The sequence below is a fragment of the Silurus meridionalis genome, chromosome 7, assembly GCF_014805685.1.
Source record: "Silurus meridionalis isolate SWU-2019-XX chromosome 7, ASM1480568v1, whole genome shotgun sequence".
NCBI classification, from domain to species: Eukaryota; Metazoa; Chordata; class Actinopteri; order Siluriformes; family Siluridae; genus Silurus; species Silurus meridionalis.
In genome coordinates, this window is record NC_060890.1 from 18373253 (window position 1) to 18445341 (window position 72089).

A 72089-nucleotide genomic window follows, 5' to 3' on the forward strand; every position below is an offset into this window, starting at 1 on the left:
ATCAGCTGCCTTCTTGTCTCCTCACTTTTCTGATGCTTTAGCATGTCACAGCACCATCTGCCTTTATAAGACATGTAAAAATGGGAATGCAGCCCTTTAATTACAATCACTATACAAATCATCTATGAATATCTGGAGTCCCAAAAACCAAAAGTGCAAACGTTGGACATGCCAACATTTTTCCCTGACACTGTTGGCTCTGGTGAGTTTGTTGGCAATCCTGAGCAACATCTGGATTTTTTTTGTAAAGCTGCCTTGTGACAATGTTCTATTGTTAAACAACTGCACAAGGGAAATTGATTTGAACAGACTGACAATTCTGTCCATGTTGTGAAACCCTACTATTGATCAAGAACTTTAGCCATTTCTATAAGTGGTATAAATGCAGTATAGTGAAGCCTATATATAATAATAATAATAAAAAATAAAATAAAAAAAAGCATAGAGAGCTCGAGAGTTCAAATTTGTGCTTTGAATTGTAAAAATCAACAGGCACTTCAACTTTCATAAGAGGGTTCATAAGGAAACAACAAAGACCACCTTTAAGCCATATAGGTAGAGCGCATCTAAAAATATCAATCGGACACTAACCTCCTGTATTAGGCTAATGTAGATTAGACTTGGGTATGTAGAGTTGGGGTCCAAGCACAGCTCAGAATGTGAGTGTGTGCACTTTTACATACTCCTGCTCTCACATAACCAGCAAATTCCTTTGTGCTGATAAAATAAAAGTTTGTGACTGAAATGTCCTCTAGTGTTAAACCCTACATGCACATATTCTGATAAAAATGCAGCATGAAAGCTGAAGAATTAGCTTGCTGTGCGATAGTTGATAGCCCCCATGCCAATAGAATGACCATTAAAAACACTTAGGTGAGGGGAAAAAAAGGCAGGTATAGGAAATCAAATACCCCGGACTAAACCATTGCATTAACCATGCAATTGAGGCAATGACAAAGTAACACTGTGTAAGTCTAGTCTAGTCTAACTATTCTGGGAATAATCTAAAGACAACCCGTGAAAACAAAACAATGCTATTGAGTTTAACAGCCCTCCTTTCTTTCTCATTTTCCTTTTTTCTTTTTACCTTCTCTTCTTACCTCAGAGCTTCTGAAAAGAGGTGTTCTTTGGTTGCCAGACCCACACAAGTCATTTGTAGACTCAGTGCTCATTAAGATCTGCCGATAACATTCAGTGAGAAAAAAAGTCGCCGAGCCAGGAAGTGCATGCCTGGCTCAGCAGTAAAAAGGGAAGTAAACAGGTAGGCTATTGCTGTGATGAGCGATAAGATCGCTCCAGACAATGTTTCCGCCTACATTCATTGCAGTTACCGTAGCCCTTCTTTGGCTTTTCAAAACCAAGTCTTGTGTCAGCCAAGGGCCGGGTACAAAGGAAAATCTCTGCAAGCGAATGGTGGACATGCACGCACACACACAAACACACATACAGCTACATCTTACAAATGGCAATACATTCCTAAGTGGTTAATTGTAAGCAAGTAAAGAAAATAGCATAAACAAGACTACTGAAAGATTATACACAGCTCTGTTTAAGTGAAACGAGAATATTGCTTTCTCCTGTCCTTCAGCTCATAGCACATAGATTGAGGCAGTAATCTGACTCTTGTGCTTGCCTCCAAAATCCCCAACCCCCAAAGCAGCATTACACTCTTCCTGGTGAAAGCTTGAGGGGTCAAAAACACAGCCTAGGCTGTAAAAAATGAGGTAAACGGGAAACTTTTTCCTCAGGAATTCAGTCAGAAGAAAATAGGTTCGAGCAAATTCATGCAAAATCTTATCATGCAATTCGCATACACTTACAAAGGTGTTAAGAGTACCGAGTTTGAACTGTATAAGCTTTCTTGAGGGCAAATCACATGTATCTGAAACACACTGGGACCCTATCAGCAGTGCGATCTTCCCACAAGTTTCCTAGTTATAGCAGCCCCACCACCACATTAAGTGCTATTAGAACAAAGCAGCTATTTTCATGGGAGAAAACAGTTTCACATCACACAGTGAATGAAACTGTTAGAGGAGGGAAAAAAAAACAGCACGGAAGATTTTTGTACTCAAAATCTAGAGCAAACAAAAGATTAGCTTTCTAAGTCATCTAAATCAGTGGCTTTCAAAACGAGAGGGCATGAGGCATAGAGAGGAGATTCCTTTTTTTCCATCCCACACACAATCCTTATAAAAGATGGATTTATGAATGAGCTCTTGGGAGTTATTATCTAGTTTACCTCCAATAAATATCCTGAAGATTATTGTACGCATTTGAATACCAAGCCTAATATGTGAATAGTGCATTAAATAAACCTCTGGTGATTTCGTTTTTTTTGCTCTGGCAAAAATAAATAAATAAATAAAATAAAAAAACAGGTAAGAGCAGGTATAGAGGCTGCATAAAGTGTAAGTGAACTCTTGATGAAAATCAAAACCCCAGTAAACTGATGGGGAGGTAAAGGAGGGGAAATTCACACAATTACCCCGGGATAGATGCTTTCGGTTTACACACTATGACGTCCCCGATGATAGTGATTTGGAGGGCAGACAGCTTGACAAATTCTTAACCGTACACTCACAGTGGTGATAAAATCTTAAAAAAAAAAAAAAGAAAAAAGAAAAAAACCCAACAGGGAGGTGAGAGTTAAAGTCACAGTTCAAATACGATATGATAGACACATATGCATGCCTATAGAAACAGATACAATCTTTACCCACGAAAAACACATATTACACATCTGTATCATGCATTCCATCAGACACTGTTGAGAATCTGCATATTAAACACACTACGACAAAATTAGGCTCAATATTTATTACAGCTACAAAGCTTACAACTTATCCTGATTAACTAAAGCACGACTTCCACAACTAAGAAGCTTAAAATGCCCAGTGTTTACTCGCAAGTCTATTTATATTCGCTGCACCGAGACAGGCAGAATAAACCACAGGCACTAAAATATCGGCCCAGTTGTGTTCCTGAAGACTGGCACTAAAAGAGAAGCGAGGAGAAAAAAAGAAGAAGAAAAAAAAAGATTTTCTTAGCAAAGCTAGGATGCAAGCACAGCCCACTTCAAGCTTCTAATTTTCCCCTCAGTGTTTTTCTGCTTTTTCCTTGAGCACGAGAAGTCCAAACTGCCCACTCTAACTGTCCGTGGATTTCTCGAGAACTTTATCTCGAATACTATTTATATACAGAAGTCCACTGGTAATAAGTCAGGTCACTTTTTCATGGCTGGAAGGACAACATTGCACAGATTTACTGAAAAGTAAAAAAAAGGCCTTGAAGCAGACCAATTTACTTTCCAAGCAGCGTGCGTACAAACACACCAGGCTGACTACAATGTCCTGGGGGCCATGGTGGTACACTCAGAGACTTAATGATGCAGTCCTCTAGAAGGTTCTCATCATGATTTGGTAGACAGACGTCCAGATGATGTCAATATCTGATACTTATTGATCCGAATGGCTCCACTGAACATGTCAAGCTTTGCTTTTGGAAAATAGAAGCCATACATATACTCTAAAACACACATTTTAAACAAAGCAAAGCAGTGTATAGTAGGCCTAGGCCCAAGTTTTCTACAAGTAGTGTGGAGCCTAGTCACACACACACACACACACACACACACGCCTGCAAGGTACATTTCCACGTTGCAGGTTAGAACTTGTAACAGATGCATCAAAAACACTCTTAATATAATAACAATTAATAGAGTAAACACGAAAAAAAGCTTAAAAATTGGTTTGTGCGGAGAACCAAAAGGAACTGTTACTTTTAATACGTGAGAGTTCAAAAATATTTACACATAAAAGGAACAGAAAAAAGACTGTAGCAATGAAGGCAGGGCTACGTGCCAATCCGCATACTCGCTTACTACATAGTGTAAATAGAACCCGGCACTCTGCCTTCACCTATCCCTAAATAGGGCACAAATCTATTTAGAACGCTAGTAGTCTAGTACAATGCAGAGCGCATCGGCTTTATGTGCATTTCACCAACACGCAGAATTAAACCCCGACAGGCGCCATTTAAAGCAATAACACAAGTATTAACCATGTACATTTTATACCTATTTAGTATGTATACTATTTATTACAAAATAACCAAATATAATGTTTTCCCCTGGACAAAACCAATACCCACTCACCTCTATTTAATGTAAATTCACATCAATATGTAATACATCCACAGCAAACAGGTACAGGATGGCTGTATGTTGGTAGTGTGAAGGTATATATATTTTTAAAAAGTCGTATAAATGTCCCGGAATAAGAGTTAAAGGCGGGTTTATCCGGTTAGTGTGGGGGGTGAAGGCGAGCCCCGGAGTCTCCAGCGTTGTTTTTATGTTAGTAGTAACCGGAGTCGTAGACATTCCGCTCGCGCAGCTCGGCGCTGGGCGAATCCTCCAATCAGTGCGCAGCAGACAGGCTTGTGGAAAGCCAAAGGCGTCACAAACGCCTTAAAAAATCCCGTAGCGCACATGTGAGTTACAAAGTGAGAACTTTATTTAAAACTAGTGCTGCCTGCGCCATCTCGTGGACTCCCTGCTAAGATCATTAGTATTTCTTTCTAAACCCCAACTCTTCAGAACTCCCCAAACACCAGGAAGAATAGTAACCTTTTAAAATTACAGACAGAAAGAAAAAAATCTAAAAATACAGGATTCTATTTCCATTTTATTGACTTTCGCACATTTTTAAAACAGGACCAATGCCAATTTCCCTCACTCGTTTCAGTCGCAGTTTTGTTATATGCATCGATAAATTAAGCCCTCACTATATTATTGTGAGTTACGGTAATCATAGATAATATAGAATAACCATTCTGTAATATGAGAGTTGAGCTACATTTGCATTATATATGCAATAATTACATTTATAATTAAATCATATAATATTATGTATAATTATATCGTAGTGGAGAAATTGTCTTGGTTCATGATGCTAAAAAGGTTGTGAAACATAAAACACAGCTGCTTTGAGACAATGTCTGTTGTGAAAAGCGCTATAGAAATAAACTTGACTTGACTTGTGGGCTGCTGATCTACTATAACAAAACAGTGATTCTGTTTGATTGTTTGCTTCTTATATGTTGTGGTTTTTTTCGAAAGAAATGTGTTCCATCAATTGCAGTAGACTAGGCAGTAAAGTCAAGGCACTGGACAGCCAGCCAAAATGACACATTTATGATTCCTAATGAGGTTAAATTATTACATTCCCTATCATTTGATTAACCTGTATTATTTGAGTGTCAGTACTTAGGCTCCCCATGTGACAAGGGTTTTCACTAGCAACAAACCTAAATATGTTTTATACAGATATGTGAAGTGCAACCTAGACTATGGAAGATGATTGCATGCAAATAAAGGCCTGCATACAGTATATTGGTGATATTCACACAAATGAGGTGAGGCAGAATGCTTGGCTTTTGCTCTGAACTTTGCAAATTTGACAGTAAAAATTATAATAGAAAAATTGCATTTATAACACAGATCAGAGAGAAAAAGTTGGTTTAAAAAAAAAATCACATTTGATTTGACTTTTTCATTACATTTATCGGAATAAAGCAGGTGAGGCATTGCCTCATTACTGCCTTACCTGCATCTTCCGACGGCACATCTCTGGTAGGCCTAATGCCAAAATGACAGATCTGACAATTGCTAACATTCATTAATCAGGAAGTTTATTAACTACCCCCACACAGTTTAGTAGAGTGCTATAATTCTAACTGTAATTGCATTATATTTTTCGCAGAAAAATTTGCAAACAAGGCTACAAACAAGTCTGCCTACAGTTTCACTCCTGCATTTCTGTAGTAGTTTGCATTTGGTTAAATACTTTGTACAAAAGTGAGTGTGTTACATCCAGAAGAAATGGACATGAGGTTGGATGTCAGCCTGACAGCAGTAATATTATACTGAACTAAATCGAACCCTATAGAGTCTTGGTGGGTGAGTGCTCGGGTGCTGTGTTATGCTGACTCATTCTGTTCTGTGAGCTCTAGTTGCATTACCGGCCGTACAGCACGTTCACTAATGATGACCGCCTCCCTCGCTTCATTTACAACTTTATTAAATTGCTCTACATATTTTAATAAATAACATCACATCACAGAGAGTCAGTGCTTCATCCTGCTGTGCTGACGTTCATTATACTTTTTCGGCCTCTATATTATAACGTGTGCTAGAGGCAGAGCTACAGTCCACTTCCCCAGGTAGACTCCCCTGCTGACGTCAATCAGTGCCTAATTGATTCAATAACGGTAAAAGCGTAGACTGAGTTGGAACTAAAACTAACACCTACTTCATGTTAAAAATGAGCTTTTCAATTATAGCTAACGCAGTTCAACTTTATACTGAAATATTAAAAGGTAAGTCATATTGTTTGCTGTTTGTTTGAATAGGATCTGCAGTTGAAAAAATGATGAATTCTGTCTGGCGTCTAAACTGATCACGTAATTTAGATACCGCTTATTGGGGTTTAAATGAGACAACTTGGCTAGTTAGATTTCAGTCTTACACTTGGAACTTCAAACTATAAAAAATGGCTTAATAATGAATGCATGAATAAATGAATGCATATTATAAACAAACAAAAAAATAAACTAATGATCTATCTATCTATCTATCTATCTATCTATCTATCTATCTATCTATCTATCTATCTATCTATCTTTGCACATTTTAGCCTGTATATACAAAAATACACACACACACACACACACACACACACACACACACACACACACACACACACACACACATATATATATATATATATATATATATATATATATATATATATATATATATATATATAAAAATAACCTGTCAGGACACCACAACTGCAGTCTACAGATTATGCGTGGAGTACTGCTACCTTTACTGTGCTTGAGTTGACAGACTAAAACCTGCTAATCAAATTTAGATTAAATTAATCAGTTTTGTTTAAAAACTTGTCCGTTCATTTAACAATTACTTACATTTATCTCATTTACACAAATCAGCAGATGAGTGAGTGAGAGTACTGCAGCTTGGTCTGTGTTGGGATTTAAATCATAACCTTGCAAGCTGCATTTGCAAACACTCATGAAAAAAAAAAAATGGAGATTTTTGTACAATGGGGTTTCGATATCAAAAAATGTGTTTCATGTTTAAGGGTGATATAGAAATGCAATTTTTTGGTTCACTTCAATTTCTTTCTCTCTTTCTTTCTTTCTTTCTTTACTTTTTATTTAGGAATTTTCACAATTTGTTTCTTTTTTAAGTGTGGTCTCAGACTTTGTTAGCACTTATACATCAAATGAGCAATTTAAAATCTTTTAATTGCATTGTTTTAAAAGCATTTTTGGTTTTCTTAGATGTGCTTCTTTCTTCTTTTTTTTTGTTTGTTTTTAACACAATACTGCATACGATATGTTCCACTGGCATTTTAAAGTTTAAATAAGACAATGCTTCCAGTGACACAGTGGTACATGGGCAAATCTGAAATAATACAGTAAACACTTGTTTTGTTGGTTTGGATAAAAGAATAATGTTTTATTCACATTTATAACAGTACATTTGATTAATATCTTCGCAGGATATCCGGCGGTGCAATGCATTGTATACGCGTATTTAAGTTCCTCTAAGATTTTGTCTTTGTACATAGGTAATTCATTTTAATTTAGAATCAACAGCCAGCAGAAAAATAAAGTAAAGTAATATATTATCTTATTGGCAGGAAGACACACGAAACACATGACACATGACCACATAGCAGTAAAGGGAGCACTATATCTTAAATATGAATCTACTGCATTAACTCACAAAGCCATCACTACAATACTCTTCACTTTTACCATCTTTTTTTCTCTTTCATCTTGTCTTCTACCTCCTTGTTGTCGCTTTCCTTTGTATTTCCTGTCCCTTTGCTTAAGGAAGCTTTTACTCTTGGACATTCAGGATCTGTGCAGAAAGGCCATGGTGCCAGTTTTTCAGTTTGGCAAATCGTGGGCCTTTTACCTCTGATTCAAACTTCTCCCTGGAAAGAGTCGAGTGGAATATAAAAAAAGGAAAAGTACTTAAAACATTTTATTATACTGAGAACCAACTTGACCAGATAGCAACAAACTATATATAATTACCTTGATTTCCTGAGAGCGTCCTCATCTGGATCTTGCACTGTAAACAAACAAGGACAAATGAGCTTGCAAGCCTGAAATGATTCACTATATACAGTTATTGCATACATTCAGGCAGTGAGACACTCTGAGCAAAGTCAGTCGAAACTCACAGTATTCGGTCCCTGTGATGTGCGCGAGGATACGGAAAGACTTGGACTGCAGGTTAGCAGCACGGCGAGCCCATTCAGAAAGCTGATTCTCCTTATCCTCTGACTTTATCACAGCTTGGTATACTGGAGAGGCACTGTCCACCAGAGGATCTTTCACAGGGAGAGAACTGCTCCCCAAGAACAAACAGAGAAGGGAGGAAAAATAAAAAATAAAAATCAGATCCACACAAGCAAATTATTCATTCGTTTAAATTAAAATTGAATTACAACCAAGGCCTGGTTTATAGTTCTGTACTGGTGCATGCTTGTGCATTTTTAACTGTCTTTTGCTTAATATGAGAGGATGTGTTTCCCAATTTGTGTATTGAAAGTAAATTGGTATTCGTGAAAATCCTGCCATTTCAGAAAAACCTTCATATTCTACTTATGCTCCTGAGCGAATGTAAATTTCCACATACAAAGATGTAAATCTCAACCTAATTGACTTTAAATAATGTAATTTGCATAGATTACTGCAGTTTTACTGGATTTGAATGGATTATACCAGGAGTCTTCAGAGTTTTTCAGGTCAAGAACTCCTTAGTTGATAGAGACATTAGCAGGGAACCCCTGATACAAAATGCGTCAAACACATCATAAAACATCAAACAATATATTTATAGAAACCAATCATATTACGCTAGTAATATTATGTTTAGAAAATTTGAACTATGTTGTTGTACATGCATCATTGTCTGTATATTTTCATATATTTTAAAAAAAAATTGTTATTTATTTTCCTTTTACTATCAGGTGGACTATTATATATTTACATGAATTTTAGCTGTCATTTTAATAGAACTTAACATTAAATTTTACCGGCAGGTGAACAATTATACATTTACATTAACACCAGCTTTAAGTTTTAGAGAACTTTATTGTAATAATTATAATATATTTAGATTTTTTTTTAATCTTTGATGCTTTTACTCATGCTTATTTTTTTTTGTATATTATATATTACCTATTATTATGTGATTCAACATTTAATTAGCGGACCCCCTGCAGTACCGCCGCGGAGCCCCTAGGGGTCGCGGACCCCCGGTTGAACACCCATGGAGTATACTGTTGAGTCAAATGCTTTGACACTATTTAGATGAGACATTTAACAATTGCAAAAACAGCATTTTGCATGATCACCTGGGTACAATTTCAGTCTTTTTTTCCTCATCTGTTTTAATGTCACACCATTTTTTTCTTTTCATCTCACTTATTTAACATTTATTCCAGGTTTTGTCGAATGTGTTTCTAGATTTAGACATTTTTCATGTGCTGTTTCATGTTCAATGCTTTTCTACCTTTCCTTTTTATCATTTAGTTGTTATTGCATGTTCCTAGTATTCTCAGTGTGTGACCATTAAAGGAGTTTGGTGGATGTTACTAAATGCAGATGAGTCAGTAATTTGTCTTGTGTGTGATACATATGCAAACAGTTCTAAAATATGCACAAATATAAAAAAAAAAGTCTTCAGTCTTTCCAAAAATTAAGGCCCAGTCATCATATTGTTTCATAAATGTTTAAAATAATAATGGTCAAATTAATGTCATTGACACATGTGATAGTTGTTGTAAAGGCCAAACTCGCGTGTCTACAGTCCCTATCGTGACACATTAGATGTTACGTTATATCAGTGCTCAGATGTACTCAGAAAATTCCTTAGTATTTATAGTCCAAAAGGAAGCCTGAACCCACTAAACCCAGACTGTAGACATTTCCTGCTTCGTTCATTATTCATGTGTGTATAAAAATGATAAAGGATATAACACAGAATTTGCAACCATATAGTTTAACTGATGACAGCACCCTTGGGATGAACACACTGCGTGTATGAGGTGAACTGTGACTACTCACCTCAGTGTAGATCCAGCATCTTCACCACTGATTATCACAGGATGACAACAGGAGGGATATGGGGCCATGGACAAAAAAGGTGGAGCATTGATGATTATAACATGAGGTTGGGTGGTGGTGGTTAGGTTGAATGGTTGATTGATGATTGGGTGAAAAGGAAAGGCAGGAAGACAAGAGATGAGGTACATACATCACGGTGTGACAGTCTGACACCTTATCCACTTATTACTTCTTGTATATACACAGATCAGACATAACATTATGACATAATTTGAGTTTGATAATATTTTGACGAGGGGTCTAGACAAGTGGGTCAGTGCAGCTCCAAAACTGCAGCTCTTGTGGCGTGTTTCTGGTCTGCAGTAGTCAGTAACTATCAAAAGTGGTCCAAAGCTCACTGATGCATGTGGGGAGCGAAGGCTGACCCGTGTGGTCCGATCCAATAGAGCTCAACTTGCTCAACTTGCTGAAAAGTTTATGCTGTTAATGCTCGGATGGTAAGGAGTGTTTTAGCATTAAAAGGGTGACCAACACAATATTAGTCAGGTGGTAATGTTATGCCTCATTGGTGTAAACACTCATATATTTAAAACTAAAAACGACCAATAACACCCCCTAGTGTACATATAAAAAAATAAAAAATAAACATTTTGTCTTTGTTCAATTTGCTAGGTTTAAAATAAAAAAAATAATTAGGCTTGACCATGAAACACAATTCAGATTCCACAAATATATTTTTTTATTTGGTGCTTATTATAATTGGTTGGTGTACTAATATACTGACAAACTGATAAAACAATTTCAGAGCTATGGATTGAAAGTGCTACTGAGGAAACTTGCCTCATATCGCTGCCTCTTGCCTGAGCCTGGCCGGCGATGGCATCCATGATGGCATCCTGTGAGTACATGCTAATTGGAGTGTTGTACTGGGCATGGATGATAGTGGCTTTGCCTCCTGGGCCCTTCACCTCAATAGGCTTGTGAGTGGACAGAGCAGAGTCCTTCAGTGCAATAGCGTTGAAGCTTGGAACATACTCTTGGCTGTGAGAGAAAATATATACAATTTTAGGTGTAGAGAGCATATATTATCCTATTATTATTATTATTATTATTATTATTATTATTATTATTATTATTATGTCTTTAAGCATTAAAATCATCATGTGAATTAGCAAACTCACACACAAGTATTATTATTATTATTATTATTATTATTATTATTATTATTAAAGTAAAATTTCAAACAATTAGAAAAGATATACAGAATTTATTGTGAATTTCAGATCTCACAGTAGTTTAACTTTATAGTAGAGCCATATGCACTTTATACACTCAATGTACAATTTATAAGGAACACCTGTATACCTACTCAATTATGCGATTATCAAATCAGCTAATCATGTGTCGGCAGTGCAATACTTAAAACCATGCGCATGCAGGTCGCTGATGTTCACTATCAAAGTAAGGAAGAAGTGCAATCTTTGTGATTTTGACCATGGCATGATTGTTGTTGACAGACAGCTTGATTTTAGTCCCGTTGACAGGACTGGTTGAAGCTGAGAGAAGGCTACTGTAACTCAGAATGCATCAATCTTTAAAGCATATGGGCTACAACAGCAGCTGACCAAATCCGATTCCACTTCTGTCTGAGGCTGGGCAGTTGAACACCGGAAAAAACATTGATTGGTCTGATCTTTCTCAATTTCTGCTGAGGCAAATAATTATCATAATTTGGTGCCAAAAGTATGAATTCATGGAACCAACCTGACTTGTGTTAGCAGTCCAGGCTGGTGGAGATGCTGTAACGGTATGGGGAATGATTTCTTGGCAAACTTGATCTCAATCACTAATACCAAACAATGTGCATTCATTCATGGCCACAAGCTGCACAATAATGCACCATGACACAAAGCAAAATGGTTTCATGAACATGACAATGAGTTTAGAAGAACTGAAGCTGTTTTGAGAACAAAGGAAAGTCCTACCCAGGATAGTGTTCTTAATAATGTACTTGTTGCTTAAGGGTTTGATATAAAACCTGCCACATAACTCGTCCAATCTTCCCTCTCAATTCGTCTGCATTTAGACTTCTTATGAGAGATTTACCTGATTTTTTGTGATTAAAGTAAATATCAGGCAATGTAGAGTCAAAATGTTAAAGAAGCATGCTTGTGAACACTCAATCACACACACACACAAATTCTGCATTCAGGAATTTTACTGACTTGGCAGCTGTGTTGGCAATGACCTGGAGAAAGGTGTAAAAAAAAGACATGGATAGAGAGAAAAGGAGGAATCAGTCTTAGCTTTGCTGTAAAAGTAAAGCTACATAATATAATCTAATGCCCTCTAGAGTAAAAAATTCACAGAGCACTGAAGAAATGTTAATCCATTTTTTTTCCAGGAACTAGTGCAACAGTAATCTGACCACACTTGCCAACCCATATGTATTCAAACATTCTTTCCCTGGTCACTTGATGAATATATTGGTTATTATTGGTGTATGTGTCTCATATGAGTGACATTCCAGTTTGCTAATGGGTACAGAATGATTGACTGCAACAGAAGTTCCCGCAACAAAGCCAGAGAACAGGAACACTGAGATCTAAGCCTTCTGAGAATAACAAGTCAGGTTACATATACGTATTCATATATTCAAATCCTATACAGGATTGTGACCACAAAAACATACATATGGCATGTAAATGAAAAGGATAATACCAGTAATATCATAATGCTTTATCAGTATTCAGTGCATTATGTGAAGTAAATTATGAGCTTGAGCCAAAGTATATAAATAAACCTGCGATTTAAAAAGAACAATGTAAAATGGGTATGTAATGTTGCTGTAAGATTTCCAGTTGTGTTCCCTGCAAATAAACACATATACATGATAGAATAAGAGCTGGTATTTGGAATAGAGTGTTACAGAAGCTGTGGTACTCTGGGTTCATTGAAAAAGCTTGTCTGTAGTTCCACACCTCTATAAATTAATGATGAGAACATCCCTCATGGCTCAGGGCTCACCTTTATGACAGGCCTGGGACACAACACATGCATGTTCTGGGCCCATCCAGAATTAGAAAAAACCTTTGCACAAATTACAAAGGGGAGAGACATTTGTATCTGAAAATAGACATCTGCTTCTGTGTTTGTGAGACCTTTGTCAGCTGCACATATCTGCACCTATTGCACATCATTACAAAAGCAAATTAAAATTGAAAGACATAGTTTGTAGATGGAGAAACAGATCTACCAGGATTTGTTCAGAATCCAGTCACGAGGAAAATAAAGAGGACCAGCTGGGCAAAAAAAAAGGCTTGTGAGATCACTTGCAAATGTACCAAAGCAATTACCAGAATGTTCTGAGTATTGCTTTTCAAAAAGCCACCCAGCCACCTCCCCAGTGCTGTGCTTTTAGAATGTTATCAAATGTAATAAGGTTAATTAAGGCCAGTGGTGTTGGTTGAGGAAATATAACCAGTCGTCTTGCGGGGTTGTAACTTTAACTACCCCTGGAATGGCGTTCCATTAAAGGCACCATACTGCATAGCCATGCACTGCAAAGCACAGGCTCGACAGGGCAGTTACACCTCTGGCTAAGGGTTATTTTTGTCCCATAGTCTGTAAAAAACACGTATGCAGAGACAGGTGTTATATTTGTCAACATATTTGTCTTCCTTTTTTCAGAGCAGACCGGAGAGTTATGAGTTTCTTTCATGATTAATGCATTACTAAGAAGTATGTAGTGAGAGTAACACGAACTAAAAAGAAGATGTGACTAAAGTAAATAAATGACTAAACAACTGACAAAAGTAACTGGACAGAAAGTTCTGCATAGACCTGCGTAGCATAGATTTGTATTTTTATTTAGTATTTTGGTGCTAGGAGTAATTAATATTACCTTCTGGTGAGGAATAACTGGCATGGGTGAGTCCATTCTTGGCGTAGCTGTGGGCACAGGGGCTGGACGTCTTGACCTAATTGAGCCAAAACAATTAATTTCATTATTAACAAAAAGCCAAGACTTAAGAAATAAAACACAAATGATTGTGCCTCTCTCTGTCTCTTTTTTTTTTTACAGTTAAATAAAACACAGCTTATTAAACCAAGAAACTGCAAAATCCTTTCTATAATACTTTCTATGAAGTCTTCATAATGCATCCCAGTTGACCAATGGTTTTTATAGCAAACACATCAAACTGCGAGTAAAAAGGTGGATATAGCTTAAATAGTGGTTGATCAAAGTCATTCTCTGTGTTTGCACATTTATATAGATAGATTGAATGTTAAAGGTACGAGCCTCCACCATGTAACCTTGAACACACAAAGCAATACGGACATCAGTCTTACATAAGCTTATGTATAGTCTGTGACACAAACAGGCAATTTCATGGATAACAGCTTCACAGATAACCGTCTACTTAAATTTTTAGTCTGCCGAGGCAGTGATTGCTTTTTTTTATAGATTTCCTTTCTGGAGGTGGTCCTGATTGTAGGCCTTAGTGTGGAATGGAGCTGTTGCGATTGTTGTGCTATTGTAAGTGTGTAGGTCAAGAGCTTCATGGTAAAGGTTCTTTATTAACACATTTTAACATTCACAATAGCATTGCGACCTTTATTTTGCCCTTTCTCCTAACATAATCAGATCAGAGGTCAGTTCAGATTTAGTTTTGCCTCGCCTGGCTCTTATTGATCTGTCATTTGCTGCTCTTTTGAAAGTAGGAGGTCAGACTGATAAGCCGATGCCTGGATGGATTTTGTTTCACATCTTATTGGGTGTAATGTGTATTTTGTAATATTGTGTTGTAGAAAATTTTGTATTAGTTGTAATCCATCGCAATGAAAAAGAAATAAACTAACAACTCTACCATATCCGTCTCTTACATAAGAAGTAGGCAGACTGTATTTGTGCATAACGTACAGGTTTTTTTTAAAATTCATTTCTCTACAAGAGTCCTGAAATGCCTCAGGACAGCATTGTCCCTATTTGTCTTGTCAAAATGCAATAAACCTGAGCTTGCATCATTAAAATGTCTATCAAGAGTTTTCATGGTATAATGTGAACGCATTAGATTTATGAAAATCCTTATAGTCATGTTCTGGCTCGTTGTCTATGTCCTTAAGGTCAGTTGTAATGTTTGTAAATTCAGAACATGCTCTCAACAAAATAATATGTTTGCAGAAGAGAAAAAATGGGAGAACATTAAGAAAGTGGGCTGGATTATTGTCACTTATGAAAGAGAGGAAGGACATTTTGGGTTAATTCCTATTAAAAATGCTACCTGCACTTTAACACATCTCTTTTTTTCAAAATGTTATACAATGACAAGATTTCCATCAAGAAGGAATACTCAGCAAAAATATTTAGAGAATATTACCACTGGTATTCAAACAAGCATTTCGTTCTACTTTAGCACAGACGGTTGCATCGTCAAGCTTAATCTTCACTGTTGAAAACTGATTGTATCCTTATTTAAAAAAAAACTGAAAAGGCTGCATTTTTGTAATTATACCCAGTTGACTGGAAGCATTTGTGCTTTTCTTCATTTCTGGAATGTGCCAGGTCATCTGTGCCTGTGTTTGTTTCCTAGATGGGAGGTGTTTAATTGCAGCAATTGTAATACTTGCATCCACTCAGCAGAACAAAGTAATCAAAATAAAGGTGGATATGATGGATTACTGGTGTCCCTGTTTAACATGTACTCAATTGAAAAGAAGGAGGTGTGTGCATGTGTGTGTGTGTGAATAGTTACTTTTGCATGCTGAGGCTCAATTTGTTAGTTGCTATTTTGATCTTGTTCTGGGCCTCCAGGTGGGTCATGCCTTCAGTGCTGACCCCATCGATGGCTGTGATGATGTCACCTTGGGCCAGGTTTCCATTAGCTGCCTTGCTGCCCGGTGTAATCTGTGAACAAGCACATAGTGTCACATTCAATCTGTAATATTTCCAACGTGGGTCTGAGTGCAAGGAAGCCTGTTCCCATTTCAATACCGATGACATGTCTATTTTTTTTATATATATTTTTTTATATGATTTGGCATTTTTTACATGCTTTCTGTAATCATTTTCAAATGTTCACTCTCTGTTAAAGACTGAAACACCATCCTGCTGTGACATGGTAGCTTGGCTTACAAGCAGCTCATTAAAGTGTTAAAAATAAAGAGTGCTGTTTAGTGCACCCTGCTACCTCCATTCGAGCCTGCGCAGTGTTCCTGTAGTCTTCCACCTGCTGCTGCTACTCAACACACACTCTGAGGTAACCCAGTTGCCAGCAATCACCCAAAATTGATAAAAGATTTCCTGACTAAAAACTTATCCTTTATTATTACATGTGCTTTTGGTACACAAGAATCGAGTGATTTATTGGTAGATCTTCAACACTATTAAAAAAGAATGCCCTACTTCTAAAAAATTACGTCCAGTATATTTACAATGTGCAGGATCATTTATCAATGGGTTTACCACAGCTGCAACCTGTTAAACCAATCCTTCTTTAAATCATTGTGCTTACTGCCTCTAACCTGCAAGCCATTTGAAAGGTCTAAGACATTATTATTATTTTTTGGAACAAATAACATAGCAAAGATTAATGATGGGCATTGTCCAAAATTCCCCCACGGTGCTTGCTGCAAGATACATAAATATTATTTTCAGCATAAAAGCCAAAGCTACACAGCTCATAGCTAATTAGTAGAAATCCTCTTTAGAGATGCTCCTTATTGGACTGAGTAGAACTCTGTTACCAAACAGCATATTTCACAGATGCTCAATTATGCTGTTATGTTCCAAAAAACATTACTGAACAGTGTTTGCGGTGTGGCATTATTCTGATAAAAGAGGCTACTGCTATTAGAGAATACCTTTGCATGGAGGAGGTGTACTTGGTCTGCAACAGTGTTTAGGTGGGTGGCATGTGTCAATTTGTGTCAACACTGCCTTCACCAGCTTGCCCTTTTTCAACTGAGCATCCTGGTACCAACACTTCTCCAGGTCAGGAATGTTTGATATTAATTAAAACATGAGTCATTAAAACAGACCACATTCATCCACTGGTCCATGGTCCAGTTTTGTCCACTGTCCCATTGTAGGTACTTTCAGTAGTGGAAAGGGGTAAACATGTCGCTACAAAGCAGCACTCTCAAACTTTTCAGTCATAGCCAGCTGTGTCTTAATAATTCTTCTGTGGGTCTGGAACAAATAGGTTATCTTTTGCTCCCCATGCACATCAGAGTCTTGGGTACACATGACCCTATTGCCAGTTCACTGGTTGTCCTTCCTTGGATCACTTTTGATAGATAATCACCACTGCATCCCAGGAAATACCCACAGGACCTTTCATTTTGGAGATGCTCTGACAAAGTTGCCATGCTTTCCCAATTCAACTCTTGTTAAAGCTGCACAGACTCTGTTTTCAACACCTTTCTGTACATAGCTGCCTCATATTACACCAAAGGTTTTATTGTAATAATATAATCAATGTTATTTGTGTTTCCTTACAGTGATTTTAATGTTATGCTTATCGAGGTAGACAATAGTGTGTATGGGAGAAAAATGATTTAATAATAATTCTTTTTGGTCTTAGAAATGTCAAGTGATTATGTTTCTTCAAAGCAATTTAAGAAATGACAACGATAAAAAAATGTGACAATGAAAATCCTGTAAAATGCACATACTCCTCTAAGAACTTTTTATTTAACAATTTGTAAGATTTACAAGAATTCTTGGCACTTTTTAATTAAAGGTGGATACCAGAACAACTAAAACATAGTCAGAAACAGACAGCAGATACTTCTAATATTTCAGAATTTTAATTCACCACTGAAAATGTATTTGCCAGCAAATCCGGCATGTTTTTTTCTGTTATGAAAATTTCTGACCTAAACACCTGAAAGGCCTCATATTTTGGATAATCTTTTCATATACACTTTTTATATGCCCACATATAAAAATAACTTGCCGATCCATAGTCTGCCTGGAACCAGAGTTCAGGAAAAAGAAATTGTGCAAAAAAAAAAAAGATCAGTCTCAGGTTTCATTATTGTACATAACAGGCAAAAGACTTTGTGACTGCAGAGAACAAACCAGAGTCAATGAAACTTTTGGCAATATTACAATAAATGTTTAGCACATTTAAAAACTACAAGGAAAACCCAAACAGAACCTCTTGCGGAACATGTTTAAGGTTGGACAATAATGCATTTATTAGCAACAGGCAATTAAAATCTGTGCTGCCATCATGTTTATTTTCTCCAATCTCTATCTGACTAAAATTTCATGATAGCTTATACGTTGTATGATGTGTCATACTGGAAATAAACAAATATATGAACATGTATCAGGTTTGTATTCTCGACAGAAATTGTCATTAGCAATCTTATGCAAGCCTCAGCCCATGTGTAGTACAGCAGGTGGAAATCCGAGTGTGTAGCATGTGCAATAGGTATAAGTGTCAATGTACACCTCCATTGAATATACATTTCAAAAGTAATTAGGATGAACCTATTTACCTTACAATATAAAACCTCCGAGATACAGCTCCTCTTAAAGCAGGCCAATGGATTTGCCTACACTTACTGACAAACCAGCAATTGTGTTTTCCAGATTATGTAAGTAGCATTCAATAGATTTCCCTTAAAACTGTGTTTTTAAGCCCAAAACTGCATTATAATATCTATTATAGATGTTTAAAGCTTAATGAAAAAAGTTTGGGCAGTAGTCAGTTAAAGTTACACACCATTCCTAAGGGCAAGGATGCAGTTACATCATGGTATATTAATAGTAGCTTATGCTTTATTACTTTTGTACTTTTGTACACTAGCTTTGCTTCAGACAAATTGGGACAAGGAATATATTTTAAAAATACTTTGTTTTCAGGCATGCTCTCAAAAGTAGCATGTGAAAAGAAAAAAAGCCTATAAATCCAATAGTAAAATAAAGTCAAGTCTATTTCTTTAGAGCTTTTTCACAATAGACATTGTCTTAAAGCAGCTTTACAGAATTTAAGAAGTAGGAGGATTAGGAGGAGAAACACACCGCACAGCTCCTGCTCAATTAAATGACGTAGAGTGGCATTGTTAAGCACGTACACAGTTCAGAATGTCTTTCATGACATGTGTCCTTTTCACACTAGCACTTAGCGATTACACCAGCTCACCTCCCTTAATATACTTCATTTCTTCCCCATGTCGGTGCCATGAAACCACACATTCCTGCATGCTAAAAAAAGACAGAAGCTATTTAAGCGGTTACTAACCCTGATTTAAAACAAGCTCTGTCGTGTTTCATTAACAAGGTCTAAATTGTCTTTCTGTGAAACATATTATAGTTCACAGAAGGCTCTCCGAGCAGCAGAAGGAAAATTTACGTCTATCTAACTAACATAAATATGGCGTTGGGAGTTTGGTGTTGCCAAGACAATTTTTTTTCTTTGTGCTGTTAGTGTCATACAGGATTATACAAGATTATAAAACTTCTCATGACAATTAAGCCAATTTTTCTGTCTGTTGGCAGTTGAAGAGAGCATGTTTCATTTTGCCACACAAGCTGATGAAACACAAGGCCCTAATGGATGACATAAGCATGAAACCGAATGCAATGTTTGACCAAAAGGTTTATATCGAAGCTTCAATGCTCTTCTCAGCTAGCCAAAGCTACATTTGCACATGCCCATTTTGTCAGCCACACCTGACCTATTCATAGAGCTTTAACTCAGTGGTGCTTCTTACCGCTCTTAGACCCTACACTGGATACATAATGTCAGTAAGGCATAACAGCTGTACTGCATAGTTATGTAATCCTGTCTGATGTGTATGTAGCACATTTGTGCTTTCATATTATATTCTGTAAAACATGAAATACTAAATGTGGTATTTTGACATCAAGATGTGACAAAAATGTGGTTCAGTTTTTTTTATGCCAATTAGAATGGCAGGTTAATAAAGAGATCATTAAAATATATATGTATGTAAAAAAGATTAAATCCAGTCTTACCCTTGAGATTGTAAGAGGCATGTTGAAGTCTTTGCCCCCCTGCAGTCTAAAGCCCCATGGTGCAGGTCCAGCCAGAGTTATTGTGTAATTGCTCATTTTGAGGGAGCGTTTAGATTGAAAGCCTCGCCTTGGGACAAGTATCTCCTGTCTTTTCCTTTGCTAGCTCTTCACTCTGCAGTCAGGACAAACACCCGGGGATGGGCAGGCACAGAGGAGCCTCTAGAACACAATAACAACAACACAGGAATGAGTGGGACAGCACATAGCCAGTCAACAAACATCTGTGCAGACAGGAAACAACTCATAACGCAGAACCCTTAACCCATCTCTTCCTGCATTAGAGCAAAATCTGATTATCAAGTGCAGCCTTGACTACATAATCAAAATAAGTGAGAAAAAAAACTGTTGAAACCCAGATAGAGCAGAGATCTTGCCTGTACGGATGGCCTGGACAGACAGCCTAAGAATAGCCATCCACTGCAAAAAGCGATAGCACTCATGTCCTCAGGGTCCGTATTTGGTGTGTAAGGAGACACCCTGAGATACCAAGCCCCTATGATTCACAGGGCGAATATAGCCTCTTCTTAGGCCAACACTTTTTTTTTTTCTCTGCCAGTGTGGCCATTTAGTGAGGAAAGTGCACCACAGAGTGGTGGGAAGAAACTTACAAACAAGAAAAAGCAATTTGTTGATTGAAGTGGGATGGGATGTGGTTGGCAATAAACTGTCTCCAAATAGTTTTCTAGTTTATCTAGTTATTCTATATTTATACATGGGCCAGCTATTCCCCTTTGACAGTGTCAAATTATCCCACTCTTAGGGCTCCACATTCAGTGTTGCTTTCAGTATTACACACTGTTACTTTTCACAGCTGATTAACTGAAGACCGGTTCATTAAACAATGCTAGTAGCAACAGAAGGTCTCATCGGCTGCTTTAACACATTAGTTGATTTTGGCTGATTATGTAATTAAAATATTATTATTAAAAAAACACAAAGACTACAGTTTCTGACAATAGAACTTAATTGATTCAACAAGCCACACCATATGCTTTAGTAAAACTTTCTTTCGGCTTCTCTCATTCAGGGTCGCCACAGTGGATCATCCGTATTCATGATCTGTATGTTCAATTTGGCACGTTTTTACGCTGGATGCCCTTCCTAACGCAACCCCTTCCCATTTATTCGGGCTTGGAACCAGCACTAAAAGTGCAGTAGCTTGTGCAACCCTAATGGCTGGGTTAGGTTCCCTGACTGGGAAATGAACCCGGGCCGCAGCGGTGAGTAGTAATGTAAAGAAATATTACATTTTGTAATTTTTAAAAATAGCTTTGGACAAGACTATTTGGGTTAGCAAAGTAATAAATTGCAAAATCTGTTTCCAGTTTTTGACAGTAATTATAGTTAGAATTTTCATGCAGTGTAATAGTGACATTCCTCCAAAGTGCGTTTCCTTTTCAGCTTGGTTATAATATATGGAATATTTCACTAAAGATGAATTCTTATGCTAGGTGCTGTAGCTGTGTAGTGTTAGCCATTATAGATTACAGTGGGGTGACTAAAGTTTGGCAATGCAGTATAAGAGTTAATTGTCTAATTGAAGTCTGTATTGCTGAATGTGACTCAGTAGTCCTGCTTACAAACACTGCTTTATACATTTATTTATACACTCATACTTGCGTGTATGTTTTTAGACAGTTGGAAGGAACCAATGGCTTTTCTGCTTAAATATGAAAAGATAGATGCTTCAAAAGTTGTACAATCCCTATTCCAAAAAAGGTTGGGACACAGTGTAAAATGTCACAAAAAAAAACAGAATGCAATGTTTGCAACTCTTATAAACACAAATTATATTCACAACATTTAACCTGAAGAAATTTAACATTTTAAGAAAAATATAATTAAAAATGTTTGCAAATCACAGTTTGGTGAAACTCTGCCTTTCTTTACTTCTGTGAGATTTTGACTCTCAAGATTCTCTCTTTTTATTTATTTATTTATTTGTTTGTTTGTTTGTTTATTTATTTATTAACACTAAATCATTTTACTTACCTGTTGCCAATCAACCTAATTATTTGCGAAATGTTCTTCCAGCTCTTCCCTGTTAGTGGCACTTACTTTTCCAGCCTTTTGTTGCCTCTGCCCCAACTTTTAATTGCTGCAATCAGTTCTAAAAGTTCTAAAACCTTATTTTTTTTTGTTCAAATGGTACATTTTCACAATTTAAACATTTTATATGTTTCCTATGTTCTAGTGTGAATCAAATTTGGGTTTATGTTATTTGCAAATCGTTGCAGTCTGTTTTTATTTACATTTTACATAGCATCCCAACTTTTTTGGAATTGGGGTTGCACAGGAAATTTTTGCACTGGAAAGCATGACAGATTTAAGGTAACTAAAGCAAAATGTCAATCAGACAATTCTGCAGTGAATCATCAAGGAGGAAGAAGCATCAAAATCAGATATATCGCACAAAATGTAAATATTTTCTTCAAGTGGAGGCCACATAAAATTCAAGACTTACACATACTGATGGAGAGTGGTAGCTCAGTGGTTAAGGCACTGGGTTACTGATCGTAAGGTCAGGGGTTCAAGCCCTGGTATTGCCAAGCTGACACTCTTGGGCCCTTATAGAAGCTATTGCCAAGCTGACCCTCTGTGCCCCAGCTTCTAAACAAGTTGGGATATGCAAACAAAAGAATTTCACTGTGTTATAATGTATATGTAATAAATTAATGAAAAGAGGAAGGCCAAGGATGCGGTTAATGGATGTGGTGAGGGAAGACATGAGGGTAGTTGATTTGAAAGAGGCAGATGTAGAGGACAGAGGGGTATGGAGACGGATGATCCGCTATGGCGACCTCTAATTGGAGAAGCCGAAAGAAGAAGATTCCACTGATAGTGACTGTGGGTAAAAAGACATGGAATCTGTTTCTTGAGTACAATTTTTAGTCAATTAAATATTTCACTTAATCACGGTTAGACCTGAGAGTCACAGAAGTGTGTCCAATCAGCAAAACTGTGCTGTTGCCATAATTTCTGGATTTAATCAAATTATAAATATAATGTGAACTGTAGGACGCACATATGTAGAGGGAGCACAATAATAAAGACACCGAAAAGAGCAGACAAAGCAACTGTTTTGTTTTGTGTTTAAGGTGTTATTAAGTGTGTTGTCTACTCTTCAGAACTCATTAGAATATATTAATTAATTCAGGGGTCTTATCTGGCATTGTGGCTCCAGGTTTTTCTTTCCATCTAACCAGCAGAACCAGCAACTCAAGCAGTTTGAAAAGCAGTTTGAAGATCAGAAACTAATTAAACAAATAGACAGAACTATGTAGAGGCACTTCAGTCTTTGCTTTGAAATAGCAAAATTGTCTGTAGTTTGAACTAAGCACACTTGCATGTTGTTTTGGAGAGGATTTTTGGGGCAGGTAAGTACACAGTAATCCCACTTAAGTGTGGAGCAAAACAACCGTTTGAGATTGTCAGAGCAAAGTCATCTCGGTCCATTCCCAATAGAACACTGGTTATTGTAAGAAACCAATTTGACAGTAAAAGCGACCTAATAACCAAATAATGATATGTATATTGGCTATACGACCCTTTGTAAATGTAATTTGAAAACTTCCCTCATAATATATTGAAAAGCCAGATCACACATTTACAGTGCTGAATAAGGTTTGTTTAATAAAGTATATACAACACAAACAATTTCAACCTTAAATAACATTGTATCAGATTTACACTTAAAATAAATATAATTTCTTCAATACATGTATAGTTATACCATGTAATCTAGGATGCAAAAGTAAAATTATACAAACAAAAATTAACTGTTGAGTTGTGGGTATTGTGAGAGAAACATACACAAGACTCAGAGAGGAATTAGATTCAGACTAGTCGATTAATTGCAACAGCTGAGAGAACTTTCTGGATTATTAATTAATTTGTCTACAATGAAAAATTCAAAGAAAAAGTCACATTTCATATTTATGTTCTGGAAACAATAATAAATTACTTAAGTATTTAGATTAACTTAATGATCTACACAAATATATTCACAGACAATAAATAAATAAAAGTTACTACAAACACAATCCATTCTTTTAATCATCTATGACACACTGTTCAGGAAGATAAATTAAAGCAACAAAATACACCAAAACATTACATCTCCAAGCTTTTATCAGTAGGTTTGATATAGGTATATGTAGATATATAGGTTTGCCAAATTAACTATTTGATACATTGTTAAAAACAATTTATTTGAAGATTATACACTGTTACAAAATGATGAAAAAAAGAGAAGAAAAGGTTTTGATGACATAATCATTAAGAAAAAAAGCAGCAGGATGAATAATAAGGGTATAGGGCTTTATTATCTCTTCAGATTCAGCCAAATGCTTCAAAACCAAAAAGACAGTGTTTCACAGACAGAAACCATACTTTGATAGCAAACCAGAATAATGAAGCTGGTTGAGAAGAACCCAAGAATGTTCAAGGTTTCACCAGGAATAGTGTTGAAAATCTAAACTATAAAATCATTAAAATTCAATAAGACATGGATTTATTCAGAATCTGTACTATACATCCATCAGCCATAACATTAAAACCAGTGACGAGTGACATGAATAACATTTGCTTAACTTGTTACAATGGCATCTGTGAAATGGTGGGATAGATTAGATAGGAAATAAACAGCATCTGAAATAAAATCTGGTCTTTTGGGGTGTCCCAATTTGCAAAGTTTATTCCCTACTAAAAGTTGTCTAAAAAGAACAATTAGTGATCTTTCAGGCTCACTGATATAAGTGGGGCTATCTGGCTAGATCCCACAATAGAGCTAGCACAAATTGCCAAAATTGTTAATGCTGGCTAAAATAGAAAGGTGTCAAAATGTATAGTGCATTACAGCTTGCTGTGTTTGGGGCTATGTAGTCCAGTCCAAGTTTCCCATGACCCTTGTCCACTACCAAAGGTACTTATAATGGGCATGTAAGCATTAGAACTGGATCATGATGCAGTGGAAGAATATGGCTTGATCTGATCAATCACATTTTCTTTTAGAGCAGGTGGATAGCTGGGAGAATGTGCATCACTTAACTGGGGAAGAGATGGTACTAGGATACACTCTCAGCAGAATAATACTCCCTGCCACTCTGCAGTAATTGTTAACAAAAGGTTTGAGGAACATGACAAAGGTTCAGGGTGTTAAAATGGGTTCCAGATTCCTGTTTTTAATCTGATTGAGCATCTCTGGGATGTGCTGAATAAACAAGTCCAATCGATGGAGGACCCACCTGGCAACTTACAATAATTTAAGAATCTAACATCTTGCCAGATACAACAGCACACTTGGGTCAGAGTTGTTTAAGTGGTACAAGGGGAAGCTCAGTGTTAATAAACAATTAACTTTGTTAAGGTTGCAATACTGTTGCATTAAAAGGTGCAATATGAGCAAGTCTGTGCAAACCTATGATTTGTAGTATAAAATAAAGTGAGGAGATAGAGGGGTAAAATGATAATCAACACAAGACAGATAAAGGAAACAGATGGAGAAGGTGTTTGGAATTTCATTTCTCACTGGGATTGAATAAATCACATAACGAATAACACATCTAGCACCTGTTTAAACCATGGGGATCAGTTCTTATGGAAATTAGACATCAAGCACTAGGCAGACAAGCACAAAATATGACTGAAGTAACACATAACCGTGACTGATAAGTTATTTACTGTGTTAATATTAAAGTAGCATTACAGACCAATGTGTTAATTTTAAGGAGCATTACATTGAACCATCTAGCTGTCTCTCGACAAAATGAGAAAACATGTTGTAACAATCCAGAAGGATTTTCATATCAAAACAAGGTGAGCACATGGCTCATTCCTAAAAAGGAATAATACAAGCAATAGTTAAGTAAGTGACCTGAATGGTGCTAAAGCCCACCACCTGATAGAGCGTGTGTGAAAAGAGCATCAACTGGATCAGCCTTTCCTCAGAAACTAATCTTGTTAAAAGCATTCTCTAGTAATCCCCCCGGAACCTGTGAGGCTGCCATATTAATCCCACTAAAGTATTTCCAAAAATGCAGTCAAAAAGAAAATCCTTACTCTGAAGGGTATAGTGTGCTTAAAGCCTAGCAGCAGTTATTTAATGTTCTGTGATTAAATGATTCATATTTGATTAGCAGCATCAAGCAGTGGTGGTGTGATTTAAAAGGAAGTCATACTGAAAACTCTAGAAAAGATGTCACGGATCGTGTCAGAAAATGACACAATAAAGGTTAAAAATGCATTCACTGGAGGCTATGCGAACATCATTAGTGAGGTATTTAACACATTTATATATTTACTTTAACAAACAGCACAATGCATTCATTTAAATTCATCTTGTGACTCATGGATGCAAAGTATATACGTAATATTTGGTAGGTGTTTAAAACCCAAGGAAATAAATGGTTTTCGCCTTTCTGATTATCCTTTGATGAAGATTGCGTTCCATACTCTAACATTTAATAAGGCTATCTAGAAGAAATAAGTTTCAACTGCATAAATAAACACAAACAACAAGTTTGTGGTCTGAAGATGGATCATATTTTAGTGGATTTATGATATTGGCTCATATCTTGACACCTAAACAGAAACATTTACTGAAGATAAACTAAACTATAATTACCACATAATTAGTTATAAAAAAAAAACAAAAAAAAAAAAACCAAGAAATTTTACAAAATATAAAGTGACTGACTAAATATTTGCTAACATTCTTGTTATTAATTATTTAAGAAAATGTATTATGTAACACCAAATAGCAGTGGTTGATAAAATTAAATGTGTACCATGAACAAACAGCAGTTTACCAGAATGCCATTCTTCTGCATAACAGTGAACTGCATTTGATGATAAAATAAAACTTGTTTTGAGAAACAACTGCAGTTTGTTGAAATCTCAGACTCCAGGTAATTCATTCCCTTGGGGTGAAATTTAATGTATTTTTTTTGCCCCAACATACAAGTAATTTTGTCCATTATATTTCTGTAAAAGGACAGTATTTGTGCCGCACTGGCTAGACACTGTGTGCTGCATCTTTTGTGCAGCAATAGACAGAAGAGAACTCAAACTGTAGTAAGGTCTCTACAGGCAGTTCTGTCTTCCTGGAAAAGTTTGCAAAAAGGAAGACTCTCTGCCTCTGCAGAAACCTTGAGCTATACCTCAACACTCTTTTCATTGATCACACATTCACACAACAAATGAAAAAGGGTGAACACAAAGTTTCAAAACCTGCACATCCAGATGAGTGACATTATAACATTTTAAAATGAAATGAATAGAAAAAGTGCATACTGTTTTTTTCAGCCTTGTGCAAAAAAAGATTAGAGAAAAGAGATAAAGACAGGGCAGTTGTGTTTATTAGATTCGATGCTGAGGAATGGTAATGTTGGCAGCATTACTGCAAGCCTGTGTCATGCTCACTTTGTCCATCACAAGGAGCTCCATGCTGGCAGAGGACACTGGAGAAATGCTGGAGAGACAGTTAGAAGTGTAGCCATTGGTTCCATCAGACAGGAAGGTAGGATGAGACTCAGAAGTTACAACAATGGAAGGAATATGAGCTGTCAGGTTCTTGTTATCAGCCTGATCTGAGTTGTCACACGGCTAAAAGACAGATTAAATCTTTGTCATTATATGTTCACTTTAAAACAACTTTTATAACCTAATTTCAACACTAACCGACTGATCTATCTATCTATCTATCTATCTATCTATCTATCTATCTATCTATCTATCTATCTATCTATCTATCTATCTATCTATCTATCTATCTATCTAAAAAATCACACACATTTACATTTATGACATTTGTCAGACTTCCTTCTTCAAAATGACTTACATTTATTTTATTTATACAACTAAGCATCTATGGAGTTAAGGGCCTTGCTCAGGGGCCCAGGAGTGGCAGATTGGTGTGATTGGGATTTGAAATGATAACTTTCAGATTTAAAATCCAATGCTTTTCACCACTAAGCTATCACCTCTAATATATAAAATCAGTGGTGGGCCAGCAAGACTTTCTATCAAAATCACTGACTTAAATTTTTTTACATATTTTGTCTATGAATATGTATTACATTTCTCCCAATAATCTATTCTCTTCATTCCAGAGCGTTTCTCTTGGGTGTGCTGCTTCTGATGTTATACCCATTGTTTGTTTCGGTTAAAGTTTTTGTCCAATCAGATTTCAGCCTGCACATCACATATTGTCCAGCACTGTAAACACTGCAAGCACTTTTGTGAGCACTTTTTTTTATATCATAAACTCCATGTTGCCTGAAGCTGTTGTTTAACCAATCAGACTGCCATTTGCTGACTCTGAGGGCCCCTCGCCGGCATCAGAACACGTCAGCATTTTCACGCCTTTTAATTGGATAGTCAAAGAGTGCATTAGCCAGAGCTTGCAAACTGCATCTGCTGCAAATTGAACAAGCTCAAATATAGTAAAGCGGATTTAATAGCTGTTTTTTCATTCCACAATGCAGTGAAAGGAGACTTGTTTTACTTTGTTCGTTGGGTTTCTTGCTTTAGTAATGACGTTCATTCTCACTGCATTAGATACGTGTCTGTGATGCAGCGCTGTTATACTGCATTTCTGTATAATACAGATGGTGTCTATAGCTGTGGTGTCATAATGATAATAAGGAGTAAGTGGAAGATTTAATCAGTTAGGACCCCACTAAATGTCGAGGGGTGAAATGCACGGCCTGCCAATGACTCCAATAAAACATGCACAGATTATGGTGATATACCAAATGCTTTTGTCATCAGGAAAGCAGGTTCAGAATAATTTAAAATGCCTTATTGAAATTCTTCACAACATACCCTTGAGGCTTTTTAATGGTTTATTGCAACAAATACAAACATAGATTGTTCAGGACTAATATTTATCTATAAGGGGGAAGTTGTCATTTTTACCCCTGAAACTAAACCCTGCTTGTGTGTCTATTAGAAGCCAATGTTCATAAGACACTATTAGAAGTCTATCTTGTAAAGTCACATATACAGATGTTACAGTAACTAAATATTTGGCTTTGCACTTACTGGTGTGAGCAGATGATTGGTCTGGACAGACTCAGTGATGGAGATGTCGTCCTTGTCCAACACAGTCTGTAAAACCACAGACCAGAATACTTTGCTTCAGTACCTTCTCAGATTTACTCTTACTACATCCTACTTCCATGCTACTAAACTGTTGCTTGGTAACACTTTCAGTGTAGATCCCACCTATGACACAGCATACACAGACTGAAATGCATTATAATGCCATGCCTAGTAGCATTTGAATATAACTGTTGCTTTACATTTTAGTCTTGATGGCATCTGCTGGCACCACTCAATAACTCTTTGTGCTTGTACATTGACAATAAAGGTATCTTTTTATCTACGAAAAAATGCAGTACATTGTAAAGCTTTCCTTATAATGCAGTAGAAATGAACATGATGCATAAGTTGTGCATGACAAATATATCACTAACACAAAGAAGCCCTGTTAGCAGTTCATAAATGCAGCATAGATTTATTAAAAAATGTGTATAAATAAATAGAACTGTAAAATGAATGCATTGTAACTTGAATTAATTTAATAATAGGTTACCATGCATGCGTTTTCAAGCTCAGCCTGTTTGCAACAGGGCTTTTGGCAGGTGAGCAGAAATGTGGCAGTCTGAGTAGAGTGCCACTTAGTGGATGCATTAGTCACATTTCATCTGACACAGGTCTTGTGGACACGAGGCTGTTTCAGGGGATTATCTCGAACAGCAACAGAGAATTATACGCCCTGCCTTAATCGCTTGGTTCAGACTGACCCACGCAACGATCCACATCACTTGGCCTAAATCAAGCTGCTCTCTCGAGGCACATAGCGATCTGACCAGATTACATTCCCTTTAGAACTTATTGGGGCAGAAAGAGACCAAAATCAATATTGTAGTCAAATTTTAATTACTAAACCATTTAGTCCCCCCTCCATATAATGCAGTGTGAAAGGAAAAAAAAAAAAAAATTAAATTCTCATCCAGATAAATTAAGAACCGAGAATAATTCATGTATCCAATCCATTAAGGGTGCAAAATAATAATAATAATAATAATATTTTTGAACAAAACTATATTACTACCTACTATATTTGATGTTATAATAATGTTTGTGGTGTATTACTCCAATGGTGCTATGCTCATGACCAAATGTATACTTTGCAGGGGGAACGATCCATTTTAACAGCCCTCCATCTTGTAATTCCTTTTTAGATAGTAAAACTTTTGTTTTGACCTCTTAGATTTTGTGACGTCTTGGGCATTTCAGTGCTCATAGTTAAAAGTGAGAAAAGGAAATAACACTATGATATAATCATTTTTGTTTTTCAGTTTCTGTTAATATTTAAAATATACACACTCAAACTTTAACTTTGTGCAAGATTCTCTCCCTAATTTAGTCACTAAAGTTTTTTCACCGACCAATAACATCTTATTTTTGTGCCAAATCTGCATATTAAAATATCCCCCTAAATGTTAAAACTTGTTCTCATCAGACACATTTTAGTGGGGTTATTCACACTGTCAGGAATCGTAGTATTCGCATGACTACTCACATCACATCACATCACATCACATCACAAACGCATCATGAGGTCAGAGATGCCTGTGATTGGCTAGTGTTGCTCTGATTGTTAAGGGAGACAATGATATAGGTGAGAGAGTATTCCACACTTTCTTTTGAGAGCACAATAATTGTTTTGCCATTAATCTTTTGCTGAAGGAGTGAACAGTAATGGGGAAGTATCAGGTTCTTATTTGGAACATCACGGCTGCCCACTGGTGAATGCAGCATGAGCTCCAAGATCTGATATTTACAGATCTTTATAAGTTACAACTGAATATGATTGACAGACAATAGTAGTTTAAAGTTTTCATTTGAGAAGTAAATATTACCATCTTTACCACTAAAATAGTGCTTAAACTATTGACTAGAAAAAATAAAGCAGAGAGGCTTTGCAGATAAACATTCAGCCATACAGTGAATACTGCGATTATCTGTTGCACAGGTCTGAGAGTTAGAGTTAAAACCTAATATTTTCATCCGTCATCCTTAGAAACATTTTGGAATTTCCCAGGAATGGCAAGATGTACGTTTCAACAAATTTTCAAGATCCAGGTAATCTGAGCTATCAGAAGTACACATACAATAACATAGATTTTTACTCACGCTGATATAAGAATAGCCGGTGAGGTTTAGACCCACATCAACAGGACCTCTGTTAAAGCCACCTGAGTCTCGGCCCCTCACCTTCACCTTTAGAGAGCTGTAGTGCTTAAAGTCGGACAGCTCTTTACGGCCCTCATACGACACCTGGCGGGAAAGTGCACTCGCCATGTCCACCTCTGTGTCTGTCAAAGCCTGAGACAGATACAGAGAAACAGAGTGGCAGTGATGATCTCTGCCTTATACTGACTGAGGCAAATACTCAATGAAAGGAAAACTGTGATGGATAGAAAAGGCGTGTTCATACAGACTCGCTGTCGGACATTGAGGATAGCCGAGTCCTGCTGGTTTGGCGTAGGTTACTGCCAGTATCTGAAGCCTGGCTGGTCACAGTGGAGCGCCGTGTGGACATAAAACTGCTGCTGGTCAAGCGTTCTCCATGAGGAACACATAGTAGCACACCCAGACATGGAATATACCTCGCTAAAGCAGATCTGATATACCATAAGACAGGAAAGTACAGGGGAAAAGTGGAAAAGAGGAAAATTGAAAGTGAGTACACAAACAAAACAAACATACATGTAAGTCTTGGGTGTATTCTTCAAAACCAGAAAAAATTACAATCTGACATAAGGTAAATCAAGTGACACAGCACAAGCACTTACAACTTTACTAAAAAGATCTCAATATTGTTTAGTACATTTATTTGTTATATTTTACCAGTTTATAATTTTGAATTCCGAAATTGCATTTTTAGTTTTTTTCCAATATGCACCGTTAAGACAAAAAAAAAAAGAATAAAGTTATGTCAAATAATTATGCTACAGATATTAAATATTTATTAAGAAAACTACAGACTTTAACTATAAAGACACATCTCCACTATTATATATATCCAAAACAGATTTGACTCTGGAGCCATGTGCTTCATTTTCATGATAAAGTAGTTTGTTCATTGTTATTTCACACCTGGAAAAGGCTGGGAGCACTGTGAGAGTCATGTATTTTGACTTCTCAAGTGCTTTTAACACTATCCAACCTGCGCTCCAGAGGGATAAGATGGTGTACATGGGAGTGGACCATCATCTGTCTGCCTGGATACTGGACTACCTCACAGACCAACCACAGTATGTGAGGACTCGTGACTGTGAGTCTGACATGGTTGTCTGCAACACTGGAGCCCAGCAGGGAACGGTTCTAGCCCCGTTCCTCTTCACCATCTACACTGCAGACTTCTCTGATGACTCTGCCATCGTCGGTCTGATCACGGAGGATGATGATGACAGAGAATACAGAGGACTGATACAGAACTTTGTGGACTGGTGCCAAAAAACTGGTGGTGGATTTCCGTAGGCACAAACACACTTCATCATTACCATCAGTGAACATTCAGGGAAAAGACATTGTGAGAGCAGACTCTTACAAATTACTGGGTGTTTATCTAAATAGCAAATTGGACTGGACAGACAACACTGAGGCAATTTATAAGAAAGGACAGAGCAGACTCATTCTGCTGAGGAAACTAAGGCCTTTTGGAGTGCAGGGAGAGCTACTGAAGAAATTTTTTGACTCTGTGGTGGCCTCAGCCATATTCTGGTCTGCTGGGGCAGCAGCATATCTACTGCAGACAGGAAGAGACTGGACAAGCTGAACAGGAAGGCCAGCTCAGTCCTGGGAATTCCTCTGGACACTGTACAGAAGGTGGGAGAAAGGAGGATGGTAGCAAAACTATCATCATTGCTTCAGAACGACTCTCACCCCCCTGTATGAACCAGTTTCATCGCTGAGCAGCTCCTTCAGTGACAGACTGTTACATCCTAAGTGTCTGAAGGAGCGATACAGAAGGTCTTTTCTCCCTGTTGTTATTAGACTTTACAATCAAAGCTGCTCCCAGTGATCCAGTCACCAAAATACACACTGTTATTATTGTTTAACTGTGTAATAATATTACCTGTGTGCAATATTACCTGCAATACGTGCAATACCACCTGTGTGCAATATTGCCTGCAATACGTGCATAACTATTTATTACTAGTGGTCTCTTTTTTCTTTTTCCCTATTTGTATTTATACATTGTGTTGTGTATATACAGTACACTATAGTATGTGTCTATGCTTTTATATATTTGCATTTATTTTTTCTTTGCTGCAGTGAAATTTCCCCACTATGGGATGAATAAAGGTATATCTTATCTTATCTTATCTTATCTTATTGACGAGTTTAGTTTTTAAATTGTTTGAAAGTTGTAAATTGTATTTGCAATTTGACAAAACCTGTCTATTTAAACTAGATTGTTTCCTACAAAGGGCCAAAAAGTAGTGTATTCTCTTCAATTATTTCTAAATAAATAGAAATCATGACTCTAATCTGTTTAATTATTGTAGTTTTTATTTACGTTTTCTAGTTGTGAAACTTACAAGTCCATATATATGATAGATTTCAAAGCCTAATATAGATACTATTAGCACACCAATCTATTAATAGAATGATAGTAATGAGTAAAAGACTGATTGATATCTATTAAAATGATCATGAGCTCAAAACTACTTTTTTTAACTACTTAAAAATCATGCAGATAAGACCACAGGTGCTGTGCCAAGAGGAGTTTTTTCCATTTACTTCTCTCAAAATGTTCTGCTTGCTGTTGAACTAAAGCTGAACTGTATGTTATTGCTAAATAAATACCACCAAGCGGCATTTAAAACAATTTCACACTCTACCCTGACTGGTGGCTTCTTGGGTGATTGACCAGTTATGTTTTTATCCATTCATAAATAGATGAACAAATGATTTAGAAAAAAGTAGTTGAGAAAAATATGATATTTAAATATGAATTGTAGTGAAATTAAAGTAAAAGTCTCTCCAAATATAAATGCTTCAGATATGCTACAGACAGGCTACTTAAGTACAGTATGAATTACATTTACTTTGCTATTATCCACATATATCTCTAATAATATATATGAAGCTGCAGCCACATTAATTTACCTTGGAAATAAAACCAAAACAGTTACGTTAAAATAAAAATAAAGGTCTGTGTTAATGGCATCTCTCCCCCCTTTTGTTTCCTGTTCTCACAGATGGCATTTTGCTTCTCTTCAGTATGTATGCAGTGCTAAGCAAAAATTGTATAGATATCAGAGAAAAGCCTCAAAGATAAATATCAATTTGTTTACTCTAAATGAGTGAAAAACTCCTAATTGAAAATATGTTTAGTATGATCCTTTCCTTAAAAACTGCATCAGTTTTGTTTCTTTGGTTGTGTGCAGGTTTTTGTAATGAATTAAACAAGACTCTTCTGTTGTATAATTAAATGCAGAAAGCAAAACAGAGGGCTGTTACCACACAATTTATTTATTATTTTCTCTCTCTCTCTCTCTCTCTCTCTCTCTCTCTCTCTCTCTCTCTTTTTTCTTTCTTTTTGGGGATCTAGTCTCCTCAGAGTACCTGCCTCAGAAAGAACATCTCTGTTTTGATCACAGATATTTAGACCATAGTTTATGGACCATTAAATAAATGTATTCTTTGAAAAGTAAAAAGGCGGATCCTTTGTGACAATTATGTAAACATGGTGTAAAGATTCTGTAAATCTGCAGCTTAGAGCCTGTCAATATTGCATGCTTTGTATATACTATATACAGTGTATATATATGTACATACATAGCTTGGCTTGGCTTGGCTTTGCTTGGCTTGGCACTTCCGAATACAAGTGTGACACAATTGCACCGGCAGTCACTTTTTCCAACAACACAATCATCCTTTGAAGCATTGAAGTACCTGTATTTGGGATGTGTGATGGCGTAAATGATGGGGTTGTGGATAGCTGAAGCCTTGGCAATCACAGCAGGGACCGAGTTCATGTATGGTGTGAGCAAGTCCGCATAACTACATGGAGAAAATTTTATCAAATGAATACAACAGAGAGGTAAAAAATGAGTAAAACAGAGACACATGGTCAGATGTACCTGTGCTTTCTACTTGACAGTTACAGTTAGCTAAAGTAGATGCAATGCTGCAAAATAGTTAAATAAAAGACTAAAGTATTTATACCAAATATCGAGAAGAATGCAAGACTGGAGCAGCCAAAAGGTGATAGGAGTTTAATAAATATTCCAGATTTATTGTTTGACATCTGCATTAATAGTCGTAGTTGATTAGATTGATTTAGTATTAATAATGACAGCAATATTTTATAAAGAAATAATATACAATTTTCTAATAACTACACAGAGACCGATGCTATGATCCAAATCATTAAATCAGAGGAAAGAACACAATCAGTGAGCCTTTCTCAGTCAGAGTCTACCAACTTTTCACATATTGATGGTAGGATTTAGAATAGAACTCTGATTGGGCCATCTAAAATATTGAAATCATTACTTTGTTGATTTGGATTTATGCTTTGGGTCATTATCTTGCACCAAAGAGAAATCTTTCTTCATCATGAAAACATCCATGATTCCCTTTGTCTTGACTAGAGCCCCAGTCCCACCTGAAAAAAAAAAACTTGAAACTCCCACCACCATGCTTCAATATTGCCCATTTTGTTGGCCAATGCTTTAGGTCATAAGCTGGTTTTTTTTTTTTGCCAAATCGATGTTTTAGACTTAAGTCAAAGAAGTTCTCACTTGGTCTTATCAATATAAATATGTTGGTGGGGTTAATCATAATCACTTTATTGATAACAGGTGAATGATAATTACTTTAAAACAGAAGTTTGGATGTAATTTGATTAAATCTAAGTACAGTCACATGCTCCATTATACTATAACCCATAGGCAGCCACTTTATAATAATTCTTCTTATTTTTTCACCTAAAATGTTTGCTTGTTTTTATTTAAATTACTAAATGTGTAAAGCTTTTTCTCTTTTTTTTTTTTTTTTTTTTTTTTTACATATTTTTATATGAGTAAATAAGTCTTAGCAGCTAAGAGTCTATGCTACTGATTAGGACCCAGGACTAACCCAGGTTTTTTTTTATCAAGAAATGTATTCAAATTCTTTTAAGCTCTTTTGTTTTACTTTGGCGTGCTCCTGAGAAGCTGGTTATAAAAAAGGATTATGGTATTTGTGGTACATTAAGCTTTAGAAGTCTTGTTGGGATTGAAAAGATGGATTTCTAAGGGATTCACCATCTGGGCCATTCTTAGCCTGTTTATTTACGGAAGGCCTAGCTATAATCAGAGTAATAACACATAGGGTGTACTAAAACAGCAGCAGTATTGTGAAAACTGTGTGGAAAAATGTACTTACAAATTTCCTCTATAAATGTGAGTCACTTTGTCCACCTACTGCTCTCTATCCAAATTCTAGTTGGATTCATGTTTTAAGTTGATTTCCATGGCAGCAGATAGCCAGCATGTTCCATCACATGATCACGCTCATCCTATAACTATGTCACTGAGCTGTTTACATATGCTTGTGTGTTTGATATGGACCCTATTTACATGAAATTTTCTGTTGATTTGAATTTTGCTCATTGACACCCTAGAGATTTTCACTTCCCAAAAGTCACATGGATACTATGGACCTGGGCCATCTACATACTAAGAGGTGTGAAAAAGTATGAAAAGACTGTACTATGGCACAATTTTACAGCGTAACTCGTTTTATATTTCTACATTCAGAAAAAACATTATTTATATTTTAGAAATGTGTGGCTGAGTGAATATAAAACTTTAATTGCTGGGCCATTTTCATTCCAATTTATAAAATATTTACAAATGAATGTAAATGTTGTCAAATGCAATTTTGTTTAAATTGTACTTTCTGTTAAGCAGTAAATGATAAACATTGCTCCTCACCCTGCAAATGCCATCAGAGCCACACAGGAATATGGAGACCAGGATATCACGTACAACAGAATGACTATGAGAGCCACTTTGGCCATCTTCCATTCACTTTTCAATCGATGGAACTTTTTAATTGAGTCTTTAGTGATTCCTCCTTCTTCACTAATTTTGCCCACAGCACTGTAACACAGACATTTAGTTTAATTTACAAACTGTACTAATATTCAACCATACTTAAAAGTAATGTATTCCCAAAGCTATAGAATATTAAATAGTTTAATACAGTGCCAATTTGTAAATATTCACCACCCCTCCTTGCAGCTCTTTTACATATTATAGTGTTAAACCTGGAATTGTAATGGACTCGACTGGAATTTTACTAAATTACATGCAACTTATATCTGAAAATCACAAAATATTTTTTTCTCACATAGATTAATTCAATTAGCTGCAGACCTACTACAGTTACCTTTGGCTTTAATTACAGATACAAGTACTCAGAGATATGACAATACTAGCTTTCACATCTAAATCCTGATATGTTCACCCATACTTGTAGGCAAATTGCTGTCAAATCGAATGGCATCCAATCAGTTTTTCAAGCCTTTCACCAATTCTCAGTCAGAGTACTACCTGATCTTTGAATGGGCTTTTTATGAACAGTAGGGTCGTCCTATTTGAGCCTTACTAGTTTTGTCCTAATGCACTTAAGATTTCTGGTCCCTGCTAATCAAATACACCATGCCACAATGTGAGGATGGTGCTCTCTGTGTGATGAGCATATTTTGGCTTTTCTGCCAAATCAGACCAGATAAAACTGTTTGTATGTTTCCTGAGTGCCTAAGATGTCTTTTGGCAAGCGTATTGTAGTAATAATTACACATTACGCATAAATGTTACAAATGAAAGGTAAATACCTATGCAAGGCACTGCTTAAGACTTGTAATTGTAAAAACTTTTTCCCATACCCCAATGGCCCATAGCAATCAAAATTATTGGTTTATTTCCAACATAAGGTTAATTAATTAGATAGTTGGTAATATCACTCTATTATTTGTAACACAGATTTTTATAGAAATGCCTGAGGAAGTTTTAAATAGTGAACTTTTGCATATAACAAAAAAATCTGACCAAATCAAATTCATATAATCCTAATCTGATCACAAAAATGTGTCCTTTTAACTATTTAATAATGAAAAAAAAAACATTTTTCAGTTTAGAGCCCTTGTTGAATCTGGATAATTCATGCTGACAGTCAGAATAAAACCAACCTGGTGGTGCTGCGAATTGCTCGGAAGATGCAGAAATAGCAGTAAATAATGATAAACAGAGGAATGAAGAAGACACAGATGAAGAGCAGCATTGTGTAGGCACGAACAGATGGGGTGAATGTCATATAGTCCCATGTACAAGAGGTCATCAATCCCTCAGGAACATATGCACCTAGAAGACAATACAATGCACTTATTGTTCATGTGTGATGTAGATCAAGCAAAAAAGAGACATAGTGTCTACTCACTCCATCCAAAAAAGGGAGGAAGGCTCCAGAACAAGGTGTACAGCCAGGCTAGGGCGAGGATGACCAGGGCATGCTTGTGTGACATCTTGCCAATGGAGGTCAGAGGGCGAGTGATCACAAAATATCTATCCACTGCGATGACCATTAGTGTGATCATGGAGCACATCCCAAATAGAGCACCACAAAATGCATACAGCTCACACCCTTCAAAGAGAAAAAAAAAGTTATGGTATTCTCATTGACACTTAGCATGCCAAAGCTATTCCCCATTTAATAAATTAGCTGTGGTTATCTTTAGACCGTCGCATTCATACTGATTTATTGTCACTATGGAAATGTCACTTCAATCAGGCACACAATGTCAAACTATCAAGCACACAATTGATCTAATTTCAAAGATTATTACTGTTTATTTTTTCCTAAGTATTGTACTAATCACATTTTCATAGCCATGATTTCTTGTCGAAAAGTGTCACACATCATCTTCATACCAGGTCAGGGGGTCATGGCTGAAATGTTTACTTTCACATATCTTCTCAACTTTATTGTGGGTTTTTTATACTGTAGTTTAAGTTTCTGTGTATAAAATATGTATTTTTTTTTTGTAGTAGTGTAAAGTATTAGATTATTTAAATGTGCACCTGGCACAGAAGAGTTCAGGATCTTTACAAGTCCTCTCTAATCTGCTTGGCATATATAGCTGCTATACCCTGTGTTTGGATTATTCATACAGAAGCTGTACATTTGTATTGTACACTTCCTAGCATTTACTGGCTTCTGCACAGACTGGAAAAGCAATCTACTAATTGAGAGCTAAGCTTAGAACTTACTCACTGACATGCACTGACTAAGAATACACAGATATAGAGAAAGTAAATAAAACACTCCAGGAACAGGCAAGCAAGCAAGCTAAGAGATTGATCATTCATTTATTTACTCATTCATTCAAAGTGAAAGAAAGAAACGTACTATATTCTAGCACCTACTCTAAAAGAAGGGAACTGTATAATCAATCAAAATATATCTGTGTAATTGGTATTATCTGATATTATACCATTGCAATGGGGCACACTTTTTACACTGAGATGTGCACATTTCACTTTCACCTGCACAAAGAAAGCCATTCAACACAAGAAATCATGGAGGCTGCAAGCCATGAACGAATTAGTTAATAAATAAATAATTGCAAAAATAAATATTACTTATTCATTATAAAGAACAACGTAAGAGGGGAAAGGCTAGGAACCTGAGAAGGAGACAAACTGAGAGGAAGCGATTGAAATTTTTTGTCTTCTTTTTTCAGTTGATCAGGAAACATGCTCAATGTGCTTCGACGTATTCAGCCATGCAGTAACTGCCCCGCTTCAAAAAGAACAGGTTTAAAAACAAACTTCCATTAATGATCAAAGGCTTCTCTCAGTCTATGCAACTGAAGCATGATGTACCCTGCTTGTTTCTACTGACAAGACATTTCTAAAATCTCTGAACACACTTATTCTTTTTTGGTAAATAAAGGAATGCCATTTTTTTTGTGCTAAATTAAATGTTATGTCAAACTATTACAGATGCATTTATGCACCAAAACAGACATGAGTGTCTCACCACTATATAATTTACTAGGTTTACATAAGACTCATCTGAAGACAAAAGTTTATCCATGTTTCAAGTCCAAGATCCAAGTCTCCAGTGGACTTGTTGAACTTCAAGAGCTGCATTCTGCCATTTTAAGGGAGTATTAGTGCAACTCATACAAACAGCTTATGAATGCAATATATTATGATAGGTTTTAAAAGCCGCTGTTTAAAGAGCAGGGTTTCGTAGGGCAGTGCTCTGCAGTAAGGATCAATATCATGTAAAGTTCATTACTGTTGCTGTAGCGTCACTAGGCAACAAGTAATACACTAAACTCCTGTATATAGCCAAAAGACATGTGGACACATGACCATCATTTATTTGTGGGCATTTCCTCAAAATTGTAAAAACACATATGTAATATAATGTCTTTGAGATTTGATGGTGGGCTGGAGCTATAGAAATATGAAAAAACACAATAAATAAAGATAAAGACACTGACTATACTGTTTGTGCAAGGAATGAAAGTGAGACAGTGCAAAAAATAATGTAAGTGAGGCAGTGCAGAGCCCTGATGATGAACTGGAACTATGACATTCAAGATCTTCTCATCTAACAACAGTGCCTGACCACACTAATGCTCATGAGGCTAAATAGGCAAATCCAAACAGTCATTCTCAAAGAAATGAAGTTAAATCCTTCTCAGAAGAGTGGAGTTTATTTTTACCAGCACAGAGAGATTCCATATTAATAACCACAGTTTTGGAATAGGATATCTGACAGGCACATATGAGAGTGATGGCAAGGTGTCCGTATACCTTTTGGCCATATAGTGTATCAATACAATACCTATTTAGGATTACAAGTTAATTAACTCTTCACATTGTGCTTTAAATTATGTTAACTTTTAGTGCATCTTATAAGTGGAAAATATTTTGATTATAATCCAAATAGGACAAATATTACTGCAGATAGGTTTCTACATTATCTTCAAACAATGATTTCCTGTCATTCTCAAAACAGCATTCTTATTGTAGTCCTTGTATTAAAATTTTTTTTTAAAAACACATCCTACACAAAGCACTTAACTTCCAAAGACAAGTCTATAAACCTGATGTGATGTTACATGCTTTATCCCCAATTTTGATGGCCTGGAACTGAGCGATTAAAGAAGATGAAGGGATTAAGCAAGCAGGGCCTGTTGCTGACTCTGGATTACTGTACCTTTCTCTCCAAAGATCCATCGCCTGTGCATGCTGGTAATGAAGAAGGTGGGTGTCTGAGTGACACACATCAGGAAGTCAGTAATGGCCAGATTAATAATGAACATGTTGGCTGGTGTTCTTAGACTTCGACTCCTTTGTTTGTAGAGATGAGAGAGAAAGACAAAGTTTAGAATTGTAATCTCTGTGGTTTAATTACATATCACATTGGGATTTTGTACTGGGAGACTTGAGTTTTAAGAATGTGGCCAGGAGATGAGAGTGATAACTACTGTCTATAAAGGATACTAAATTTAAAATGTCTACTATTAGTATACAATTAGGTGAAAAAAGCCGCTAATACCTGTTGTACACCTGTAACAGGATACTACAAAGGACTTGCACTAAATCTTTTCTCTTTTATAGAACCTTAATTCAATCTACACTATGTTTGAGGCTCTTGTGCAAACCCTTGACCCATGTGATTAGGAGACTTTAAACTGCAGAGACATTCTTTTCCTTTTGGTATTTACAGTACATGGTTGCTTGTGCAAGTGTAAATGTTATTTCAGCAGCCTGCTAACCTTCATCATGGTGAGATGTATGAACACTGACCTTCCTCTTACCCTCTACTACTACAGCAGGGGTCACCAACCTTTTTGAAACTGAGAGCTACTTCTTGGGTACCGATTAATGTGAAGGGCTACCAGTTTGATACACATAGTTTTCAGTTTGATCTGTAAATAAATTTTATAAATAAATACATTTACCTTTTATTATATGTTATTTTAATAATTACTGATATTCATCTATGTGATTTAACAAAGTAGGAAATAGCTATTTTTAGAAAGGCACCAGGTAACCCGCACGGACCACATGAGTAGCCCGCGGGCCCTTTCTAAAAATAGCTATTTCCTTCTTTGTTAAATCATTGTTGATAATTATTATGAGAAATCATTAACATGATCAGTGTCTTCACATAGATGAATATCATTAGTTATTAATAATAACATATAATAACCATGTTGGTGACCCCTGTACTACAGCAATCAGACGTTTTCCTCTTTCAGCTAGTGCTTTGTTGAGAATTAGTTCTACAGACTGCTTATATCATACATTCTTAATCAGTTTAAAATGTGATGAGTCCCTTACTTGCTGAAGGCGTACATGACCAGAAAGTTGCCCACCATGCCGGTGATGCCAACGATTAAGATAACTGTGCCAATAGTATAGTGGGCATGGTCTGGAACATCCACCGTGGGAAAAGGATAGCGTATCGTTTGAAGCATAGACACCTGTGAAATGAAACAAGCAAACAGCAGGTCAAAGGAACAGCTAGAAAAGACTAAAAGTGTTTTTTCCCAGGTCAGCGCAGGGACACATGTTTCACTTCCATTGCCAAGTTACTTCTAACATAACTTCAGCATCCTGATTTTTGTTGATTCTTACCAGAATCTTAAGGGTACAGAACTGAGACATAAAAGTGAAGTTACAGTTATCAAAAACAAAAACAAAAAAACACAGGATGTGAACCAAATTACATCGTACGGAATCCTACTGCATGGTAATCACAAATTGTGCTTTTGTTTAATGGGATGGTATTCAGAAGAAAACTATGGTGGATGTGTATATGGATAAATCTGGATATAGATTACAATCAAATGAAATCGTGTGGTTTAATTTCTAATTGTCTGTATGAATTATATATTGTACATGGGTACACACTGAACCTTACATTGGTAATTATCACTTACTGAATAATAACTGATAGAATTATTATTATTCATTATATTAATGATTATTACTTCCACTACTACTACTACTTATTATTATATGAGCTATATTATTAATAATAATGTAGCCTATTTTTAAAACTAAAACTTGACTTAAAAAGTGTTTAACCCAAACTAATTAAATTTAGGTAAATAATCTCATGAACATTTGTTTAAAAAATGTATAGAGGAGACTTTGGGTAAGTGCTAAAATAAGTAAATAAGTACAAGCTGTAAGAATTTGAAAACCCTGTACACCTTTGACCTAATTTTACTTTTGAAACTTGCATGTGAAAAGGAATTCTTTGTTTGTGAGTTGAAAGTGGCATAAAGTGACCCACATAGCGGCGGCGGATTTAGTGCAGCTGTGATGAGCAACAAAGTTCTTTCTGTGTCAAAATATAATTTTTTATTTATTATTATTTTTCAAACCTTCACAGGTGACTACTGCTACTATGGTTGTCTAAATGTGACCAATAGAAGGATGGAATAGGATGACACAGAATTCACAGATTGCATTAAAGCTCTATCATTACAGAGCAAAAAGAGATGCAACATGAACAGAATCGAATTTACAACCAAATGCTTTTCTCCGACACGTCAAGTGTTTACCATAAATACAAACTATTTCATGCTTGCAAATTGAACAGCTATGCAAATTTCCCTTTGGGATGACTAAAGTTATCTATCTATCGATCTACAAGTGTGTGCTGCTTTGCTTTACACAAGTGCTGACTGATGACACATGAGAACAGGCCATTAGAGTATCTTTCTTGAATCATCTGACATCCCAGCTAACAATTTTATGTTCTGAGAATGTTTTCCTAACATGTTTTCCTCTCTTTTGATTGTGGAAACAGTGATTGGAAATGTGAAAAATGTGAAAATGTCCAGTTTGCTTAATGTCGCTGGAATGTTAGCATAACATTCCTGCAACGTTCTCTCCACCTAAATTTATTCCAAAATACAACGTTCTATGAAAATTGTTTTGTAACATTCCGAAAACGTTCAAATGTCCAGTTTGCTTAACGTTGCTGGAATGTTATGTTAAGGTTAGCATATCATTACTGCAATGTTCTTTACACCTACATTTTATTAAAAATCCAACATTTTATTATCGTTATTTTAGAATATTTCAAAAACATTAAAACGTCCAGCTTCTTAAATGTTACAGAACATTTTTTAAGGTTGGTACAACATTCCTGCAACAATCTATTAACAGACTAACATTTTGTTAATAACTTTATTTATAGAATATTTACCTTCTAAGAAAATGTATTTAGAACATTACATAGTTTAGTTGAATATATCTGAATTCTAAAAGTTGAACATTTTCTAAGTAAAAAAATTTATATGGAGACAATGGCAGATTGATATGGAGATTATGGCTTTTAATGGAACTTCAATATTTGTGAAAATAACATAACAGTCACATGTAACAATTTTTTTACACTTTTATATTATATACTTAAAGAAACAAATTTATATGATTTACATGATTCAAATTTAAGCATAATCAGTAAGAACTCTAAGAACTTTAGTCAGTAGAGGAAAATTAGGGTTGTGGTCCATGCCCAGTCCTTTCACGTTCCATCTGTAAAATTAACATTAAGGAATTAAATAAATAATTAGTGTGGATATTCCATAAAATATAACCCTTAAAAAATAAAAATGTTAAATCAAACAAGATGTAATAGATAGATTACAAATGTTTTACAATAGAAATATTCAAGAACACGTTGTATAGCTGTCACCTGAAAAAAGAAAACTGGTTTGATTAAAGAGAAAAAAGGTAGTGTAAAAATGCTCTATAGCCGAAATTTATTAGATTAATTTTTTAAAAGGTCTCTTTCCAGTGCTATTTTCCCCACATGGTAATATAGGGTTAGATGACCCACAAGGCTAAAATGAACCTCTAACCAACAGTAGGAAGTTAAAAGGTAATGTAAATGTTGCTTGTATAAAAAGAAATACAGTAAAAAAAAGTCAAATTTGCATTAATATAAGTTGTTAGCAATTTCTTAAAAGTTTACTGTTATTCAGAACAAAACAAGATAAAATTCAGAAAATGTGAATAGTTAAAATAATACAAACATATAAACAGCGTACAAATATCTAAATTATAAAATAAAAAATTATGATAGTCATTACAAATAAATGAACATACAGTTAAAAAAATAAACTGAAACTTGCATCTCTTCTTCAGCACCAAATACAAATGTTTCTATATTAACAACGTACCAGTTTATTTGTAATGCAAGCAGCCATTTACCATTATTATACATTATATTTTATATATATATAATCAGGGTTTTTCCCTGGGTTAAAAAAGGTCTCCAGTGGTGGCTGACAGCCATCCACACTAAAAAAAGTACCTTACCCATGTAAACGGCGATCGCAATACTGGTCATATTAATAGGCTATGCAATCAGAAACAGATGTTACCTGTCACTCCCACTGTCATCCTTTCTTGCTCTCAGAAATAAAGCTTTGATTTTTCTACTGGCTTTCATATTTATGTAAGATTCTTTGCACCTTATTAGCTAGACCTGACAATTGTTTTGGTATAGTCATATCAATATGGAAAAGCATTAAAAAGTTTATTTTAACTAATAGACTAATTTTCTACCATACATCTGAATGAAATTAGTAGCTAGCTAACAAATTACTTTGTCATCGTTTCACCTTAATCCAGTCTAAATGAAATGATTTAATAGGTAATTTACTACACATTGTCATATAAATAACCTGAAATAATGTGGATTGTTAAGGTTTAATCTTTTATAATTATTAAGGTTATAGGCTACATCAAAATTAGGATCTCATTTCTGAGGTGTTCTGAGTAAATGATTTATTATTGTTATACACAGATTCAGACAGTGACGTCTTGTAAGTTCAGCCAATCAGTTGTTTTAACTGTTCATAAAAATGATCTGTTCAAATCTACTCACTAAGAATTTAAAGCCCATCCACTGCATTATGTAAGTTCATTAGCCAACTGTGCAAGTCTAAATCCTAAACAAGGCATGTTGTCTGTATCATCAGAATAAAAAAATTTTTTTTTAAAAAAGACACCTACATTTTAACATCAAACTCCAAATCACTGTGCGTTCCCTTAAGGGGTGGCGTTTGCTGAAGGGGGCAAACAAAAATTATTCAGACTATTTGCACCTCAGAGTTGTCTACATGACACTAATACAATTTGTTGTTTTGTAGACATTGTTAATTGCCAGTCTCACAATTTATTTTTTAAAAAAACATGGCAGATTCAATATGGACTTTCTCCTTTTTTCCTGTGGATGAGAATGCAGATAAATTGTAAACATACTGAGCGAACCTCTGTGTGTCAGTGTCATTAAACAAGTCCTTTAACTTCTTTAATGGTCCCACTGACAGGATCCTTGCTACAAAAAATATTCAATCAAAAGTTGTTTTTGTAAATCTAAATGCAAACCTGACAAACAATACATCATTTGAAAGCTTAAAGATTCTAGTTTTTATAATTGATGATATATTTTTTCTCAATAGGTGAATTAAGATCTTTACTTTGAAGTAGCAATGCACAGGTAAAATCTGAAAAAATAGAGAAAGAGTTCAAAACGTTCATCCGTTCTATATTTTGAGAAAAAAAGGTCTATATATAAATATTAAATTTATTTTTTTAATCCTGTTTGTGATGCAGCACATTGTATAATTGTATAATGTTCCTTCACTTTGGGTTCCTTGCCACAGAAACCCTGGGTTTCTTCTATGACATTTTTGTTAGAAGCTGAATTAAAATCAAATTCTGCCAAACTGCATTTCCTAATTTCTAATAGGTACTCTTTTTATTTATAAAAATATTCCAAATTGTAAAATCTTATTTTTTTCTTTTTTACATCACAGCAAGGCACCCAGTATTAAACTTACCTTTATGCATTAGCTAAAGTAATCTTAATCGTAATTTTAAACCATGGTAAATAAATGAAGCCAACCGTTAATAAATAAAAATAAATGACTAGCACTTACCTTTTCTTGAGGTGTGAACTCATCATGGTGTTCAAATCCGAAAAACTTGACTCTGCCATCACAATTCGAAATACATAAAATAAATTGATATACAGTCACAGTATTCAAACACATTTCTAAAATCATGTGCACCTACACCCTGACTGAACTGTGAATACTGACCGATTCTCACAAAATTACGAGTTAATGTCACGGTCGATCGATAGATTTTGAGCGCTAACATTACAAAAAAAGAAAAATATTAACTTATTTAAAGATGAATAGTGCGTTACTACATCATTTCCTTTTTTGTTGCATTTTAGAGCAGTTTATAGCTTTTCGAAACTTAGACTTAAATAAAATCTTAAATTGGCATTAAATCTTACAGTAAGTTATTTAGTACATTACACCTGCAGCACTGCTTTAGCTAAAATGATCAGTGAGATATATATTATATTGCCATATTATATGACAAAATATACAAATTGTTTTAATTAACGAAGCAACAGCTATAATTACGTTAATAAGAAAATAAATCACTGGTACTTACCTTTTGGTGTATGTTCTCGTCCGCAAATGCTGATCCGAAACTCCTCTACCGTCAAAATTTTCAAATACATATAGTAAATCGCCTGCATTGTCACAGTAAATCATTTCCAAAATCAAGTACAGTGGTACCTCGACATACGAGTTTAATTCGTTCCGTAACCTTGCTCGTATGTCAATTTGCTCGTATTTCAAAGCAAATTTCCCCATTGAAATGAATTGCCATTAATCCGTTCCAGCCCCCAAAATGCCACCCCAGTTGTTTTTGTTACGTGTTTTTGAAAAAGAAAAATGTATTTATAAATGAAAAATATTGTATAAAAACATAATAAAAGAGAATGTAAAGAAATAAACTGGTTAAGCATAGTACATATCATTGAAGTACTACGCCCGTACTGCCTCGCCAAGTCAATCACTCGCACACCTTGCTCATGTTTTCCTATGATTTCACGCTTCAATTCAATAGACATCATCTTCTTCTGAGCCCTGATCTTTCCACTCACTTTCTTCGGACCCATGGTTATAAAAAGAAATGTGATAAAGTACTGTAAATGTACAAAAAGCACAAAACGCGAGCACAACTTATCAAAGATGCTTCGACAGCGAGGCAAACAAGCACACTGACTGAGGCCAGTGTTGCTGATTCACCTCGAGATTCGTCACAGTCACATGTTAGTGCGCGCGCACATTCAAACCTTTGTTTGTGTGTGTGTGTGTATCGAGACGAATCAGCAACACTAACTGAGGCGTCTTGAGCTCGTACCTCAAATTTTTGCTCGCGTAACAAAGCAAAAAATCGACCGAGTGACCACTCGTATCTCAAAAAACTCGTATGTTAGGGCACTCGTATGTCGAGGTACCACTGTACACCTACATAACACTGACTAAACCACCATGAATAATGCAATAATGATCAACCATCACAAAATGGCGATCGGAACCCACGTCACTACCGATTTTGGGTGTAGACAAACTAATTCGAAAGATTAAATGTTAGCTTATATAAATATGACCACGGCGTTACAACATTGTCCTTTTTTGTCTGCATTTGAATAGTTTATAGCTTTTAGAAAACCTAGGCTTAAATAAAATCTTTTTTTTTTTACCTATTATTTTTATTATTGGAAGAAGAATGAGAAGGATGTGTTTGTAATCAGGTTCATAAAACAGCCACCACTTACTGGCAGTTTTAGTTTTATATTTAAATACATTATAATTATTATTATTATAATACATTATTTTCAATCATATTTCTGTATTAATAGGCTATTATTTACATTTAATTATTTGGCTTACATATTTATAAAAATGTTCTTTAGATGTTTAGCATTATGAGAATCCAATATGAGTTCAATTACAGGACATAAACACTTCATGAACACTCAGAACATTTGATGATAACATTATGAAAATATTTAGCAAATATAGCATTTAGCAAATATTAAAAAATAACATTCAGAAGTTATAGGAACTTTTATTTCAACGTTTTTAGGACATTCAAGTACAAGAACATTGTAATGAAATTCCATGAATGTTGTTCTCATAATGTCTAAATAACATTCAACAAATACTAATACATCAGAACAATGTTTCAAGAACATTGTTCTAAGGATATTTTCTGTCAACATTAGAAAAACAGTCATCAAGTACAAAGAATGTCATATGGACGTTCCAGGAACATTGTTCTAATAACGTTTTTCTAAACATTAGCAGAACATTCATTAAGCATTAACGTCATAAGGATGTTCCAAAAACATTGTTATAAGAAAGGTTTTTTTAACAACATTTGGGGGAATTTGTATTTGTATTAATAACTAATAACGTTATGTGAACGTTCTATAAACATTGTTTTGAAAAGATTTTGTTTAAAATTCAGACAACTTCTAAAAATGTTAAGGAAAGTTGTGGGAACGTTACCTGTTAGCTAGCTGGAGTAATAAGTATAAAGCTTAAGTTTAAGATTATTGTGTGTTTATATATATATATATATATATATATATATATATATATATATATATATATATATATATATATATATATATATACACACACACACACACACACACAATAATCTTAAACTATATATATATACAACTTATATATATAATATTGCAACTGACAGTGCTGTATTAAAGAGACAGATTGGTTAAGAGCTTTTTAAAGTCTTTTAGAAAGAAGCATTGTTCTACAGACAGAGATGCACCTCTACAAAATAGGTTTAAAAAAAACAAACAGCACCTTAAAAGCAGCAGTCAGTATCAGTATCAGTATTAATATTATTTCTCTACTCATTATAATGTAGGAAAATTATCAATATTGCAGTGTATGACACACGGGATTCGTTTAAATATAATCTTTTTTCAATGTAATATTACCTCTTTTGTATATGCACTCAAACACAAATAGTCTGGTATAAAATCAGGTAACGATCTTACATCATCTGAAGGTTAAACTGTGGCTTTGTCTACAAATAGGTGAAAGTTCCACCTACTTTAAAATGCTCAAACCATTAAATAGCCAATGTTTAGTTGTGAAGGGTGCTTTAGTAAGCCTGGAGTAGTGATTATGATTGTGGGTAAAATCCTTGTTCAGCTTTTGTGCTTGCAGCAAAAGATGTCAGATGGTTATTTAAAGAAACATGTCTTGTCAAAGTAAATAATAACTGTCCATCTTAATCGTGTGAGTATAACTGATCTTGTGTTTGATCCTGATTGCATGTATTATGCATGAAGATTGAAAACACACTTCTGGTTTGTATATCTGGGGTTTATTTCCTCAAAGTAAAATGCATTAGCAACCAACTTCTAACTAAACAATTGAACAAAAAAAATGCTTATCCTATAACCAATATAAAACAAAATAACTACTTTTAATACCTATATTGTATGTGGGTTACTATAGCACAAGATATCTCTATGTTTTGACCTAGCGTGCTAATTATTGAACTATGTTTAGCATGTTCAGTATAAACAAAGCTAATTTTAAGGTTGTATACGTAAACCTTAGATTTGACCATGTGACACCAGTTATCAGATTCATTTGACTGTAATTTAGATCACCTTCATATAAAGCAACCTGGGTAAATATATGGCAGGGAGCCTATACAGTGATAATACAAGTGTTTAGCAGGATTGTGTCTCAATCTTCGCTCTGCTCGGCTTTTCTGATCTATTTGTTATTTGTTTTAGGACAATTTGTACCTTAATTTTTACATAGTTGGTGTTCTTACTTTAATGGAGGTAATTAGGTTCTTAGATTAACAGCATTTTATTTGTAGTTAGGAAGTAGCTATGTTTATTATCCATTTTACCTTTCCTTTAATAGAAATAATGCATAATCAGAAAATTATAGTATTTTTTATACTTTTTTTTTTTTTTGCATTTGTTTATACTTGAGTAAAAAAAAAAAGGACGTCATGAATAAATGTGTTGAATGTTTGAATTTAGCCTCTTTTATATTTATTTATTTAGATTTTTTTTATAAAAATGGTCAAACAGAAATGCGCACTGCTTTTATCGCACATTAGTCTACAGCTAGGCACCGACTTTACACAAGTTCTAATGTAAATGCTGAACGGAAGAGAAATTATTCAAAACATTGCCTAAAGCTCAGTTCAAAAGTTCAAAAAAATGTGAATGGCATTTAGCTAAACTGGTTTTATTAATAACTACATGGACAGAAAGCCTTGCCATCTGTAACCAGGGCCCTGATTACAACACGATCAAAATATCTGTCCATCACAACATGAACATTTAGACCAGGGATCACCAATATGAGTAGCCCGCGGGCCTTTTCTAAAAATAGCTGTTTCCTACTTTGCGAAATCATTGTTGATAATTATTATGAGAAATAATTAGCCTGATCAGTGTCTTCACATAGATCAATATCATTCATTATTAATAATAAGATAATAAAAAGTAAATTGAGCAAATTTGTTATTTCAGATCAAACTGAAAACTGTGTGTATTAAACTGGTAGACCATCACATTAATCACTACCCAAGAAGTAGCTCTCAGTTTCAAAAAGGTTGGTGACCCCTGATTTAGACTAATCACAAATCTTTGGAACATGTTTTTTAATTCCAGTTAGGATGTGATACTGCTGAGTACCAGTATATACACTGACGTCTGGTCCATGGTGTCAGCACAGGCAATAAAATAAACCAACTTTGTCATTTAAATGGTTTAAATTCATTTAGTCGCTTATTGTAAGTAGGAACAGAGTAGCCTCTTTATTATTTATTTCTTTTTGCACACATTTAAATGAAAGATCAATTTAAAGGACAGATTATAAACACAACTTACATAAAATTAAACAACAAATAAATGATTTTGTGATAATATGGTAATGATTTGGATTCTTAGTAAAATGAGTAAAAAAAAATGCAGTTTTTTTTATGAGAGAGAGAGAGAGAGAGAGAGAGAGAGAGAGAGAGAGAGCGAGGGGTTCTTAACCTAAATGCAGACAGGAACGTTCTTATCTCAGAACATTCACTCTAAATATATTTAATAACAATTTAATTATTGATTTCTATTTCTAAAATATATGATGTTTCATTCGTTGAAGTCAATGTAGTATTCGCTGACAGCTGCTGTGGTATAACCAGGTATAGGTGGAAGAACATTTTAGACTGTGCTGTTATTAAACAAATAAACAAAAACAAAAGCACAGGGTTGATCATGTGCCTTCCTAGCAGGCATATTTTAGTACAATGTCACAGTTTGGAGTGTGTTGTTTATTGTTCTGGAGTCTAAAGTGTACTTTAGAAAGTGTTGGATCCTGAAGTTTGCTAAAGACTGGAGTGTTTTGGATCCTGGAGTGTGTGGTGGAGTGTGCTGGAGTCTGGAGTGTGTTGTGGATTGTGTTCGGTCCTGGATTGTGTGGTGGAGTGTGTTGGAGTCTGGAGTGTGTTGTGGAGTGTGTTATGTAGTTTGTTGGAGTCTGGAGTGTTTTGTGGATTATGTTCGATCCTGGATTGTGTTATGGAGTGTGCTGAAGTCTGGAGTGTGTTGTGAATTGTGTTGGATCCTGGATTGTGTGGTGGAGTGTGTTGGATTCTGGAGTGTGTTCTGGATTACATTCGATCCTGGATTGTGTTGTGGAGTGTGCTGGAGTCTGGTGTGCTGTGGATTGTGTTCGATCCTGGATTGTGTGGTGGAGTGTGCTGGAGTCTGGAGTGTGTTGTGGAGTGTGCTGGAGTCTGGTGTGCTGTGGATTGTGTTCGATCCTGGATTGTGTGGTGGAGTGTGTTGGTTTCTGGAGTGTGTTCTGGATTATGCTCGATCCTGGATTGTGTTGTGGAGTGTGCTGGAGTCTGGAGTGTGTTTGGAGACTGGAGTGTGTTGTTCCATATTTATATGTTCTTGAATGAATGTATCGACTTGATACCTAAAAAAGAATCTGTTTTTAAATATTTATTCCTGACCCAATAACCAAAGTCTTTAAGTTGCTTCAGAAATTCTTTATTCGTTACACGTTTTGCCATGCAATTGAACATGTGACGTCACTAGGAGTGTTTTTAAGACCATATTTTTCTTTACATACTTAAGTGACTTTCTCCTGAAAACAGCCAGCCTTATAGCTGCTACCGCACATGTTAAACACGTTTCCATCATGACTTTTTTGTCTTTCATCTCTGATCTACACTTCATATCGACCGGTGCTTTGGCTTTGCACTGTATTTCTCAGCAAAACTCCACAGTAAACATCATGCATAATGTCGGCTCGGTAACTGCGCACATGACATTATAAGACTTTGTAGTGTAGCATCAAATAAAAAAGGATCTAAGATTTTCTTCCTTTTTCCAGCTGTGGCGCGCCGCAGATGATGCACGAAATCCTGTTTCTAACATTTTCAACATTCATATTTAACTATTGATACAGCCTAATAATGCATCCTGATTATCCCGACCTTATGATTTGAGGTTTGTTTATGTATTACACAGTGCGTTTGTGTGCGCGAGCACGCGTGAGAAAAGTCTTACCGAGATGCAGACTAAAATGTGTAAAAAAATTTTTTTTTTTTTTTTAGGTTTTACCAAAAATAAATTCAGCAAACCTAAGTCTGCACACAATCCTGTTCTCGTCACAGTGAATGAGTCTTGTAGCGCGTGACGCACGGTAGGCATTTCCCCAACAAACTCATTCATTCGTGCCCATTCATGCACGCGCTCTAAAAGTTCTTACCTTGTTCATCGAAGTTCCAGAGGACGTTTACACACAAAGACAAAGTCCAAAAGTGGTTCAGATACGCAGGAAGTCTTACCGAAGTGGTGCGCGCGGGCAGCTCCGTGCTGCTGTAGTTCCAAGGCTCGTCAGTGTGTCCGCTACCCGCCATGCTGTTCGGCTCTGGAGTGATTGTGAATCCACACCGGGAAAAAATAAGTTCAGAAAGCTGAAAGTGTGTAGTTTAGGGGCGAGACGACAATCACGAGTAGTTCCCTATAAAGCAAGGGGGGAATAGCGTCCCCCCTCTGCCTGAAGCAGGATGCTTACTGGAGGTCAGGTGTGTAGAGCAAGTGCAAGAGAGAGAGAGAGAGAGAGAGAGAGAGAGAGCACGCGCAGGATACAAGTGGACTTCGTACAGTCCTTCATATAGCTGCGTTATAGTGTATCACACGGAACACTCCAAGTGCATGGATCAGTTCATGCATACAGAACTTAGAAATCAGCACATGCTCTCTCTCTCTCTCTCTCTCTCTCTCTCACACACACACACACACACACACACACACACACACACACAGGTTTGGTTGTTATCCTTATAAGAACCTTCTACTCTCATCATTATTAATACAGTTTATATCACATACTGTAAATCTAACCCTAAAGTTCATTTCAGCACCCTAAAGGAAACACTCAAGCAATGTTAATTTTAAGTTGTTTTTTTTTTTTTTTACATTCAATAAAACAACAGTTTTCCTCACAGTAATATGTTCACATGCCTATCCTTGGTGGATGTCTTTTTCTTTTCCCTTGGGGGAAAAAAAAGATTTTACATAGAACCCTTTAACTTCCAAGTCAAGTCAAGTTTATTTCTTTAGCAGTTTTCACAACAGACATTGTCTTAAAGCAGCTTTACAGAATTTAACAGTTAAGGTGAACGATGTGTATTTATCCCTGATGAGCAGCCACGGCGACTGTGCCAAGGAAAAACTCCCTTAGATGTTATGAGGAAGAAACCTTGAGAGGAACCAGACTCAAAAGTGAGAGTGAGAACTAACATGAGCACTGGAATTTAATTGAGTAGTGATCTTTCTACAGTCTTTTACAGACATTTGTGGTTATAAATCTAGGAGCTACTGAGCAACTCATAAAAAAGCTCAACATTTGTGATCATCACAAGTCCAACACCAGCTTCTCCATGCCAAAGCCTTTAAAGACCCAAGGAGGTCCAGTCCAAACTCCACATGAAGTGGGATCCATTGCCACTGATACGTCTCTAGATGTTAAACTTCCCTATAAGTATTTACTGTTGGAAAAAAGAAGTCATGTAAAACCTCTTAGAGCTTTAGAGTTTTGAGCATTTACTGTCCAAAGAATTGCTGAGGGACCCTTTACGCTTGAAGCAGTAACAATCCGAGGTATTAAGGTTTTAGTGATTAATAATTAAAAATCAGTTTAGCAGGTCATACGGGAAAACAAGTTGCACCTAACACCCCTTTGAGGTTCTTTGGCTTTTGCCATTAAAGGGAACTTAAAGGTTTTATGTAGAGATATTACAGGACTTTTCAAGAGGCTAATATGCAGAATCAGTGAACTAAGAAGATGCAACTTGTATGAGAACCTTTGGGGATTCAAATATTTAAATATATAATAAAAAGTCCAGTTTAAAATGTTCAAAAAATAATATGAAGAGGATTCAAATATTGAAATCATGGTCATGTCCTAAGTATACAAAATACTTGATGTCATCTACAAGGACAATGTTATTAGATTTTACTAAAATGTATAGGAATTAAATCTAAAAAAATACTGCAAGCACCAAATTCAACCCTGAACCCCGACACGAGAACATGCTGATGAATTCAACCAAATATAGAAAACTTAAGAATAAAATTATGAATTTATATCCCTGTCCTTACAAATGATTATTTGCTTCACATTTATTCATCTTTTAGTTTATTTCAGGCACAGAATTTCCAAAATTGTTGCCCTTTTATGTAATACAGCCTGAGGTTATGAATACAGTGCTCACGTGTACCAGGGCAATGCAGGCAAAACCCCACTGCTGTGGGGTAAAACTGTCTGATCGCAAACATCCCAACATATTTCCACACCAAGAGTTATCCTCCTAAGTAAAGCATTAATCTGTGTGTACGTAGAAAATAATGTTTAGAGCAGACCCACACAAAAGAATACTGTGTGTGTGTGTGTGTGTGTATCTAAAGACATAGCAGTAGAGTTAAAGTTTATACCATGCCCATTTTGGGTTTAATTGACATAAGATATACCTTTATTCGTCCCACAGTGGGGAAATTTCTTACAAAGTATGGATTTGGATGGGTTTGGATATTTGGAGCCCTAAACTGACAGATAGTAGCATTGTGATACACTCAGACTATTTATGTATCTGTCTGTTTGTCTAGACAAGACATATGAGAATCAGAGCTTGAAGGCGGTTATGTTCTTAATGTGAAATAAATAAAAAAGTGAAGGAAGAGCCACAGAAGGGCTTTTTGTTGTGCTTGAATGCTCTTAAGTGTAGCATGCAAGATGTATCCTCTTGCCCAATTCTTAGCTGGCATAGGGCATATGTCATAAGATTGCTTAATATTAAGATAAAGCTGTGGGAAAAGCCAGAGAGGTGAAATTAGGATGGAATTGTTTCAGAGTGACCTAGCATATAAAGCATATGTAAAGTAGTAATTTGTAACCTACAATAAAGCAGTCTGACACAGAACTAGGGATAGAAAAGTTCTTCTCCTCAGTCTAGAGTTTAGTTTGTTACCTTTCCAGCTACCAGAAATATATAAGGACCTTGGCGAGAAAAACTCTGAATAGACAGTAAAAGAATTTTAGGAACAAATGATCTTACCATCGGGCTGTTGGAAACCAACACTATCAGTTTCACCATTGTGCTGCCCGAATACTACCACCTGGGTTTAAAACAGCTTTTTCCATTCAATTTTATACTGCGATATATTCATGCAATTCAACTAACAAATAACTTCAGCCAGATTACACTACTTATACCACTTATACTATACTACAACTGTGGTTTTCTTTCTTGTAGGCAAGTACTGACCTTTAATGATTGGTCATAGGGCAGGACATAATCAAACAATAATTCAATGATATAATAATAATTCAATAATTAAACAAAACGTTTTGTTTCACTTTATTGAGCAAACAACTGGAACAAAACATGGAACTGTATAAAACAAAGAAACTCCACTTGCAATACAATTGCTTTGTTGCTTGCTGCTGATGCTGAAACCGTGGCTTTATGTAACTGCACACACATTTATAGAAAATAAATGATCACCTGTTGCCTGCAAGTGTAAACATAGGGTTAGGTTTTTCATGTTGTACTGCATCACCCTGCACTTGAAACACCTGGTCTGGGATCAACAAAAGTGCCGGCCTCAAAAACCATTAGACTTAAATTGCTCAACGGTTTCTATTGCCGTTTTATCTCAGCCAATATCACTGTAATAAAGAAGAAGAATTGTCTTTATTTGTCACATATACATTACAGCACCTCTCAAGCATAGAGGGCCTTGCTCAAGGGCCCAAGACTGATAGCTTTGCAATACCAGGGTTTGAACTCCCGACCATCCAATCAGTAACCCAGAGCCTTAACCTCTGAGCTACCACTCAGTTACCATTCCCCTAATAGGCTTGTTTTTTTGATGATACTCATGGTTTTTTCTCAGCCTCTGCTCTGTCCTTCAGTGGATTGGGTGTAAATAGGGCAAAACCACCCAATTCAACTGTTATTTAGGGATTCTGATGAGTTTCTACCGCTGCATCATCGAGAGCATCCTGACCAACTCCATCACTGTATGGTATGGAGTCTCCACTGTTGAGCATTGAGCATTGAGCATCTTCTCCAGAGCAAATGTCTGTGCAGAGCTCACAACCTCATCAAGGACTCTTCATACCCCAGTAACAAACTGTTTAACCTCCTTCCATTAAATAGGAGATACAGGAACATATGCACCGGAACTATATATACCTTATTGTACATTCTGCCTAATATTACACATTCAGTTGGGACACTGTACAAATTGGGAATAAAAACAGAATGCAATGATGTGGAAGTTTCAAATTTCAATATTTTATTCAGAATACAACATAGATGACATATCAAATGTTAAAATGGTATCATTTTAAGGGAATAAGTTGATTTTAAATTTCATGGCATCAACACATCTCAAAAAAGTTGGGACAAGGCCATGTTTACCACTGCGTGGCATCCCCTCTTCTTTTTATAACAGTCTGCAAACCTCTGGGGACTGAGGAGACAAGTTGCAAATGTTTTCTATAGCTGAAAGATCTGGTCTGCAGGTTGGCCATTTCAGTACCCGGATCCTTCTTTTACGCAGCCATGATGTTGTAATTGATGCAGTATGTGGTCTGGCATTGTCATGTTGGAAAATGCAGGGTCTTCCCTAAAAGAGACGACGTCTGGATGGTTTCAGCAGTGATGGTGCCACACGCACTTATGCAACCCCATACCATCAGAGATGCAGGCTTCTGAACTGAGCGCTGATAACAACTTGGGTTGTCCTTGTCCCAGTTTTCCAAAAAGAACTTCACATTTTTATTCCTCTGACCACAGAACAGTTTTCCACTTTGCCACAGTCCATTTTAAATGAGCCTTGGCCCAGAGAAAATGTTTGTAAGTTTATGAGATTTGTAAATTGTTGCATTCCTTTTTTATTCACAATTTGTAAAGTGTCCCAACTTTTTTGGAATCGGGTTTGTATATATATATATATATATATATATATATATATATATATATATATATATATATATATATACATACATACATTCACAAATTTAGTGGACTTGTTTATTCTGCTTGCACATTTTTTTCAATGCCATAACCTCATAACCTTCTACTTGTTGTTCCCTTACAACGGTGTCCGCACATTTTTCACTGCCATTTTTCACTTTTCAACAATGTCCACATGTCTGTCTATCTATCTATCTATCTATCTATCTATCTATCTATCTATCTATCTATCTATCTATCTATCTATCTATCTATCTATCTATCTATCAATTTATCTATCTGTTCTAAGTCCCCCGCGACTTCTGAAAATCCGTGCATTGTAGACGCACCCCCCGCAGCCCCTATGGACCACTGTACATGATGTGGGTAATTTATGTGTGATTATATAACCAGAGCACTAAGTATATTTACTAACAGTATGCAGATAAGTGTATTATCTATATTAAACTGTCCTTAGTGGGTGACAAGGTGTGTGTATGCACTTGGTGCCCTGTGATGGACTCACTTCTTGTCCATGGTGGAATCCTGCCCAGTGCTCCTGGTTCCTGGGGAAGGCTCTGGATCGGGCAGTTTCTAAAGATAAATGAATGCTAAAGAATGAGGTGTATAATGTGTGGTATTGATGTAACCCTGATAGTATTCAGCTTTGTAAACCATGTTAAAACATAATAATTTTTGCAATTAGGAAAGTAACCTTTTCAATGACCTTTTTTATTCAACTTTGGTTCTTTAAAGATTCTTTAGCCTTTGTGCAGAAACCTTTTTATTCCATCACAATGTCTTCTGCAGCGGCTGAGGTCACCAGGTCAGGAGCATATTGACAGTGTGAAGAAATAAACTAAGCAGATCTTCAGCACTTCACTCAACTATTATGTAGAATAAAGGCATTGAAAAAGAAATCGTTTAGTTTGCGGTAACAGCTGCAATTACATAACCCAATTAATAGATTCATGGTCATATGTAGCTGTTTCATGTCTCTAATGTCTCTTCAAACTCTTACTGCTATGTAACTATTTACATTCCGAACCATCTCTGGAATTTATGCGTAACTGTACCACCTGTTACCCACATTCCATGTAAATTAGCTTTTTGTAAATAATAACATAATAATCGTTTCCTTTTTCCAATAATAGATTCGTGTTTAAGCTAAATATACCTTCTGGTAAATACATCCTGGTAAAAAAGATGAGCTGATAAGTGCTTTAAGACGCATAAGCACATTTGCACACTTTTTTCACACCTGGGGCAAGGTGGAAGAAAACTGAAGAACCTGGAGAAAACTTATGTGGACATGTGGCCTCACTGCTATTAACCTTTTTTTTTTAATGTAAAATTTTTTTAGAAATTTAATTTTAATTACAAATTATTTAAAGAAAGTTTTTGTTTCTGTCTTTGTAAAAGGCCAAGAAATGTGCTATAAGCATTTGTATTTCTGTTGAACATTCTAGAACCTGAGAGAAAGCAGTGAAAAAGCAAATTCGATATTGGATTGGACTGTGTTGTACATTACTTTTGGAGGAGAGAGTAAAAAAAATGTTAGAGAATGTGAATGGAACTACACTTCTGTGTTAAAAGTGTTAAAGTGCAGAACTTGGTGAAGAGGGACTAGAATGATGAGGCTGTGAGAGATCAGTGTGCCGTGGTGGACGAAGTACACAAAGCATATACTTGAGTAAAAGCAGTGATAGAGTAGGGACAATATTACTCCAGTAAAAGTGCTCCCTTTACACTTTCACTTAAATAAAAGTACACAATTATTTGCCTTAAAATGTACTTAAGTATCCAAGTACTATGATTCATTATGGCTATAATATTATAATTTTTTATCATAAGACTGTTGCTTAATCAACTCAGTTTATGTGAAAAGACTCTAATGTTACTATTAGAACACCAATCTGATTATATTAATGAGTCAAACATTAATTGATATCTAATAAATGATCATGAGCCCAAAACCTTTGTTTTAACGACTTAAAAAGAATCATGCAAATAAGGCTACTGGTGTTGTTGCAAGTTTGATTCAGGAGCTTCTTCCATCATTTATTTCTTTTGATTTCTTCTAACTGTATGTTTTTGCTAAGTAGATAGACAAAAGACAATGGCGGTTCTAGTTTGAATGATGCCCTGGGTGAACCATGCCATGACCCAAAGTCTCCCCCATTGATTAGTTTTAGCTATTAAATTAAAGCATCTGGTGGCTAATCACCTGTTTGACCAATTTTGTTTTTATCTGCTCATAAATAAAAAGGAACAACTGATTTTGCAAAATGTAGTTGAGTAAAAAGTAAGATATTTGGCTTTGAAATGTAGTGAAGTTAAAGTAAAAGATTCCCCTAAAGTAAATACTTTAGTAAAGTACAGATACGCTAAAATACTACTTAAGTACAGTAATGAATTGCATTTACTTCTTTACTGTCCACCACTGTCAGAGTGTAGGACTCTGGACTACTGATCAGAAGGGAGTGGGTTTGAATTCTGGTACCACCAAACTGTCAATGCCTTTGAGCAAGGCTTATAACCTTAAACCATTCGGATCAGTTAGAAGATAAAATCATTTGGGCAAATGAATTATGCAGTGTAGAAGTAAATGTGACTACATTGACACTATGTTTTCCAGGCTGCCAGTCTTCATTCTCTGTGCCATGTCTGGTTAAGCGTCTAATAATCCTCTCTGTTTAGAACTGTGCACTAAAAGCTCAACAATCTTGTTACTTAACCTGCCAGCCTTGTGAAAAGATAATGCTTTTAAATATGCATAATCAATAAGAGCTGTTTTATTATTTACATTTACATTTGTGGCATTTGGCAGACGCCCTTATCCAGAGCGACTTACAACTGAGCAGGGGAGGGATTTTTTTAGGGCTTTGCTCAAGGGCCCAGCAGTGGCAGCTTGGTGGTGGTGGGATTTGAACCTGTGATCTTCTGAACCAAAGCCCAATGCCTTAACTACTGAGCTACCACTATCCTACTGATAATCTTTACCGTTTAGATTTGTACAGATTTACTGTCCTTTGAAAATAACTCAAGATACAGCCATTATTGTCAAAATAACTGGCAACAAAAGTGAGTACACCTTTAGTAATAACAGCTGTATGTCGTTTAACTGTGCAAAGCCAAATGTCCTATTCATAATGTTCATGTTTTTGTCTGCTTGACAGGATCATACAATTTTGTGTATCTTGTATTTGGGAAGTTAAAATTTGGTGCTTTGAGTACAATTCTATTATACAATTCTCTCATATGGTCATTGAATTAGATTTGCTGCTCTCCACAAAGATGGCGGAGGCTATATGAAGATCGGTAACACCCTGAAACTGAGTTACAGTACAGTGGCCAGGGTCATGCAGAAGTTTTAAGGTTTCAAGATGGGTTCAACTCGGAACAGGTCTTGCAAAGAAGTGTGTGACGTATGGTCCGAGCACTGACAAGTGGACCTTCTGCTTCTGCAACCTCTAAAGCAATGCTGTCAGCACTCATGCATCTGTTTTTTTGGAGCAGCTTCTGCACCTGACGCATATATAATATATATATGCAATTTGCACTTCTGGTATAGATCGATCCATCCATCTATCCATCCTTCCATCCATCCATCCATCCATCCATCCATCCATCCATCCATTCAACCATCCACCCCTCCATTCATCCATCCATCCAACCAACCAACCAACCATCCATCCATCCATCCACACATCCATCCATCCATCCATTCAGTCACTTAATACAACTCCGATTTCTTAAATTGATTTCCCAGTAACTACTTTACGAGGTGGCTCTCATGTACACACAAACATGCGTGCTTATAAATGCACACACACATACACTCCATCCCACACTAGTGGCATAGTCAAGGATCTTGCTTCCGAATCTTGTTCTTGCAAAGTCATTGATAATCAAGAACACAGGGGAAACAAAAGTAAAGTAAAAAAAAAAAAAGGTAATTGTGTATGCCATTAAAATGTATGCTCACAAAAACTCCATTAACAGTCTGAAATTAAATAAAGAGTTCCAAGCCTGACTCCTCTTCTTATTTCCGACCCAACCTAAATGAGTCACGCTCATTTTTCTCGGCTCTTCTCTCCATTCACAAAAAGGTGCTTAACCCCTCCCTCCCCATCTTTAACACCTACACACATGCACACACACACACACACACACACACACACACACACACATTATACACACATACATACACATGCAATGATCAGCCATAACATTAAACCATTGCTTCCAGGTGGGGGTGTTTGTTTGTGTTTGTGTGTGTGTCCGTGTGTGTGTGTCTGTGTCAACTAGATAAGGCATCTGTATGAGCACGGCACAACTTCAGGTCACAAACCTGCATTTAATGCAAGTTTGTGTTCTTTATGCAGTAGAACAAAACAGAAGGACTGATGAATCCTGTGTGTTAAAAAGAGGTGTGGTTTTCTAGATGAGAACTTTAGCATACATACCTTCTGCTAAGGCCTGGTGGTGGTTGCCTCACATTTACTAGAGGTGTGCTATAGAAACTTTATTCTTGAATCTTCTTCTTCTTTCGGGTGCTCTTGAATACTGACTGGAATGATCCAGATCTCTGTTGGCTCTAAATAAGATCACAATTGGCCAGTCTTACATTGGATAAATCAGGATTATACACATTTTTTGTTTACATTCATAGCTAGAGTCAGTTGACTATATTTATTTATTTATAACTATAATCAGCTTAATTTGGACATTTCTGGAAGCCATTTTCAGTGACAAACCACTTGATCTGCTTACTCACAGGACACCTAAATCTGTATAAATATCAGATATTTTATATTTCTCATGGCTTAAATGAAATAATCACTTATGTGCTAGATAAACAATAATAAACAAATGGTATAATCTAAAATAAGATCAAATAAAGCTTTTAGCTTACTTATTTTAATTTCTATTCAAATCAATTTACTATTTTATACACAATTGTATGAAAATAAAATGCGTAAAGCAAACAAATGCATTTAATGATGTTTTTGAAAACACTTAGTGGTGGAGAACATGGCAGCAACTGTGAGAGAGATTTACATTTTCAGTACATTTGCCAGTGGATCAAAACTATAAAAAGTGTGTAATTGAAATGAATAATATTTAAATTTCATTTAAATATGCATACAAGTAAGTATTTTAATGCCTACATTTAGACACACTAGAGAAGAGCTAGAGTACAAAGGTTTTTCCAGATTTATGAGATTATTATATTATTATTATTATTATTATTATTATTATTATTAGATGTCTTGTATAAATCGACAAAAATGAATCAGTTCATATTTAGCCTGATAAATTAGAGTGAGTGCATCAAAAAGTTGCTTTACAATACGAAGAAGTCTGGATCAACTTTCTGGGTGCCTGCATTCTATGTTTTATTGGCTCACTCTTTATGGTCAAAATGGTTCAAACCAATCTCATTTCAAGAGATCTGTTTGTAATCCAGTACAAATTTTTGGCATACATCAACAAATACACCGAGTTTCTGTAAGAGTCAGGCTTTCTGCACAGTGTATTTGTGTTTACGGATATGCTGTTGATTTGGATTGGAAGGGCAAGAAATATATTTCACCTAAGAGGCAGAAGAAAGCAGCATCACTGAAGCTTGCTGTTTGCTCTGAGATTACAATTCAGTAAAGCCCCTCTGAATATGTGAGATTTATAGTGATGGGGATTATTATGAAAACAGGGAGATAAGATTTTAACATACATGAATCCCAAAATAACCCTGTCCCATAGCATCTCTCCCACAGGTACACACAGAGGCACACACATACACAACGACACAAACACAAGTGCACACACATCCAGATTGATATTAGACTGGATGACTGGAGAATATGATATAATATGACATGATATATGATATGATTGTGTCTTTTTAGAACACATTTTCAACACAGGCAAATAAAGCATTGCCCGAACATGTGCTTTGGGATTAAAACATTGCAAAAGTAAAATAACTGAATTAATAATGACATTGTTTAAATGATTACTTCAAATTCTTGCCAGTATGTAAGAAAACAAATACTGTGCATTAGAATGTAACAAATTTAATGCCTACTTAATCATTAGCACTTAAGTCCTTTTTGTTAAAATTATTTGGCAACCTTGGTGATTAAACATCACCCTGGCAATCTTGCAGTTTGGATGTGTCTAAATTCAGGCAGCTACACTGTATGGACAGAAGCATTGGGACACGTGCCATATATATATACAATACACTGTATATTCGGTGAGTACCTCGGTTTCTAAATTTTGGTACGGTTAGGGAGAAGAAATAAAAACATAAAATTACGTGGCTTTTTTTTTATAATGCAGTTTGTTATTATTATTATTATTATTATTATTATTATTATTATTATTATTATTTACAATTTTGAATACATTTTAAACAAAACGCCTGCTAGGTAAAATAATAAATAAGATTTTATAAGATTTTTTATTTTATTTTATAGAATAAATCAAATGAATGTAATACACTTTTTTATAACATTGATTAAATTGAGTAATCAATTAAATTTAAATTGGAAAAATTTATTTAAATAGTTTACATTTGACATATTTCCTTATCTGGGTAATACATATATGTAAATGTTTGTGTGTGTTTTACATTTAATATTGAATTTTCAAAAAAATATGATCTACTTAACTGTTCTGCTTATTTCAGCAAACAAATTTCATTCCTTCAATCCTCCATTCACTTCCTTGATATATGGAATTGTCAGGATTTGTCAGATCTTTTAAGAGAAATTCCTGAAGCTGAAATTAAAATGCCAAAGAATCCATGACTAGTGTTAGCCTCAAGCCACCTCCTGGTTAGCGGCTAACGCTAGAGATGGATTCTTTATCGTTTACATGCATGTGCAAAACTAATTTTATTTCCGGTACAGATTGAGAAACCACAGTGACACTATGCAACTCCTGTTTGTTTGTTTTTTTATACCCCTGGCACTGATGTGTATTTTTTCAAGTTTAATAATAATGCCTTTAAAGTGCGATGCGGAGACTAACCAAACTTGTGGTCCATCACTTTATATGTTCCCGAATGGAAATCAGATTTTAACTGTTGTTCCGCATGTAAAGGATTTACAGAACTGAAAGCCCTGTATGGAAAGGTTTCGGTATAAATACATGTACCGTTACACCCCTTAATATATATATATATATATATATATATATATATATATATATATATATATATATATATATATATATATATATATATATGACCATTTAAAAAAAAAAAAAGTTTCCAAAGTTGGAGGCTTGCAATTGTATAAGATGTCTCTGAATGCTCTGAAGCATTACATTTTTTATGTTCCTGTCTGACATTGCCACTGTGCACAAAGCAAGTTTGGTGGTTTACATGGGCTAGTGGAAGATGTTTTTGTTTTGTTTTTTTATTACTAAAAATTTTTTTAATTCGTAATTCCTGTGCTGATTATTTTAGCAAAGGTTTAATCCACTGGGAAACACAGTCTGAAAAAGCAAAGAAAGAGTAAAAATGTGATTTTCAAGCATTTACCAGGGGCAATGTATCATGGATGACCCTGTGCTCTTTACTCAGTTTCCTAATATGCTGAAATATGTGAAGAAAGAATTTCACTGTCCTGTATTGTGCATGTGACAAATGTTACGGACAGTAATTATTAGATGCATTTCTTTGTATCTTGCTTGCTTTTGCACACAGGTAATGTCATGCTGGAACAGGGAAAATGTAATTCTTATTGCTTAAAGCTTTAATGTTGGAATTTATGCATGCTAATATCTTGCTATGCTTAAACATTAAAGTGTAAGCTTGAAAACAACAGCATCTGTAGCAGAAAAAATCTCTCTAAGCCACTCCTCTTTAAAAATAAGAAAATTAGCTGCTTTCTTTTCTTAAGCAAAGAATGCGGGCTTGATTCCATTCCCTATGTAATATACTGTAGAAAGAATTCTGTGACAAATGTATTGTTCAGCAGTTTTAATCAAAAGCCCTGTTTATATAGAATAATATAATACAGTATGCCATACTGTTCTGTATGTCCTATAATATATACATTGCATAACTTATAAAAAAAAACCTTAAAAATAAATCACAATTTGAAAACAAGATATTGGAAGCCTTGACTTAGCGTCAACTTAAAATCTTTACATTCATTACAAGGAATTGCTAATTATAGATGCAAATAATTCACCTCTGTACTTACTGACATTTAATCACTTAATTCTGTCTAGTCAATGTATAGACATTCCCTTAGATTGTGTGGTGTAATTATTCATATCAAAGATGTTTCCTGTGATTCTATAGTTTTCAATGAGCATGTGACATTACGTTTAATCAAGGTTTATTAGCTGTTTAATTAAGGTGATCTGTTTTCCACTGAGACAAGTCACTTTCTTCTAACTTCAAAAGAGCTGCATCTGCATCAAAACAGACACAGTTAGATTCTGACTTGACTTCACAATTCTCAATATTGAGGGCGTCATGTTTACATTTATCTGTAATACAGTGCAAAATTACAACCAAGAAACATGTCTTTACAACAGTTCAACAGAAGTTCAACATTTTTTTTGTGTGTTTGAAGTGTATACGTAATAGTCTATTTATTTATGTATTTACATACAGTATTGTCCAGTCCTGATTATAAATACATTTTAAAGTAAAATAAATAAAAATAAAAAAAATAATAATTTGTTGTTGTCATGATCAATTAATATAAAAAGTAACAAATTAAATAACATTTAAAATGCCATGGAAAAGAAATAAACTTCAGGATCCAGAGTTGTGGTGTCAAAGAAGAAATACTTAAATGAATCCAAGGAAGAACCCAATAACACAGTCAAATCTCAATCCTTACTGTATATACCATCTTCTGTGTACTGCCCATTTTTTTGTTGCCCTCCTATTACCTCATCCCGCACTAATATCTCTGAATATCTAGGTTCTTTCCGACTTAATAAAATAATGGTGGCAAAACCTATACATTACTATTTATTTTTTTTAAGTGTCATGTGATTTATTCAAGGCCCAAGCTGTGGCTTGTTCATGACCCTCTAGCATGGGAACCACCTCAAGTCTTTACCATTTATTTTTCTGACACAATTTATTACTTTTGACAAATCACCTCCTTAGAAACTAAGAGCAGATGCAAGAAGTTAAAAGCAGGTTCATCCTGCTCACTGATGCTTCAAATATGTTGATTCTAATTACACATTAATCACTTGCTGTGAATATCTTAATTTGTAATACATGTTCAAGACACATAATAATGCAAAAGTTTAAAAGGTAAAAAGCTCCTAGAATATCCTAATATTAGAATCAGAATGTTCTTAATAGATTGTATATTAAAATCAATAAAGCTCAGCTAGTTACTGGGGTAATTTACTATTTACCATAGAATAATAAACATTCTATCTTCAACATTGTATTTATACATCAAGCTCGTTTCAAGGTTTCCTGAGCCTTTAAATGGTGTCTCAGTCTGGTTCAGGCTACACAATCATGGTGGAAGACTGCTGACTTGACAGTTGTCCAGAAGACGATTAATTACTCCCTTTACATGGAGGGTAAGGAACATTCTTACCTGGGCAAAGGACAAAAAGGACTGGACTGTCGCTCAGTGGGCCAAAGACATCTTTTCATATGAAAGAAAATTTTGCCTTTTATTTAGAAATCAAGGTTCAAGAGTCTGAAATAAGAGAGGAGAGGAACAAATTCAAGTTGCTCGAGGTCCAGTGTAAAGTTTGCACAGTCAGTGGTGGTTTGGGGAGTCATGTCATCGGCTGGTGTTGGTCCACTATGTTTAAGCAGGTCCAAGGTCAGCACAGCCATCTACCAGGAAGTTGTAGAGCACTTCATGCTTCCCTCTGCTGACCAGCTTTATGGAGATGCTGATTTCATTTTTAACAAAACTTGGCACCTGCTCACACTGCTAAAAGTACTAATACCTGGTTTAAGGACCATGATATCCATGTGCTTGATTGGCCAGCAAACTCACCCGACCTAAACCCCATGGAGAATCTATGGGGTATTGTAAAGAGGAAGATATGAGACAACAGACCCAACAATGTAGAAGAGCTAAAGGTCGCTATCAGAGCAACCTGGGCTTCCATAACACAGCAGTCAGTCAGCAGTGTCACAGACCGATCGCCTCGCATGCCACTGCAGTAAATCAGGCAAAGGGAGCCCAGACCGAGTTTTGAGTTCTGTTCATGTTCATACTTTTCAGTAGTCCAACATTTCTGTGTTAAAAATCTTTATTTTGTATATTGTAATATTCAAATTTTCTGAGACACTGAATTTTGGGTTTTCATTAGCTGTAAGCCATAATCATCATAATTTAAATAAATAAACACTAGAAATATATCAGTCTGTGTGTGATGAATCTATATAATACACAAGTTTCACTTTTTGTATTGAATTACTAAAATGAAACAACTTTTTAATGATATTCTAATTTATTGAGATGCACCTGTACATAACCATTATGAACTGTACTTTTTCACACTGACCTATGTTTTTATTTATTTATTTGTGTGTTTGTTTATTTTTAAACTTTACTGTACATTATTAATCATTGTATTACCATGTTACTTGCCTTATTCCTCATTCTTGCTACACTGCACAATGACAAAGTTGATAGATAGATAGATAGATAGATAGATAGATAGATAGATAGATAGATAGATAGATAGATAGATAGATAGATAGATAGATAGATAGATAATTATGGAATTTAGTGGTGTAGCTGTACTCTGTACTAGTAGCGATAGGAAGTAACAAAGTACAAATACTCTGTTACTGTATTTAAGTAGATTTTTCTGGTATCAGTACTTTACTTCACTATTTATTTTTCTGACAACTTTTTACTTTTACTAAATAAATCGTTACACAAATATCTGTACTTTCTACTTCTTACATTTTCAAAATCAGGCTCGTTAGTTTAGTTTTAATCTCTTTGGTGCAATGACAATATTCTTCCTTCTCATTGCACACCATTTTTAGAACTTCAACCTATTTCTTGTCATTGCGTGGCTTTTTCAATCTACCACTGGTGTATCATTTCCTGGCTATCACACCCCACAGACTTAAGTATTTTAGAAACCCAAACTTCTTTACTTTAGCTTGAGTAAAAAAGTGTAGTCAGTACTTCAAATTTTACCTGAGTCTTTTTAAAACATGAGTATCTGTACTTCTACTTAAGTGAAGGATGTGTGTACTTTTGCCATCTCTGTACTTTACTGAAGTATTTCTTTTTAGGGAGACTTTAATTTTCACTACATTTCAAAGTTTATTATCATACTTTTTACTCAACTACATTTTGCGAAATCAGTCATTCTTTTTTTTATTTATCAGTAGATATTAACTTAAGTGGTTGTGATCTTCTGAGTACAAATATACAGTTCAGCATCAATTCAACAGCAAGCAGAACATTTCAAGAGGAATAAATGATGGACGAAACTCCTGACTCTAACTTGCCACAACACCTGTGGTCTTATTTGTACTTAATAGATATAAATCAGTGTTTGATTCATTAATATTATCCTATTAATAGATTGGTTTGCTAAGAGTAATGTTAGTCTTCTCACATAAACTGAGTTGAAGTAAGAGTCTTGTGATAAAATTGTGATAAAAATAGGAACATTATAACCCTAATAAATCATAGTACTTGGATACTTAAGTACATGTGAAGGCGAATACTTTTGTACTTTTACTTAAGTGAAAGTTTAAAGGGAGCACTTTTACTTTTACTGAAGTCATATTTTGTCTCTACCTTTACTTAAGTACATGGTTTATGTACTTTGTCCACCACTGGTTGATTTCATATTTATATATAAAAAATTATTCAATTTGAGGTAAATCGGCTGTTGGCAGTAGCAAACACACTAGTAATTGATGGTGTTAAATAAGGGCAAGCTCATTCTGCCCCTTTGTTCTGGCTTGTCACAGACAGATAACATCAATGCAGTCACCAGCTAGTCCAGCATCAATAACAAGAAAGCCAATTAATATAATTCTATAGTTGGCCATTTCCAAGAGGCAAATCAATGTAACTGCATTGAACTGGAAACCCAAACAGCACCAGTGGCAGCTCAACATGTAAACAATGTAAACAATGATGATGTTTTGGATCACTGTTAGTGCACATTTAGTCAGGTGCTTTTTGGCTGAACAACACTCCCAAAAGTTTGCTTATGTCAGAATTAATCAAAAGAAGGAAGCCGTGTGAGGCAAACTTGAGCTCAATCTGGTCATCATGAGTGTGTGGAAATGTAAGAAATCATCACTTAACACTGGTTGAACCCAATCATTATATTTAGGGTTGGTCAAAATAGCACATGATCCAAAAAAAATATTGACCCAAATAGCAAGTTTTAGAACAAAGGTGCTCAGCAAGCGTTCCTGCAGAATCTTGCATCCATCTAAACAAACCAAAACGTAAGTAAATGAGTTTGAAAATCTTTTACAGCCCTAGCAGTACATTAAAGTTAGAATATAAAAAAGTAGCATGTAGAATTCACAGTATGAAGGGTTTAATAACGAGTACAGTGTTCCTACTCTAACAAACGAGGAAGTCTGAAAACGATTGCTTTGTAGATAATTTTCTTTTTTGAGTGATAAACTGGTCTTATGATTCTATTCATTACAGACCATTTTTGTCAAATGAAGAATAATGTCAGAATCCCTGGCCAGTGAACCACACACAGTGGCATTAAGTGCAGTAAATAGCATGCTATTGAGGTCATTACTTTGTTCTTTCTCCACTGAAATCATATTCCTGTGAAAAAAATGGCAACACAGGATCGGACACAGATGTGAAAGCAGAGTCATAACTAAGCTCTTCTACACGTTGTGATTGATTCTATGTTTATTGTCAGGCTTAGTGTTCAGCCCTGCTATGTGTTTTGCCCAAAGGGCACATGGAGGCAGCTTTAAAAGCAATAATGTTGTAGTACTAGCCTTGAGACAGCACTGTCACTAGGTCTTTCAGTTCATCCTCCTTGTAAGCTGATGCATTTGTCTCTATATTAGAAGAGTTGCTCTTTTTTATACGTAATAAGTTTAACATTGTTGAAAATGTTGTCCCTATTTCAGATCAAGAACATTCTGAGTGAAATGTATGAATAAATGTCCTAATCGATTTCTAAACCTTTTTATTTAGACATTATTTAAAACCACTATACAATATTTTGGAGCATAGTGATCATATTGAAATCACCAGTAAGGCTTTTTTGTTTCAAAATGACTTTGACCATGGCATGGCTGTTGGTGCCAGACAGTCCAGTATGAACATTTCACACAAGTAATT

At 35.5% G+C, this 72089-nt stretch overlaps 3 protein-coding genes across 9 annotated transcripts in view; all 3 read right to left on the reverse strand.

Moving 5' to 3' along the window:
* bmpr1ab (bone morphogenetic protein receptor, type IAb) overlaps positions 1 to 4415 on the reverse strand; it is a 30372-nt gene extending 25957 nt beyond the window's left edge. For both annotated transcript variants that reach the window (XM_046853679.1, XM_046853677.1), the window contains exon 1: positions 4157 to 4415. The gene's annotated coding sequence lies outside the window, so the exon portion shown is untranslated. The remainder of the gene's footprint in view (positions 1 to 4156) is intronic.
* Positions 4416 to 7513: 3098 nt separating this feature from the next.
* Positions 7514 to 20658, reverse strand: ldb3b (LIM domain binding 3b). Of its 2 annotated transcripts, none has more exons than XM_046852902.1 (10): positions 20602 to 20658; positions 20168 to 20386; positions 15930 to 16081; positions 14078 to 14153; positions 12399 to 12421; positions 11014 to 11214; positions 10174 to 10200; positions 8283 to 8449; positions 8134 to 8170; positions 7514 to 8030 (listed from the first exon to the last, which is right to left on the reverse strand). In XM_046852902.1, exons 2-10 carry the CDS (start codon positions 20261 to 20263, stop codon positions 7934 to 7936), a joined length of 876 nt encoding a protein of 291 aa, XP_046708858.1. In that variant the 5' UTR covers positions 20264 to 20386; positions 20602 to 20658; the 3' UTR covers positions 7514 to 7933. The 2 variants fall into 2 exon arrangements, with proteins under 2 accessions (XP_046708858.1, XP_046708859.1); XM_046852903.1 differs by lacking the exon at positions 20602 to 20658 and adding an exon at positions 20580 to 20597.
* Positions 20659 to 25728: 5070 nt separating this feature from the next.
* On the reverse strand, positions 25729 to 54418 carry opn4b (opsin 4b). 5 transcript variants are annotated; one of them, XM_046854860.1, is made up of 13 exons: positions 54085 to 54255; positions 47824 to 47868; positions 47295 to 47346; positions 42667 to 42809; positions 41537 to 41670; positions 38741 to 38944; positions 38493 to 38664; positions 37234 to 37401; positions 35207 to 35314; positions 31737 to 31923; positions 31433 to 31624; positions 29273 to 29338; positions 25729 to 27832 (listed from the first exon to the last, which is right to left on the reverse strand). In XM_046854860.1, exons 4-13 carry the CDS (start codon positions 42801 to 42803, stop codon positions 27587 to 27589), a joined length of 1614 nt encoding a protein of 537 aa, XP_046710816.1. In that variant the 5' UTR covers positions 42804 to 42809; positions 47295 to 47346; positions 47824 to 47868; positions 54085 to 54255; the 3' UTR covers positions 25729 to 27586. The 5 variants fall into 5 exon arrangements, with proteins under 5 accessions (XP_046710816.1, XP_046710814.1, XP_046710815.1 ...); XM_046854858.1 differs by having other exon boundaries at positions 54006 to 54096; XM_046854859.1 differs by lacking the exons at positions 47295 to 47346; positions 47824 to 47868 and having other exon boundaries at positions 25729 to 27698; positions 54085 to 54418.
* Between the last annotated feature and the right edge of the window lie 17671 nt (positions 54419 to 72089).

Bases quoted from the DNA above. Each gene is read 5' to 3' on its own strand.
- ldb3b (XM_046852902.1), bottom strand. From the start codon at position 20,263: ATGAGCAATTACACAATAACTCTGGCTGGACCTGCACCATGGGGCTTT. The intron at 12,422-14,077 runs GTAATATTAATT...ACCTTTCTCCAG, and splicing joins CAGTTATTCCTCACCAGAAG to GTCATTGCCAACACAGCTGC. The intron at 8,031-8,133 runs GTAATTATATAT...GACTCTTTCCAG, and splicing joins GACGCTCTCAGGAAATCAAG to GGAGAAGTTTGAATCAGAGG.
- opn4b (XM_046854856.1), bottom strand. From the start codon at position 54,156: ATGGCGGGTAGCGGACACACTGACGAGCCTTGGAACTACAGCAGCACG. The intron at 38,945-41,536 runs GTACAGTAATCC...TTCTCTTTGAAG, and splicing joins ATGGATCTTTGGAGAGAAAG to GGTGTGAGCTGTATGCATTT. The intron at 31,924-35,206 runs GTACTTCAATGC...ATGGTATATCAG, and splicing joins ATCACACATCCCAAATACAG to ATCTGCTTTAGCGAGGTATA.